The sequence below is a fragment of the Vicia villosa genome, linkage group LG4 (genome assembly GCF_029867415.1).
Source record: "Vicia villosa cultivar HV-30 ecotype Madison, WI linkage group LG4, Vvil1.0, whole genome shotgun sequence".
Lineage (NCBI taxonomy): Eukaryota > Viridiplantae > Streptophyta > Magnoliopsida > Fabales > Fabaceae > Vicia > Vicia villosa.
In genome coordinates, this window is record NC_081183.1 from 193182160 (window position 1) to 193254248 (window position 72089).

Consider the following 72089-nt stretch of genomic DNA (forward strand, 5'->3'; position numbering starts at 1 on the left):
CCCTCCCTGTCCTTAGTCGCGATTTTCTTTTAAAAACATGTTTATTTTTTAATATATAAATTTCTACAAATTACTTTAACAAAATTATATTTCAATTTATTTTTTATAAGATAAATATTTAAAAACAATATAATTGTAAATAAAAGTATAATAAAAACATATATTTAAAGAGAAATTATTTTATGATTATATTAAATTTTATTATAAAAATGATTTTTTTAACCAACAATATTAAAAGGGGCTTGATCCTCAAAATATAGCAAGTGGATTTATCTTTAGTACATGAAATTTATAGGAAAATTTAAAAACTAAAATTTAACAAGTGTTCGAATTAATGAGAGTAATGATGAGATTCTTCACCATAACTCTTGTAAAAGTTATATTTTATAATTTCAACAAATTCATCAATTTTTGCTTTTAGAACATATTTTAATTTATTTTTAAAAGATATCTTTTATAAATATGTTAATTATGTGATGCATTCCCAAAGAATTAACAAGCAAAGATTTCTTTAAAATTAAAATGTTCTTTCTACAAACAACCACCTATAATTTTTGCACATGGCTTTTGTTGTCTCATCCAAAATCAAGAATTTTGGTGGAAATCTCTATAAGGTTGAAGTTATTTTTAATGAGTTTAACCCCTTGTCCGTAGAGGTTAAAGTTATTAAGTGTACATGTATCATGTAGAAAACATCTCTAGAAGAAAAGGATCAAAATCAAGATTAAAATCAAACTTAAAATATTAAAGTTGAAGAAGAAATCTTAGATCATCAAAATCTTCTAAAATAATGGGAGACCACTAAAGACTATCCAATTCATAATGTCATTGAAGATATCTCTAAGGGGCATAATTAGACACTCTCTTAGCAAGGTATGTAATCATATGACTTTCGATTCCCAAATTAAGCCAAATGAAGTTGATGGGGATCTTATCGACGAACATTGATCTCTTATGATGTAAGAAAAGTTAAATAAATTTGAAAGAAACAACTTTTAGGAACTTGTTTCCAAAGCTTTAGGTAATGCAGTGATTGGTGTTAAGATTGATTAAAAATATACATGTTGATACTCTTTATGGTGGAGTATGATTGTCGGCGAAGACAAAGAAAGTTAATATATAATTTTCAATCAAGGTGAAGATTGTTGGGTTTGGTTGAAAATATATATGTTGAAGAAGTCTCACATTGCTTAGTTTTGTGAAGGAAGAGGAAGCCCAAGGCTATATAAAGGATTCAAGTTCTTTGTTACAAGATACATCAGTCAAAAGCACTTTAAGCTTGGATTTGACTTTCTTTGTTCTCTTATGCTCTTGTATTAGAGTGTTGTGAGATGTAGTTAAATATTTGTTTTGGAGGGTGTGGGTGTACTGGGGGTCTGGGGTATTTGAGGGTATATTATGTGTTGTAATAATTTTCACATAGTGTTAGTCTCTGGTTGTCTATTGACCACGGTTGTGGTTTTTTCTCCGGTTTTAGAGTTTCCACGTTAATCTTTTGTGTTGTTATTTTGTTTCTCTTTTTTTCTATGTTTGTTATTTTCTCAACAAGCTTGATAAGGATAAAAAAGTTTTGAAGAATAAAGTGAGACTTGTTACGAAAGGATACAATCAATAAGAAGGCATAAATTTTGACGAGGAGAGCATATTATTCTACTTAATTAATGATCACTACTTCAAAATTGTCACCTCGTACGCAAAATGCATTTAACTTCGACTAGAGAAGCGAGGTAACGAATGGTGTCATGAAAAGTTGTCACTTTACCCCTCGGTTAATCAAAAACCAAGGGGTTAAGTTATCTGCACATGAGTTTGTACCCCAACATCTGCATTTTTATTATTTTCAAAACTAGTACATCATGCCTCTCGATTTATCATTAAAATTGAGGAGTAAGATATATTATTTTTAAAATTAAAAAAAAATATGTTACATTGTTTATACAGAATATTAATAAATTAATTTGTTTACAAACTACATTGTTCACCAAAAATATTACATTATTTACACAGAATATTAAAAAAAATCCTGAAGATCCTGTTTTAGATCTTCGAATCATTAAAATTTGGGGTAGATCAAATGTTGGGTGCTAAATATTCTTTATAGTTTTTGTATGCATTTGTTTATGATATAAAACAAAAAAGAGATAGATAAATAAATGATTTATGCTAAAATAAATATTTAAGAACACAAACCTTAAAGTGGTGGATGTATATAGTTTCAAGCCCTTGATAATGTTTCATTATTAATTTTTGATATTCAGCATGCTTTTATAATGGAAGTTTTTTATGCTTCACGCGAATCACTAATGGTAGTTTCTTGAGCGTTGATACTAATCAAATGGATGGCGAAGATTTGTTTAAGGATGGTGATCAATATCATCAATAATCACGCTAAATTATCTCCTCGATTTTGACAAATACCGAGGTAAAATATCTTTACCCATTCAGACACAAAATTCAATCAAATAATTCATTATAATTAGTGTTTAATAATATTGACCATAACATAATTAATTAATTATTAATTATTTTAAACCATATTTAATTAATTAAATCATTAATTTAACAATTATTTTTATATATAAAAAAAAAGGAAAAAAGGGAAGAAAATTCAAAATTGTTATAAAAAAATTACATTAGATTGTGTATTATAATCAATAACGACTATTTTTTTCAAGTTTATATATACTGTATTGAGAATTTTTGACAAATATAAAAAAAAGTAGGATAACGTTGGTTGTGTCTTATTCTAGGTAGTGAAACATATTATCCAAGAAAATTCTACCCTTACCTAAATTCAATTACAACCTAAAAGTCTTCAAAAAAGTGTATTGTTGAATTAATTGTTTGAAGTTCTAATTGACTATTAGTTAGATGAAAGTGACTTTAAGTATGATTTCCGTATATGTTTATTATTTTCTTATTTAGAATTAAATTGGTAGGAAACTTTGGTATAATATTTGAAGTTCAAGTTTCAACCTGTTTGAAATAGTTGTTGCTTGAGGGCAAACAACTTACTAAAATTTGGGGTATGGTGACTCCTGGTCAATTGCAGTTTTAAGAGTGTTTTGGAATTTCTATTGAAACTATTTGAGAATTTCTATTGTTAATGCTTAAGTTTGATTTCAAATTCACTAAGGAATTACGAGATTTGTTAAAGGTTCTTTAACTAAGGAACAAGGATTAAAATACTATATAAAATTAGAGAAATATTCGAGAAAATTCAGTAACAACTCTGAATAATTTCGATAATGAATATTAAATTAAGGTTCTTTCACTAAATAACAAGGATTGGAATATTAGTGAAAATTTGATAATAACTCAATGAATAAATTTGATGATGACGGTCAAATTAGTAGTTTAAGGTGTGAATCAAATAAATCTTGTCCTTGACTCATTTCTTATATTGTAATTTTCCACTTATTACTTTTGTATTTAATTTGCAACCATAACTAGAACCTTTTGTTCAATTTAGTTGAAAAGTGTTAATTCAATAGTATTCATAGTCTTCGTGTTCGACAATCGATATTTTTACTGTTTTAATTACTTACAACGATTCACTTAACTTGTTGAAATCACTATCAAACATCGATAGGATGTAACGTTGATTCCTTATCAAGAAAAGGCGAGGCAGCACAAATTTGTTCAAAGGACTCTTTGGTAGCACGATCAAACCTCCCTACAACATTAAGTATATGAAATGGAAATAAATACAATAGATTAACTCAAAAGAATCAACATTTTCCATTTGAACAAGAGAAGGAGAAGTTACATTTGCAGTCAAACATACTAATTTCTTAGAAGTAGGATTTAAGGAGATGACATAATTAGGGTCAAGAGTGTTGTACTTGGATAATCGTGTTTTGCTTAAGAGAATATAAACCAAAGGGAGCAAGATAATTTAGGATGACTACATAGCTGACACCATATGTCGCCCAAGGTTAGGCTTTGGTCGCCCATCTATCATACCACAAATATATTGTGTAACACTCTCCCATTGTTAGTATCACACACCCTTGTTGGGTTTGGGTTAAACCACCCATCACCCATCTACAAACATGGGAATTGAGTCCTTAGGAAATAATGGTAGGGAAGCTTATTCAAAGGGGAAGCCATGCCCTTCCTAATAATAATGGAGTAACACTTTCACGCTATTGAGTGGAGCTGAATAACCATACATGTATCTAAGAATCCAGACCCAATAGACTTATATAAATTCCATAAACCACGGGTCTGAGGGAGGACATTTAATTCACTCATAAATTATACATATACAAAGTCTCTCACCATCCCGTGTGAGCTTGCTCTAGCACCAACAACAACCTTATAACCCTCAGACAACCCTTCATAGTTAAGGATTATCACTCATTATACTTTTAGAAAGTACAATTGGCGCCCACCGCGGGGTCCGGTAAAACTAACCTGGGCTACACTGGCTATCAAGTCACCAAGCTAGTCTCCTTCTTATCTAATACTAAGGAGGAGGAATTTGTCTCCCTATTGAGGAAGAATGTAGACGTATATGTTTGTGTACCATTCGAGATGTGAGGGACAAATACTAGAATGGTCTATCATCAACTCGCCATTGATTCCATAGTAAAGCCAATATCTCAGAGAAGTTGTAAGGTGGGTGAGAAAAAAGAAAGCGACCATTGATGAAGATGTTAAAAATGGAGCATAATCAGCTTTATAACTGAGGTCAAGTACCCATCCTTTATGGCTATTATGGTTTTGGTTTGAAAGTCATCAAATAAATCGCGCTTGTGTTCCGACTTCACTTACCTTAATGTCGCCTGCCCCAAGGATCAACATCCACTACCCATTATTGACTAGATGATTGATGGGTCTCAAGCTACAAATTAATATGTATCTTATGGACACACCCAATACAATAATCATGTTTAAAAGTGGCAACTACTACTATAATGTCATGCCTTTTGGACTGAAGAACGTAGGGGCCACCTACCAAAGGCTTATGGACGGTGTATTTTCAAAACATATAGGGATGAACCTGAAAGTTTACATCAATGATATGATTGTGAAGACATTAGAAGGGGAAAGTCATACCACGTATCTAGAAGATATTCTGGAGTTAGTTAGGAGGCATAACATGCACTTAAACCTTGCCAAACTCTCTTTTGGCATGCAGGCGAGTAAGTTCCTAGGATTTATGTTAACCAAGAGAGGGATAGATGCGAATACATATAAGTTTCAAGCCATCATCAACATGAGGAGTTCTTTTGTTATTGACCATGCGATGAGTTATGTGCTTGTCAAAGATAAAAACAAAGTTGAGCAGCTTATCTACTTTGCGAGCAACGTGTTCAAGGGCGCTGAAGTCAGATATCTGAAGATTAAAAAGCTCTCCTTGGCGATTGTAATAATTGCAAATAAATTTCCCAAGATTTCGAGTCATTGGATGCCAAGCATCTCCAACAAGCACAACTCTACCTACCGAAACAGGTGGACTTATAGTTGGCCAGAGCCATCAATCAACAAATAGAGTCTTAATTACAGTGTCATCTGGCGTAGACTATATTATGTTTAATAACTCTAGAGGTTAATTTTCCACTAGTTCCTTAGCTTGCATCTTTAGAATCCATCACACCCTATTACAATCTATTAGACATGATTTGTCACCATATCAAGAGCACAATTTGTCAATACCATATCGTAGATACTTAGCTTTGTTAATTTAGGAACTGATGATAAACGGTAAAGTGAAATGTCTGCAAGTGAAGGACTTTTAAGAGATAAATATCTCGGGTCTTTGAAGATTGATAAAGGGAGTAAAAATTCATTGATGACTTGAGTGTGCTCTAAATTCAACCTTTCTAACTGTTTAAGATTTTGCATGGTTGTTAGAGAGAGAGAGAGAGAGAGAGAGAGAGAGAGAGAGAGAGAGAGTCCAAGTCAATCCTTCCTTGGTTTATTTGGAACACAAGTAGCGAGTTTCCCCAAGCTTCTTATCATACACATTAAGCACTTTCTTCAGCTTTTCTTTACTTTGTTTGATTGCTCATTCGTCTCGCTTTACCTTCATTCGAGTAGAAAATTCAAGCTGAAACACTAGAGTTGATGAGGGTGGGTTGAAGCTTTATCCTTCGTCCTCCAACCATTGATCTATGGATGCATTTGCCAGTGGATTTGTACCATATAGTTCCCTATGTCCTTTCTCTATGTGTTTCTCACAAATGTACCGACATAGGCTTGGAAGGAATATGAGGAATGTGAGTGAGACAGACAAAATTATTAACAAGATTAGGTTAAAGTGAAGTGATGTACCTGGATTTTGAGGAAATTAGGGTTTCAATGTTCTCCTTTGGACATGTTGAAAGGGATGAGGGTTGAAATTAGGGTTTCGATGTTCTCCTTTGAACACTATGTGTAATCGTACATCTTCCTTCCTATGCGCAACTTAACGATTTTTCACAAAATTCAACTAAAATAATACCAGCTGGATTGTCACATATGCGCAACTTAACGATTTTTTTACAAAATTTAAAACATAAGACCAATTTGACTAACAAATTTTTTTTAAAAGATTAAAAATGAACATTTAATTATTAAGGGATGAAAGTGAAACTTTTATTTAAAAACTCTGCAGTTTATGTTTGATCACAAGTATTATGTTTTATAAATTGTTATTTTTATTAATATATATTACTAAAAAAATGATTAATGTATATTTATTTTACGTAAGTTGCATACATGTAAATTTTATTATAAACTTTGTTAGTGTATCTTCACTGTATTGTATTCTTTTTTTTCTTTTTTTTTTAAAATTGTGTGCTTATAATCCAATGTCATAAAATACACCTCTAAATTAATTGACTTTTAGTTTTTTAAAAGTTTTCAGTCCATTCAAATTGCGGCTGACACATCTTGTTATACATTTTGTTCATATTAGTTGTGATTGAATTGTCTCTCCTAATCTATTTTCATTTTATAAAATAAAAGATTAAGTAAAAAAATCCAATCAATTCGATCATTATATGATGTTTACGTTCACTTTCTCCAAAAAATGACACTTAGGGTGTGCTTGGTTGTGGAGAGAAAGTGAGAAGAGAGAAGTAGGCAAGAGAGAGTGTGGGAAGAGAGAAAGTGATGAAAAATAGAGTAGATTTGAGGTATTGATTGGTTTAAGAGAAAGAGAGAAGAAATAGGAAAGAGAGAAGTGTTGTATATTTTTAAAAATACTATATTGCCCTTATGACAAATAATATTTTTAATTAAACTAATTTAATTATTTTACTTTAAATTCAAGCAAATAATTTATAAATTTTTATTACTTATTTTTAATAGAATGTACATTTTTTAAAAATAAAACAAAATAATATTTTAAAAAATAAATATTATAAAAATTAATATTTAATTAAATAATTAATTATTTTTAAAAATTCAGTTACCCAAAGTTTATAAAATAAAACGTTATATCAAAATTTGAAGTGAGCATCAAATTACCTTTACCTTTTGTTTTTAAAGCGTGAAGCTTCATTGAATGCATTAACCAAATAGATTTTATTTCATAGCAGGTAGTATACAAGGACAATAAAGGAAACATATAAAAAATAACACACTTCTTTCTTCTTTCTTCCCAATTTAGAGAAGAAAAGAAAAAGGCATGGGACTCACATCAAATTAATCTCTCTCTCCTTCTTCCCTCCAAACCAAACAAGAGAAGTTTGGTATTTCTCACCAACTTCTCTCTCACCAACTTCTCTCTTCTCTATTTCACTTAAATCAAACACACCCTTAAGCATTTCTCTTATCTTCTTCTCTCACCTGTACAATCCAAACAAAGATATCATATCAACCCCACAAAAAGAAAATGAAACAAAATAAATTTGAGATTATCAATAAAGGAGTACTTTGCACGTAATCATCATCATCATGCATTAGGTGTCCACTGTAAAAGCTAGAACTAATTCACCCAAATGGTATGATTAATCAGTGGAAAGTTGCACTAATGTCCTGTTGTTATTTATATGCTGTTTCATGTTGAAAACAAATCTTACTCGAATTATTTTAACTTCGATAGATGTTGTCTAAAAAAAACTACTATAGATTGCCGACAGGCTGAGTATATGTGCTCACATAAAAATGTGATTTTGAAAGACTTTGTGGATTCAATTCAAAATTTTAAAAATATTTTAGAAAATTTTTAAATATTAAGCAACAAAATAATATAATTGTGAAATATAAAAGTATAAGAAAATTAAAGAACACGGAGAATTATATAGTTTCCATATAAAAAAAAAAAATTGTTGTTCTTCTTAAGAATTGATTTTCAGTGTATTTAATAAATGTTGAGAGCTTTTAGTAGGTAATACTCACAAACTCTCTTATACAAAGAAAATGATTGACTTCCAACCAAACAATAAGACTAGAAATTTAACAGTTGAGTCTTTTCTTTCAAACGGGAGATCAATGTGGTTAGTCTCTTTTCCACGCAGTTAGTCTTCTTTCCACGAGAATTTTGGAGCGGTTAGTCTTCAAGCTTCTAAACAAACTTTGCAAGTTTTTATCATAGGTTGTGCTCCCAAACCTTAAACATTGGTTTTATCACAGGTTAACCAATAACCTGGGAGATTTTAATACCGTGTTAATCTCTAACCTTATCCAAACTTTTAATGTCAGACTAAGTTTTAACCTAACCTTGATTTTACCACGGGATAATGATAAGGACCAAATTGTGTTTATAGTTAGTAGTAATTAGTGGCCATTTAAACTTGGTTTTAGTGGATATGCATGTCAAAACCTCAACTTTAGTGATAATAATAGCTTTTGAGTTTTATCGTGTAAATATTATTTAGATTGATCATTTGCAGCTCTTTTTGTAGGTTTGTTTGTATTGGCGAAGCTTTGAGCATTAAAAGGCAAAAGAATAGCTTAGCATGCATTTTTGGAAAAAAATCAAAAGCTACAAATGGGGCTAAGCGTGGTCAAAGCGCGCTATAAGGTGCTTGGGCAGAGCTTCAAAGTGCGCTAGAAGAGGTTTGGCAGTTGCAAGAGCACTAAGCGCCAAATATATAGGGCGATTTAAGTTTGTTTGGTAGTCGCGCTATGCGTGATCTATTTTCCAAGCCTTGTATAAATACCATTGTGAATCATATTTTAAGGGTAGACACCCTATTTTGAGAGCTAAAAAACACCAAGAACATCAAAGAAACTCATAATTAAGGATTTGGAGTTGATTTCACATCCTTTGTCGATTAATCAACTCAGATGCTTTTTCATCTCTTCTTCTTTCTTTTGAAGCAAGCTACCACGATGTGTAGCTAAACCCCTTGTGTCCAGATTAGATGTAATTGACCTAACTCGTATGTATTTCTTTTCATCCTTGATATGTGAACTAGTTATAAATCAATATAGATGATTATTTTTGTTTTCGTGTTATATTTATGGTTTGAATCATTATTGAGAAATATCTTTCAAGTCTTGACATAATATTATCATCTATCAAAGATCAAAGTCTAGACATAGATTTGGAGTTTGATATTCACTTGTATAAGCTAATCAAGAACATATGAAAGCCTTCATCACAGGTTGAGCCTTCGAACCTAAACAAGAGCTTGATCACACAATCCGTAAACCAAGCTTTTTATGGGTGTGGCTTCAAACAAACAAATAATCTCTAAATGGATAATGTTCAACCAAGGTGTAAACAAAAAATCTCCCCTTAAATTTTACATTCTACCCTTCCATAATTACAACTTATTCTCACTCACAAAAGAATTTTCTTGAAGAAGCACTTCGAAAAAAATATTTGTGAAAGAAAGTAAAATAAAAGTTTAGAGAGAGAGATAGATAGTGAGAGTGAGAAATGTCAAAACACAATTCAGTATGATTTGAAATGACGGAAAAAACTTCTATTTATAGGCTAGAGATTGACTCAAAAAAGAAATTGATTTTAATGCTTTTTAAGACTTCCTAATCAATTAATACTTAATGCCAATCGATTATATACACTAAATATAATTGTTTGTAAGTTCAAAATAGGAAATAAAATATATCTAGTCATTGCACATCATTAAGGTGTTGTCCTAATCTCTCAGATATCAATTTTAAACTGAGCCAATCAATTAGGTCAATGTGTCAATCGATTGTCAAAGACAAATCTTTTCCTATAGCTATTCTGACAGCTCCCAATACATATGGCATATTCATGACATTTTCGAAGATATTTTCTTGAGAAAAACAGTTTGAAAACATGTTTTAGCGTGTGTGAGTGATTTAGCCATGCATTTTTACAAGAACATCCTTATGTTTTACAAAGTATTCAATCAAACTAATTAAGGTAGGGCTTTCTTGCACTTCAAGACTTTGTCAGATACTTTCTTTTATTGACACTAGCTTGAGTTCACTTGAGATCAGAATTGAGTTTGAATTCCATTTGATTGTAATTTGTTAGTATAGAACTCTTGACGTGCTAAGATCGACAAATAGAATATAGTGCGGAGATAATACATTTTAAAAAAAATGAGAAAATGAGATTATATGCTCGACAACAATAGTCTGTGACCATTGGTGTCGAGTTCGACACTAACCCTGAGATCTAGGACTTAGCGTATTTTTCAAAATTATGAGAATATTATGTCCATAAATTCGACGGAATAATTTGTTGACTACAACAGTTGGGATAAGATAAAAGGATCATATTGAGTAACTATTTTTTGATCTTATTTGGACATCGAAGACACATGGAAGTTAGAAGCTTGGAAACTATGCAGAAGGATACATGTCAAATGCTGAAGACATAGCCGTTGTAGACAGTTATTTCTATATTACTATATATAGTGGTTTTGACGTTAGGAATTGGGTGGAAATATCATTTTAAAATATCTCTAGAACTCAAAATACCCTAGTCAAAGTGAGAAACACGTTTGTGAGTTTGATTCTGCACACAAACTTTTATACATTTAAGAAAAGCATTTTTCATTTACTTTCCCCTGCTTCATTCCAGCCTTAACTTGTTCATTTATAATTCATTTTATAACAAACTTCCTAGGTTTTGTAGTCCATAAGAAAGTGATAAATATAAATCAAAATAAGTCCAAAACTATACTAGAGACGAAGCCTCTCTTGACCAAGAAACAACTTAAGTCTCTTCTAGGAAAAATCAATTTTTTAGGAGGTTCATTTCAAACCTAAGTGGAAAAACGAAAGCTTTCTCGCCACTATTATGTATAAAGAACGAAGAGGAGTAGGAATCTGAGCACCAAGCAGCTTGTTGGAACAAGTTTGGTTCGTCAACTAATCCTTGAAATTTTGATGATAACAAGTACATTTGTATGAAGAACAATTTTGTACTCTAACGGTTTGTTTAAAGTGTTTAAATATTACTTATAGATTTTGGACTCTGAGTATGCAAGTTTTTGGACTCTTGACAAATGTAGTTCTGGATTCTGAACAAAGTAGCTACAAAATTTGGGCAATCAAAACGCACTCTGAATCGTTGAAGAAAGAAGTGTTTACAATGACAAATCTACGTCTACAAAGCATCAATTCATCTACTGAACGAAGATTATCCAGATCAACTCTGATAGCTCAAAGACTTGACATTTCTCTAAAACACAACATACTTACTTTGATCAAGCTTCATCTCAATCTATCAGAAGCCTTTGACTCATGTGGTTAGAAGTGAAGAAAGTTAGTAACTCTAGACTCTGACCAAGCTTCGCCAAATTCTATCAGATGCCTTTGTCTAAAAGAGGTTACTACGAAGGAAGAGAGTGTGAAAATATTAAAATAAAACAAATCATCATCATTTCCACTACCTTGAAAAAGAGGACAAAAGGACTGTTGTCAGTATTAACTTTTGCAAAACATCCCATCCTCACCTTCCATTATGCTGCTACCGCCACTCTACCACTACACTACTCAATGTCTCCATGCAAGTTGTGTATTATCAAATTCCAACTTCACCCTCCAACAGATCTATTTCCATCTATTTAAGGGAGTGTTTAAAGCCTTGGAAAAATAAGACGAAAAAGATTAAAAAAATAACAAGAACGTGAAACACATAAATCATATTCAAAGAAGTTAAGAGAAACACTTCAAGCATCAACACAAAGAAGAAAGTTGTTATTTTACCGAAAGCTTCATAACTTTCATTCTGTATAAATTTTATTGTATTGTAATTATGTGTATCAGTTTTTCAAGAAACATTTTGCAAACACAACACTTTTGTAATTTAAATAGGTTGATTAATATTTCTTAGGAGACTAACAATTTAGTCGAAATCTTTGAAAAGTCTTTGACGGATAATCATTGAAGTAGACATAATCATGTATCAAAATAAGGAGAATCTAAGTAACAATTTCTTAGAAGTAAATAGACAAATAACAAAACCAAAAAATTGATTTTCATCAACTTGTTGAGTGACGAAAATAATTTATCGGTCACTAAAAGATTTTTTTTAAATAATGACTTTCATCAACAACTCATTAAAAATGGATAAGTCAATAATAGCATCTTCAACTTACCTTAAATTAATAATTCTTTTTATAAATTTGCATTAGTTTAGTAACTAATTAAAGATGTATACCGCTTAGTTAACAAGCATGGAGCTTTTTGAAGAGGTAAACCAAAGAATATCAAAGAATTTATTATGGGATTGAGTGATTTCTTTATTCTTTAAGAAGGAGATAAGACACTAGTAGCTTTTCAATCATAGCAATAAACCAAAAAGATTATTTTAGACAAACCATAAACCATGAAACCAGTTGGATCCAAGTTCTTTCTTTTATGAAAAAAGTACAAGTTTTGCAACAAGTGAATGTCATTGGATCCAAGAAGAAACTCATGAAATAAACTTAGACGAATGGAATAGCCAAAGGATTTATAGCATTTTTGTGATCACTAATGTATATCAGTATAGCAAATGTCATAATCAGTACAAATATAAGAGCCACACAATGAGGTAGAACAAAAACACATGACATAAAGGAACTTGCTTTAAAAAGTTGAAACAAAACTTTCAACATAAGGGATGACAGAAGACAAAATACAGTTATTGGTATATGCAGGTCTCCATACTACTCTATTATCTTTTCTATAATAGCGAATGAGTTTTCCAACATTGCTTTCTAATATCAGCATATCCCCATTCTCGAATACGTGCAATGGCAACAAATGAATGATAAATCGGGAGAAATCAAGTAGGGAATGATAATCAAATTTAAGGAATTTAGTCCAAGACTTTTCAACTCCAAATTCCTTCATCTGCCATATAACAAAACTATGTTCCTTGGCGTAATGATAAAAACATAGACAATCCATCAACTTGCAAACAATTGGCGCAAGAGACAGTACTTCATCAAACTCTCGAGGGAAAAGAAACTTTGTGTATGTCTCCATTCCCAAATCAAGTGAGATAATCACAAATTGCTCAACACTAAGATGCTAGTCCTCGCTATAAGAACCATTGTTATCTAGAAGAGCAAACCAATTAAGATTGTTACTCAAATAGGCACCGTTATTCTCATTAATAGGAAATGGATAGACAGAAAAAAACTTAATATTCATCCGAACATTATCGCGGAAAGTGAAAACTCTCACCTCTTTGGAAGAGAACGCCACCAACTTATAAAAAAAAAAAAATTAATACTCTTATTTGATTATCATAACCAAACGAGAATCTATAATATAAAAAAATTAATGATTGTGGAAATGTTTATAATACTCTTATTTGATTTTTTGTCACCACATTAAAATGGTCTTTATTTGATCTTTCCACGATAAAGTTCTTCATTTTATTATTAAAATAATATAATCCTCATATTTTATCAAACTTGTCAAATCTCTCTCTCTCTCTCTCTCTCCATTTTCTATTTTTTTCTCTTTCAACACTTTCTCACTTCTTTTTGCAAAAAAATCTATTATTGATATATATATTTTTATATACGTAAAATGGTATTTATGATCCAAATATTTTTTATTCAAAAATAGTAAATGGATAGACAGAAAAAAACTTAATATTCATCCGAACATTATCGCGGAAAGTGAAAACTCTCACCTCTTTGGAAGAGAACGCCACCAACTTATAAAAAAAAAAAAATTAATACTCTTATTTGATTATCATAACCAAACGAGAATCTATAATATAAAAAAATTAATGATTGTGAAAAAGTTTATAATACTCTTATTTGATTTTTTGCCACCACATTAAAATGGTCTTTATTTGATCTTTCCACTATAAAGTTCTTCATTTTATTATTAAAATAATATAATCCTCATATTTTATCAAACTTGTCAAATCTCTCTCTCTCTATTCTCTATTTTTTTCTCTTTCAACACTTTCTCACTTCTTTTTGCAAAAAAATCTATTATTGATCTATATATTTTTATATACGTAAAATAGTATTTATGATTCAAATATTTTTTATTCAAAAATAGTAAATGAAAAAAATTAATTCAAAAACTCTATTATTAATATAAATATTTTTATATACGAAAATTTAATATCTATTCAAGTATTTTTGTAAATGATACCTAAACCAAAATAATTTTGTAAATAGAAAAAAATCTATTATTTACGAAAAATGGTATTTATAATCTAAATATTTTTTATTCAAAAATAGTATACGGGAAAAAAAATCTACAATTGATCTAAATATTTTTATATACAAAATTTAGTGTTGATCCAAATATTTTGGTTAATGATACCTAAACAAAAATGAAGTCTATATACGGGAAAAAAATCTACTATTGATCTAAATATTTTTATATATGAGAAATAGTATTTATGATCAAATATTTTTGATCAAAAAATGGTATACGGGAAAAAGTCTATTATTGATCTAAATATTTTTATATACGAAAATTTAATATTGATTCAAATATTTTTGTAAATAATACCTAAACAAAAATAATATGTGTATACGGAAAAAAACCTATTATTTATGAAAAATAGTATTTATAATCTAAATATTTTTTATTCAAAAATGGTATACGGGAAAAAATTAATTATTGATCTATATATTTTTATATACGAAAAATGGTATTTATGATCAAATATTTTTGATTCAAAAATAGTATACGGAAAAAAAATCTACTATTGATCTAAATATTTTTATATACGAAAATTTAATATTGATTCAAATATTTTTGTAAATGATACGTAAACAAAAATAATATTTGTATACAGAAAAATAATCTATTATTTATGAAAAATGGTATTTATGATCCAATTTTTTTTATTCAAAAATGGTATACGGGAAAAAATCCACTATTGATCTAAATATTTTTATATATGAAATTTTCTATGGATCCAAATATTTTTGTAAATGATACCTAAACAAAAATGAAGTATGTATACGGAGAAAAAAATATATTATTGATCTAAATATTTTTATATACGAGAAATTATATTTATGATCAAATATTTTTTTATCTAAAAATGGTATACGGGAAAAAAATTATTATTGATCGAAATATTTTTATATAAGAAATAGTCAATTATTTATCTAATTTTTTTTCTTATTTTAACATTTTATTTAAAGTAAATGATATATCCAAATGCGCGTAAGAGATTTGAACATGTGCGTATGCACGAGTTTGTTACTAGTTTGTAATAAGAATTTGGATGGTGAAAATGAAGGGGAAAAGCGCCTAGGCGTTGGTAGAACGGGGTGGTTACTGGATTCCATAAATAAAATCCATTCTCGTGCGAATTGAGCAAACAGATGAATCCATTGCAGGAACCAATAACACAGTAGTGATGACGCCATTCCATCAATCGGTATTTAGAATCTTTTTTGAAGAAATCAATTGACGGATTCTCGAGTAGGTTTATGCGGAAGAGAAATATGAAATTGTGGATATTGTGTGAAGAGAAGAGAATGATGTGTGGATTTCGTGAAGATTTATCGTGGTGGATTTTGAGGAAGAATGGATCGGAGATGATTGAGTTCCAAGACTTGCTGACACATTTGAGTTGTGTGAGTGATTTCACGTTAAGCAGGGATAGGACTTCGACGATGAGTTCGTCCGAGAGACTGGCGACAACGAATTAGATCGGAGGATCTTCATCATCGGAGTTGTGTGATGAAGAGAGTTGAAAGTTGAACCCTAACGGCGGCGAGTGCAAACCAATTCGAATTGCAATTATTTTATGAAGGAAAAAAAAATAATATTATTGAGTGGAAATCGATTTTATGCTTTTATGGGATGGTTAGGATTTTGATTTGATTTTCTCGAATTCAGTTTTACACTAAAATATAGGCATGTTTGTTTAAATTTTAAAAATAAAAAACTTTTTATTTTCAAAATTAAATTTTATAAAATCCTTTCTTAAAATATTATAAATTTTTTTATATTAATTTTTTTTAAGTTGAAAGATTAATTTTAACATCCTATAATAAAAATATACATTATTGAAAGTTAAAATTTTGATTTTTAAAAAAAAAGTATTTCAAAAATGATTTTAATAAAAAACTATTTGAAATAAATTTAAAATTAGAGAATATCTCATTACACCCCTTAATTCTCTCGGCCACCTGGCGAAACTTTAATTATGCCCCAGGCTTCCGTAGATGCACATTCGGAAGTACTTTTTTTCCAAAAAAAATTGTTTCTTTTCATAGGTACATCTACGAAACATTGTAAAAAAAGAGTGTTTCGTAGATGTACCTACGGAACATTCTGCTATCTTCTTAAATCACATACATTTCACTCCAAAATTCAATTTTCATAACAAAAAGGAAAAATTAAATTATAGCAAATTAAAGTAATGTAATTTAAAGGCAATAGTTAATAGTACACAAAAAATATCGTATAAATCGTCGGCCAACATGTCGAATACATAATCAAAGTAATGTACATAAATGAAATCAAAATACAAATATCAAAAAAATCACAGGCATCACTACTGTGTGTGTCGGACATCATCATATGCCTCTCCTCTGCCTCTGACTCCGCCTCCGCTTCTGCGTCCATCATGTCGTCTGCTGGCTACTCTGCCCCTACCGTCAAATACCCCACCTATCCTGGCATGATGTCGATGGTACAAAACTTCCCCCTCTGCCAGCCTAATCATACCATCCACTACATGCCTAACATCAAACCCCTCAAGAAAGAAACCATTTGTAATGCCTGTCCTCCCCATGCCAGCTATCTGACGATACCGAGGAAGAACATCCTGAGTGTGGTCCAACTAAGCCTAATGAGTCCGCAAAATCTCCTCGTGGGCTGGTCTGGGCGGTGATCTCGGTGTAGTGGGTATCATGTATAGGTGTGACACTCTATAGTACTAGATGATGTACCCGTCGACACAACTCCAGTCTACCTCTGATTTGGTCGCCCAAGCCTCGTCAGGAACCATGTGATGCCCCGAGTCTGCAAATACATCATCTAGCTGTCGAAAGGGTCATGGCGATAGGAGCGGAGTCGGAAGGGTGGCGAGGTATCTTGCTGGTAGTCAAATTGACCCATGACGTGCTCCAGAAGATAACTGACAATAATGGTCAAACTAGCAGCCAACCATCCAGAATATAGGACGATGTCATTCCACGGAACCGTCTCACGGTGATCATCATAGCAGTCATATCGGACGTCCTCATCGGCCATGAGGTCAAGACAGCGCTTGTAAGGATCCGGCACCTGGTTACCTCTGAGAGGGACAGAATCTCTAGTACGCGACATGGTCTCAGTGTAACTCGACACCTCTCCCCAGCCAATAATGTTTGGGAAGTGCTGTAGTATCCAACCCTGAAAAGTAAAACACAAGGATCAAACATATATATAATCAACTTTGAGAAAAAGTAAAAGGGTATAAGATTGTTACCACTATAAGGGTACAAATGCCTGCCACAATACTTTCCTTCCAAAGGCATCCCTCTCCGAGTTTTTGGTAGGTGTATGCCAGTGTAGCAGCTCCCTAGTTGTACTCCTGGACACGTGCGGTATCTGATAAGTACGTCAGATATACGACGTTTGTGTACGACGAGCTCGTGTCCATAAACAGCTGGGTGCCTAACAAATATAGAAAGTAACATCTCAGTGCATGCTGCTTGTGTATATCCACCTCATTATCGTCACCAACAGCAGCCTGTGCCGCAAGGAACTCGACATCGTATGTCGCCTCGAGAAGTGAAACCTAACGCGCGCCCAGTGTGTCATATCAACCTCCTCAAGCGCATTCTCAGGATTAGCCCCAGCTCCTTAATCAGCATCTCCATCGCTCCCTCCTTCGTCAACCTACCGTGACTAAGGAGGATACCCCTGATAGGTATATGCATGAGGCATACAATATCGTCAAGAGTGATGGTAATCTCACCGTGAGGAAGATGATGATGATGTCTCTGGATGCCACCTCTCTGCAAATGTCATTAGCATCCCATTATGTATCGTCTAGAACCTGACCTGACAGATGTCCCTCTGCCCATAAGTTGTAAGGACATCTTGGAACCACGCCTCGTCAAGCTATACTAGAGCGGCAATCTTCCGGCCATGGTTGTAGAACTTCTGGGGTTCCCTATCCTAAAACTTTTCAAAAAAAACATTGTTATTAATAAGCAAAGTCAGAAACTTAAGAAAAAAAGTAATAAGTAATAACCAAAGAAAATTTACCTCATTCTCTCAAATATGCCTGGCTGAATGATCTGCATTGTAACACCCCGATATCCGCTGCACGCATCAACCGTGTCGGCCAACCGAGCATGTTACCGGCTTAATCAATAATCCCCCTAGGTCCGCTTATCGGTTGCCCAGGAAATATTGTTTTTGCCTCCCGCAGGAATCGAACCATGTACCTAGGGGTTAAGTACATATTCATAGCTAGCTCAAGTGGTAGCAGGAATTGCTACGAATATGTACTTAACCCCTAGGTACATGGTTCGATTCCTGCGGGAGGCAAAAACAATATTTCCTGGGCAGCCGATAAGCGGACCTAGGGGGATTATTGATTAAGCCGGGTAACATGCTCGGTTGGCCGACATGGTTGATGCGTGCAGCGGATATCGGGGTGTTACATTAAAGTACATATTCATAGCAATTCCTGCTACCACTTGAGCTAGTGGTCAATTGGTAGCAGGAATTGCTATGAATATGTACTTAACCCCTAGGTACATGGTTCGATTCATGCGGGAGGCAAAAACAATATTTCCTGGGCAGCCGGTAAGCGGACCTAGGGGGATTATTGATTAAGCCGGTAACATGCTCGGTTGGCCGACACGGTTGATACGTGCAGCGGATATCAGGGTGTTACATGCATACCCTGTTCATAGGGATGAATCTATAGGACCCCCTAGGTACTAGACAGGCTCCGACACTAGATCTTCCTCGTGCATCTCAAGAGGTGTTACCGGAGATCCTGCATCAGTTGTCACTGGCACATGCACATAAGTAGAAGAACTGCCCCGTCAACGTCTGCAGGCGGAGGGCATCTGTAAGGAACCCTTAACATCATCTTGAGGCCTTAGTGATGAAGTAGTAGATGGAGAAGGCCTTTCAACTAAACCGGGTGGAGAAGGCCCCTCTAATGGAACATATGGAGAAGGCTCTGCTGGAACGAGTGTATCAGGTACATCTCCTGGAACGACAAATCAACCAGTCACCTATGATACTACATGCATTCGTTCACGCCTCACTCTCTTCGACACAAACAACATCATATTTGGTCAATTTTGTTTATTTCAACGTAGGATACTTTTCCTTTTAATGGTATTTATTTCACCTACCCTTTTTAGCTTTCAATTGTTCGACTTGTCGAGCTTTGTTTGCTAGTTAGGCCATGTCTTTTAAATACTAGGTGTCTAACATCTTCCTGGTGGAATAGTTTAGTCCCTAACGACCAATTCAACCAATTCATGTTCGGGAACTTGAGTGAAGTATCTTTCCTTCAATATCCTGAACCTATTGAGGTAGTCATCTATTAATTCAGCCAACTTTTGTCTCAAACTAGCCAATTCTTTGAGGCTAATCTTGGACTATCCCATGTAAAACTGTTCATGGAATACCCTTTCTAGTTGGTTCCAAATACATATAAAATGTGGGGGTAAGGTGGTAAACCATGTGAAAGCATTTTTATCAGGGAATTTAGGAAGAATTTCATCTTTAAATACTCATTATTGGCTATGTCTTCTGCCTCTGACTGATACTGTGCCACATGTTCGATAGTGGACTCGTTAGTATCCCCTGTAAACTTAATGAACTTGGTTAGGGGTTTTCCAACCCTTGGTAGTTCAATTTGCAATACATAATTAGACAATATATAGACAAAATTTGGCTAATGTGGACCAGCATAAAGGCCATTTTGGGCCAAATTTTGCTCGACCACGTTGGTTATGTTGTTTTGCCCCCTAAAATTGTTTTGTTAAGAATTTCTAATCACTTGGTCTGCATCTTGATTCTTGTGCACTAAAATCAACTCTTGGTCGTTTCGACCTCCATCACCCTAATTACTTGGTTGTGGCACAACTTGCTATTGTCCCTGATTATTAGCTATCCCTATATTATCTGGGACTTCTAAATTTTGATCAGACCCCTGATTCTAAAGTTAGGGTATTGGTCTAAGAGGCGCTTAGGGAGCGCCAAAAAAATCTACAATTTGTCCCATTTGTTGGGCAAATTGCCAATAGCTATGGTTAGTGTTTTGAATCAAGGGATTAAACATAGTATCAATTTGTTGTGTTAACATGTCAACCATTTCATGGTTGCTCTCATCCATCTATTGCCTTACCGATTATAAGGACTAGTGGTTGATGTTGGCATTACTTGAGGTTGCACCCCCTGACCAGGGATGCTTATTGTAGAACCTAATGCTAAAAGTGGATTAAAAGAGGACACAATTATCGTCGCATTATTTGCATACGTCGATGCAATGGGGTATAGAATTGCCATAATTGTAGTTGGCATGCCATAAGGTTGTCATCTACCACCGAGGGATAGCGAAAAATGCAAGGGAAAAGAAGGCTTTTGATCTCCTAAATTTTGTGTAATCCCAAGGGTAGTTGGAACACTAGAAACTTGAGATGGCAGCATCGCCACATTTGTTGCTATAGTCGAGGTCGATATTGGGCTTATCACAGTAGGATTTTCCCCAATAGAAGTTGAAGTTCCTATATGACCACTCATAAATCCAACTGGCTATTTTGTGCCTGAAGCATTATTATGGGGAAGAGAAGTGTTCTTTGGATGTACCATTTCAGCAAGAGTTCTACCATTTCTCATACGCATAAAAATTCATACATTGAAAATATTTTCTCATATAAAGACACAAAATCTATGTTAATTGTAACACTTTTCTTACTAAAAGTTAAAATTTGCACTAAACGGTCTCATCGGACATGCCAATTTATTTACTGGTGCTTTTAGTAGACACTCACTGTAACGCCCCGAATTTAATTAATTTTTTTAATGAAATTATTTGAGGATTTAATTATTGGAATTTAGTAGAAGTTTGAGAATTATCGGCGTAATTGGATTATTTAGTCGGTTAATCGAAGATTAATAAGGTTTGTTATGTTAGAGAAATAATATTAGAAATAATATTATTATTATTGGACTTTTATTTATTTAAATTGGTTTAATGGTGGGTGGTATGAGGCAATTTGGAGGTGTAATATTACGCCCAAGAGTATTATTGGAATAATAGTAATTATATTATTATTAGTTGGATTCATTGGATTAAAGGAATATAACGAAAATATATGGAATTAGGTTTCTGTGGAAATAAGGTTTGGCTTTTGGGAGAATAGATCGTGAAACGAAGTTGCCGGCAAAGAGAAACGAGGTTTTGGCAAAAAGGACGAATTGATCGTTGATCGTGGGGAAAAGGCAAAAGGCTTGCACTCAATCAGATATTAGAGGCGATCTCCATATACAAGGTAAGGGTGGGGTTCGAGTTATATAACCGGAAATATGATGATTAGTATGTAGGATTGAGATTGTATAAATTAATACCATGAATTGTGTGTTGTTACTGTATTGTTTAAATTTATGAAGAATTGACTATTTTATGAATTTTGTTGTTGTTGTGTTGGTATCTTAGATACAGGTAATGATTAATTAAATTAGTATTAATCGTCTCTGGAAATTAAAATTGGTGTTTGGTATAAATGAAATTGGGTCGACGTTACATAAGCTGAAATTGGAGAGAAGATTGGATTTAAGGGTAATTGGTGGTTCCCCGTTTGAAGCCCTGCCGGTCAGCAGAGAGAGCACGTGATGGTGTGGTGGAAGGTGGCTGCCAACCGTCAGCAAGGAAAGAAAGGGGGTGTCGACCAGCACACCCTTGTGACGACCGTCACATGCTAATTGCTGAGACGTTATAATGTGTATCTTACCATTATTATTATTATTAAAACATACAGTATGTATATAAGTGTGCCGAGGGGCACCATATATATATATATATATATATATATATATATATATATATATATATATATATATATATATATATATATATATATATATATATATATATATATATATATATATATATATATATATATATATATATATATATATATATATATATATATATATATATATATATATATATATATATATGACATACAATATTATTAATATAACTAGTAATAATAAATTAGTTTATTTAACTTAAAGTATAGTTTAAGGATTGGTACATGTAAATTACAAACTCAATATTTACTTAACAATTATTAAAAGTAGCAGAAGCAGTGTTGGAACAATTAATTGCAGGATGAGCAAACGAATTAGTAGGATATTTAATTGGTATTAGTATAATAGTTAATTTACAAAAACAGTTCCGAATTAGCCGAATTAGTAGATTTAAGCGGTATAATTAGTTAACCAAATTTAATTGGAAATTGTCGTAGTTGGTTGTGTATATTGGTAGGTACTTTTGGTTGATTTGTTTTGTTATGATTTTGTCGAATAAATTAATTTGCAGGTGCGTTATGATTGTTCCGGATTATGGAAATGTATTGTGGATGTGTTGTTAATGAACACGTTGTTTTGAATACTTGTTGCTGATTTTGTTGTTGCCAAATAAATTGTTGTTGTTTTATGCGAAGTTGCAGGATGTTTCAGTGACGATGTATACCTCTATTTATTGGTATAGCGACGATATAAGCTTATGCCTTTTGTGACGATGATGTTGTTGTATGTGTTTGTTGCATTCATAAACATATGCATTTTTGGCGATGGCCTGAATTGGCAAATTAGCGACGAAGGCTTATGCCTTGATGTCTCAGTTTAACTGGCAATTAGCGATGGGGGCTGAAGCCATAGGTACCACATACATGTGCATAGTTGTGTCGCATTTTGAGTCGTTGCGAAGTTAATGTTGTTATGAGTTGTTGTTGATATAAGTTGTGTTGGTTTGAGTTGTGAAATAATTATTGTAATTATTGTGATAATTGTTGTTACAGATGGTTGTTATAATTGTTATTACAAATTGTTGCTAAAGTTGTTGTTATAACTGCTGTTGCTAGTTGTTATTATAACTGGTGTTTGGAAGTGGTGATGATTGTATGATTCCTGTCTAATATATTAATTATCATACTTTTGCTTATATTTTTCGATATCTCACCCCTTCTGAGTGATGTTTCCCTATCATGGGAAATGGACAGGTACTCCAGATAGCGGTGGAAGTTTGAAGTGATTTTATGAAGTCTTTAGTTGCTGTTAGTCAAGTTGGTGTCTTGCTCTGATACGTAGCACTGGGGGGATAAAACGATTGTTTTAATTATTATTTCTTTTGCTGTATTTTTATATGGTTTTGCTTTAAATTGTGACTTAAAGTTACTGTGCAATGATGCTACGACTTGATCTGAATACTTATGAAGTTTGTTGATTCCGCTGCAAGTTAATTATTGAATTTAAACAAAGTGATTTTTAGTAATGATTTGATTATTGTTTTAAATTCATGTGTTATGTATCTATATGAAGGCAAGTAAGCCGTAATTGTTTTTGAGATGACGAATATGTGATACCTCAAAGGAACTTGTTTGGAATTTATACTCAGATTTTTCGCATAATTTATTGGGTAGATTTGGGGTGTTATACTCACAAGTTTAGTTCACTTGAAATATTAACATGAAAAATCTCTAAGAAAATTTGTGCAAAAAAAAGATGTAGAGAAAAATGTGTGTTCTGGGTTTAGAACATTTGAATAATAAACAATTGGATTCAAACAATAAACTTTGGATAAAGATAATAGACGAGAAACAAAGTAAATGAAGTAAATGACATTTAAAGTAAAGACTTTGATTACAAAAGTTTTGCAGAAAGTTTAAAGAGTCGACACTGACTCACATTTCTCACAAACTATTTCACTTGCAACTTAGGTACTTTAGTTCTATAGAGAATGAGTGAGAATTTTGCGACATCGACTCAATACATAAACCTGCATTATATACTACTATGAAGATAATTGTTGATAACGGTTCAATGCTATGGATCTGACATGTATCCAACTATCATGCTCTAACTTATTTCGACGCGTCTTCAAGGATAAAACTGCTAAAAAACCATGTATCGTGCTGCTAACTGGGTTGATAATTGCTTCAAACTTCTGAACTGTCTTTAAAAATCTTTGATTTACTTCAATAAGATTTGTCGAAACATCCCTTCACTCAACTTATAAAATATGATAAGTCCTAGATAATTGGCGAACTCGTCGAACCCAATCCTTTTATCAAAAACCCTTCTCAAGATTTTAGACATGTTTTGAAAAGAGAGTGATCCTAATCTTGTGGATCTGTTCTTAAGATTTTTCCAAACCATGTCTACCACGCTAGTCGAACTGTTTAGTCGACGTAGTTAATATGTCGAAGCTTTCAATTGAGACTTCTTGACACTTAACAATTTTCCAACGTTAGTATTTTTCATTGACTTTCCTCCTACTAGAATTTTCAGGATAAAAATAAAGATGATGTCTTAAATGTTCTAGAAAGTAATCAATATCATATTTTATTCAAATAATTTGTCAAGTTCATAAATCACTTGAGTTTAATCTCTTAATTCATTCTTCTTTAATTACTTACATTTAAAAAAACTACCATCATTTCATTTTCCTAAAAAATAATTACAAATAGAAAACATTTCCAAACACTTTTGTAATTTCACCATGTGTAGATAGACAGACACTATAATGACAGCATGTCACACAATATAGAAACCAAAATGGTCATGAATGAATGGTCTGTAAAAAACTATAGCATGCGGTTGCCATGTGTGTTATTTCCAATAATTCTCTTCCTCACTGCATCGTGTGTTCAATAAATAAACAATATTATCACACTCGACTCAATTGAGTTACAAAGAGACAAAACAACAACTATATAAATATAAATAAAAAATAAACGATGTAAAAAAAGAAGAAAAAGGTGAGTAACTGATTAGGGTTTTTTTTTGCATCTAGATTTTCCACATTCTGTTCTCTGTTCACACTTCACTCTCACAACAACAACAACCAGATCCATATTTGTGTCAGGTACGATGTTTCCTTCCTCTGATTCTAATTTCTGTTTCTGTTTTTGTTCATTCAACCGATTGTTATTTATGTGTGAATGAATTTGGGGAATTTAATCTATTATTATGAAGAAAAAAAGTTGTTGTTTATTGGAATTTGGCATATTGTAGTTTTTGAATCTGGGAAATGCTATTAATGTTTCTGAATTCACATTCATTTGGAACTGGAAAATGGAGGATTTTGAGTTTTATAAATCATTCTTTTGAATAAGAAATTATAATTTCTCTATGTAACTAGGTAATTGTTGTCTAGGGCGTGTTTGGATTGACTTATTTGAACTTATTTATGAACAAGTTTTGCAAGATTGTTTGGAAGAACTTATGAAAACAGCTTATGACATTGTTGATAAGTTATTTTCAACTTATTTTCGTAAACTCTGTAAGATAGTTTCTAAAAACAAATTATAACTCATCCGGAAACAATTTAATCTTATGCTTTTAAAAATAGCTTGTACGTAAGTGCTTATCATGATAAGTGCTTGTGTCATAAATTGTGAATAAGTTGTTTATGTGATGATGGCAAAAGGGGAGTAAATCTGAATTGTGTTACTTATTTTGCAGCAAAAGCAACTATGTTATTGTATTAGTTAAGACAACAGTGTGTGTCTGGAAAGAGTGTGGGAATTAGCTGAGAAGAATAAGGAACAAGAGGATGTCGAGTAGTAGGGATACTCATTGGTGTTATAATTGCATGAAGTCGGTTCGATTGGGACGACGACGTGCGGTTTGCTCTGGTTGTGACGGGGGATTTGTTCAAGATCTCGATGATATGGTTCATGGTAGCCCTCCAGACTTTCATGGAGTGGACAGCGATGAAGAATTTGGACAAAGGTATGGACTCATGGCTGAAAATATCAGGGCACGATCGGATTCAGTTCCCGAAAACGGTCCAAGGTTTACTACTCCTTTGTTAATCTATGGTGGCCAAATTCCATCCAGGTTTTCTAGACAAGGCGGCATTGAAGCTCTCTTAAACGGGACTCCAGGAGTTGGTGTGACAAGAGATAACTCGGGTGACTATTTTATAGGTCCTGGAGTTACAGAACTGTTTGAACAGCTTTCGGCTAATGACCAGCGAGGTCCCCCTCCTGCATCGCGGTCTTCCATAGCTGCAATACCTACTGTTAAGATTGCGTCAAAGCATCTTCAGTCGGATCCATCATGTCCGGTATGCCAAGATGACTTTGAGCTGGGGTCCGAAGCAAAACAAATGCCGTGTAAGCATATGTTTCATTCAGATTGTATTGTCCCGTGGTTGGTTCAGCATAATACCTGCCCTGTTTGCCGTCAAGAATTGCCACCACAAGGATCAAGCGGTCACCGTAGCTCAAGTAGAAATGGTGGAAGAAGGAGAAATCCTTTTTCCTTTTTGTGGCCTTTTGGCTCTTCTAATTCTAGAAGTAACAATAGAGCAATGGAATGATGCTGATTGCTCGGAGTGAAACCGTATGAGATCTGAGTCTGTCAGTCTGTATTTGTTTTCTGAAGGTATCAACTGTTTTTTTGTACAAACAGTTCGAATTACATATATTGTTTAAATTAATATTTATGTTAATATCACTTAAAGTAAATACTTATGTCAATATTTATGTATATATCACCTAAGGTTGGTTCACCTAAGGTTGATTATTCTAACACTTTCTCATAGGTCATCACCATCTTCATGTGAGTATGCTTCTAATGATTGGTATTAGTCTTTTGCAATTCTGAATGAGGCAACAAGTTAACCTGAAATTAGAGACAACTTGTTTTACAAATTTTCTTTTGCATATGCATGTTTTTAATACTCCAAGAGCTCTTATTGAATTTTGTTAGGTTTACTCATAGTTTATTGTGTAATTAGAAATGGTTTCCATGATGAAGTACATCTTTAAAGTGAAGTTGGAAAAGAAGAAACTTCACACTTCCTCATTATTATTCCACAAGTCAGGAGGATGCAAATACTTTAGTATTATCTAAAAAAAATTCAGTCCAACTGATATTAGAATCTTTGTTCATTTGTTCTTCCTATGTTTGGTTATATCCTTCTTGCATGTCTTTCATTGCTCATGTTTTCTGAATATGAAGGGTGGAAAAGGAAAATGAAATGAGAAAAAAATATCAATTATTCAATTTATTTTCATCAATGTGTACTAGAAAAAACCGTGCAAAATAGGCTTAGATGGTTTAGGTTTGTAAAGAAAGACTTTGAAAAAATCTAAGTGAAACTATTAAGATGGAACTCGAATTTTTTTTATTACACTATAATCCAGTTTTTTAAATTAAAAATTGTTAACACAACCCAATTTAATATTAGCCAAAATATTGTTCTCTATTTTGGACTAAGTAGTATAATTTATAGGGTTAGTAAGTATTTTGCCCATTGCTATATAGGCAAGTTTCGAAAAACCGTCCCCATAAAAAAAATTAAATTTCATCCCTAACATTTCAAAATTCTTTTGTTTTAGTTCCTCGTGAGGCTCGGTCACTAAAATCTTTGACGAGACAGATTTTTTTAATAACAAGAAATGCCAATTTGATTTTTTATTTTTTTAGTTTTTTAAATTTCACGTTGGCTTTTTTTTTATGCTTTGAAATCTTAAAACATGAAGAAAAAAATCAGAAAAAAGAAAGTCCAAGATTCGAGCTAATGACCTCCCAAGTCCAAGCGCATTAACATTAGAGACCCTAATTTCTTTTGTTAAAATGTGTCATCATAACTTATTACATAATTTCATCATCTTAAACTTGATCATCTTCATTACTTCATCATTTTTAACTTCATCATCTTCATCTTCGTCACTTCATCATGGTAACCACCACCACCATTATGGTGTCTTCTATCTCCTTTTGAGCGTCACTCGCATCAACTCTAATTTTATCACAATTAGGTTAAGTGCCTCAAATCATTGCATGGTAAAGTGACCCAACAATCTTTGAATCATACTCATATGGATGAGGCATGAGATGGGCTATGCTTTGATTCATACTCGTGTGGATGAGGCATGAGACCAACTAGATGCAACCATGTTTTAAACTGCACTCCGCGTCATAGAGGATCATTCTTTGGCCAAAGGTAGAGGATCCACGTCCTTGATCCTGGGTTAAAGCTCGGATCGATGTGAATGTCTCCGAGCTCCACCACTTACGTTCTTTGGATAGGCTAGATCTGAGGGGGTAGGTCAACTACATACAAATGCGTGTAATCTTTGACTAATGGGTATTTGATTACTGTAGTCTGACGTCCAAAGTGTCTCTGACAACACCTTTGGAGGAATTAGTTGTTGTGGTTGGACGTGTAAAGCATTTTCGACAGCTCTCCTAAAATCTTTAGGCGTGCATAATTGATTGATGTAGTCGAACGTGCAAAGTGTCTCTGAAAGCACCTCTAAAATCTTTAAACGTGCTCGGCGTAGTGGGGTATTGATTGTTGTAGTCAGACGTGCGAAACATCTCCAACAACACCCCTGAAATCTTTATCTCGAATGTCAATTGTGTTGGTTGTACCTCAATTTACAATTACATGTGTTCACACCTTTGTGTGTGTGTGTGTATATATATATATATATATATATATATATATATATATATATATATATATATATATATATATATATATATATATATATATATATATATATATATATGATCAAATGACACCAAGGTGTCAAACTTAATATTATGACTCCTTCGATAACTCTTTACCGCATTTTTATATGACAACATCCACTATTGAATTGAAAATTATTATCATATAGATCGTGTCTATAAAATTTAACATGAATCAAAAATCATTTGACATGTCAATGAGATGCATAAAATTAATACCTTACAAAACTTTACGAAAAGCGTAATTTTGATCATTCTCTTTAATATATCAAATGATTTTTGATTGATGTTAAATTTTATAAACATGATTTATATGATAATATCTTTCAACCCAACGGTTGATTTTGTTATACCTTTTCCCATAAATTTCAGGCTCGTATTAATGACCAGACATGCAGAAAAGAGTTATTGGAGGTCTCATAATATTAAATTTGACACCTTATTGTCATTTGATCATATATATATATATATATATATATATATATATATATATATATATATATATTATTTAAACAATGTATCAGTAATTAAAACTAGGCAATAAATTTGCAAATACATCAATTAAATATTGCGGTCAGTCGCAAGTATATATCGATCGCTCGCCCTCAGATGTATTGTACGGGTGACTTGATTGTTGGCTGATCTCGAGGACAAAGTATTCAGTTTCGGAGATGGTCGACCTCTGATAGATGTTCTCTAAGTGTCGCACTTTGCATTATGTCTGTTGATGTTTGCTTGGGAGGTCAGTCCAATTCCCATCGAGTCCTTCTTTTGGAATGAGAGTGTTGGACGATGGTCGAACGTGGATACCGACGGATCTTTTGGCGGACGAGATCCAGGATATCTTTCACTGGTCATTTCTTGTGGACTTCGTGCTTCGTTATCTGGTCGGTGGAGACCCAAGTACAACAAGTAGAAATCATATGGTGTCCATAGGATACACCCCGACATTTGATCAGTGCCTGCTGTTAAGAACGAAATTATGATACTCGGGCGCCATTAAAAAGAACTTACAACACCCGCCGGAGGTCTCCTCTTGAACCATCCTGGTAACGGCAAAAGTACGTGCGCAAACAGGTCGGTGAATGGATTGCAAGATTTCGGCTCGATTTACATGGGGATCATATTCAGAACTCGTCGCAATCCCATATTGGATCCGAAGTCCTTTCTTCTACTGTTTTGCGAGATTTTTGAGGAAATTGTAGATCTTGACTATGAGGTCGAGGCAGAGGCGTGGGCAACCGAATCAACTACAGTGGACCGCCCTGTTCACTTCTGAGTACTGTCGACTCTGACATCTGGAGAGGTGCGGACAAAAAAACCTAGAAGTCAACGCGAATCTGCAAAAATCATAGGGATCTGAAGGTTGAATATGTTCCTGATTCGATATCATGAGGATGTTACAAGTTGGTGAATTGAAAATTGGATCTAAAATTATGGAAATTGTAGAAATCGAACATCGATTCCTACGTATAGCGCCATTGTTCTGCGGTGGAACCAAAAATGGAGAAGATTGTGGAAGCAACGGTGGAACGAAGCTTCCTATGCGATTTAGCAATGTGACGTCTTGGACGAAAGATTGCGATCATGATGCTTCTTGAATCAGATACATCAATTTTAAACTGGTGTTACTAATCTCTGATACGGTGGACCAAAGAGGATTGTGCCTACATGATTAGCATTCCAACACCCAAGTCAATTTAGGATTCAAGATATTCACATTGAAAGTGGAGATTAAATATTGTGTACCTAAATACTGTATTTATACCTTAGACTCAATGAAGCAGACCTTTGGTCGGTCAGGAACAGAAAGTAAATGATGATTTATGCTTTATTTGTTACAAGAGCGCACTCTATTGAAGGTACTCACTCATGCGTCGAAGTTGATAAAATTCTCAATAATGTCGATGCCTAATGAGTTTATGGCGATTATTGTTGACGTTGGCATGTTATCGTTGTTGGATTGTTCGCTCACCATGCTTGACACTCCTTTGTTATCTACTTTTGTTGAACAATATCATAAGGAAAAATCTGTATTTCATCTTTTCTTTGATGAGACGACAGTTATCCTGAATGATGTCTCCAGCCTCTTTCATCCCCTCCTGCTGGTAACTTTTTCACCCATCTGATGTTGAACAAGTTATTGCATGTATGACTGTTGAGACATTACCTGGGTGTTACACCGAAGATGGTATTGGAGTTCAAGGCTAATAAGGGTTCGCGTTTCTCTCTCTTGGCTCTAGGATACTTATATCACAGGTGGAAAACTCTATGTATGAGACAGTCACTAGACCACCAGGATATGCATGTTGTATCTTGTTGAATATCAATAGATAATGAACAGTACTTGACTTTAACCACCCTTCGATTGTCTGAATAGCACAAGAGATTATATGTTTTGAATTTCAGATCTACAAGAGAGATGTTCTCTATGACCCTTAATTCAAAAAGAGGACTCGCGTCATTGAAGGAAACAAATGCGAAATGGCAAAATTGAGAAATGGCAAAATTGAGACATTGTGAGGTGCTTTTGTTAGCAACTTATTAGACATATTTATACAAGTTTTAAATTATTATGGACTGTATAAAAGTATCGATGCAATCGCAACCCTATAAAACTAGTTGTACAATCACAAATTTGTAAAAATATTACTACTGAAGTTTTATGGGTGGGGGAATATCCGATATACCCGATTTTAGATAATTCCTACGCATCAGATATTTCGAATAATTTGATAAAAACTCATACTATTTTTTAAAAAACACTGTCAGATTTTTTTACGTTCTACTGAATTTTTTAGAGTAAATTTTTTGCATAGTGTAAACTAGGGGTGGCAAAACGGGCCCGGCCCGTTGGGCATGCCCGTTTTACCCGCACTTTAGTGCGGGGCGGGCCAAGGTTTTAGGCCCTCACCCTCTAATGTGACCGCCCCGCCCCGCCCCGTTTTCAACGCGGGCTTTTGCGGGCATGTGCATTTTCATAAATTTTTATGTTTTTAGGCTTAAAAGGTGCAATGCCCGCGGGCTTTGCCCGCCCCGCCCTCACTTTATTGCGGGGCGGGGCTAGGTTTTAGGCCCGCATCTTCAACTATGCCCGCCCCGTCCCGTTTATTTGTGGGCTTTTGCGGAGCGGGCTAAACGGGCGCGGGCATGCCCGTTTGCCACCTCTAGTGTAAACTTTAAGAAAGATAAATATTAAGAGGAATATTTTTTTTTTATATTATTGAAATATGGGAAGGTGCCAAGATCGTGTCAAAGGGATGCCAGGTAGATTTTCCTAGCTCGCTGGAACTCTAGCAACCCCACAACACAAAGGCACAATCCAATAATTTGATGTTAATTCTGAGAGATAGACAAACAATGTGACTCAGATGTTGGTCATAACCACGAATGCATGGACCATATATATGCTATATACTAAGAATCTTCACAAGGATATCACATTCCCCTGCTATAGGATATGTACTAATTAATGTCTATATACTTTTATTCAAAGGTAGAGTCATCAGCCAACTCAAGTGTCTTAACTGTTTTTGTTTGAGAATTTATCTATCTTTTGTTTTTGGAAACAACTTTACTCACCCCACATTTCTAAATAATACATTAGTCATGATTAAGTTCTTGCATATTGCATTCAAAGTAAGTTGACAAGAAAGCACACCTCACATTCAATATTTTGTCCACTGTTTTTTTCTACTTCTTCATAAACACTGCAACCATTTAGCTATGTAAAAAATACACATCACAAATTAACAAGCCATCTAAGTTCAGACTACTTCATCTGAAGTGCCCTTTACTAAAGACTTAGGCTCAACTGCTAGAAGCCTGTTGAAGCAAGTCAAAGAAAATATCTTTCACTTCTTTCTTCTCTTTTGTTTAGGTATTTACAAGACCAACCTTGATTGCATGAGTGATATTTTACAATGTATGAAACAAGACTAAATCTACAAACATCGCCTAAAAAGTGTAAAAAAAAGGAGTATCAATATCACAACTTACACAAGATGAACTCCTACCATTTCACATCCAGTGTAAGAGCTTCTGGAGGAAGAAGAACTGGCCGCAACTTTGTATACGACATATTAGACATTAAATTAGCCCAAGAAACTGACTTAGATTCAATAAAAGGTTTAACTTTCTTGATTGAAAGAGGTTTGAGCCTGTTTTCTTCAACTCTGGCCAATATCTCAAACCAGACCCTTTCGACACTTGGCCTTGTTCTCCAATCTGGCAATGTACTAAGAGTGACGTTATCTCCTACGTCTCTTTCCAATTCTAGGGGGAACTTTACAGCAGCGGATGCTTTGATATTTGCTTTGATAAGGCCAGAAAATCGATCTTCAAGGATCTTTTGACCAAGAAGACTTCTTAAAATTTTCTCTAACAAACTTAATCTCAAATTTGAGGAAGCAACCAAGCATGCTCGCTTTCTAAACATAGAGCCATGGTAACATTTTTCTGGAAGCAGCTCAACGGTGTCCTCAGAAATCAATGTAGTTTCTATATGAGCATTAGGATTCCGAGTTCTATAAGCGACCAATGATGCGGAACCTTTTACGTGTAAGGGAATTAGAGGCGCGCATGTAGATTGCAAAAAGGGCCAGAACTCACTCTTCCCTTTGCTAGATACAACACTTCCATTCATTTGCAAATCAAGATCCGACCGATAATAAAAAGAGATTTCCCGTGCTTTTCTTACTTCGACCGTAATACCTTCACCAACTATTACATGTTTCAAACCAGTATGTGAAACATTCATCTGCAAAGAGAACTCCGAGATTATTGAATATCAAGAGTTCAAGACTGCTACTTGACACGTTATCTATCCATTGCCATAGATCATAGAACAGTAATCTTGTCAACGAATGGTCAAAAATTTCAATCTGTACAAACTATTGAGCAGAACAACACAAATGGCAGTAAAAAACTAAACTGCAAAGGCAAAAATGGCAGAAAATCATTTTTTTCAAAGGCACTAATGTAAAGCCATCTTTGACTTTGAGACATCATTAGTTACAAAAACATGACAATGCAAGTAGCAGCAATATAGTGATATCCAATTTGGTAACACTTTTCAACATAGAAGCCCTTACGGGAGGGACAAAATATCAAAAGAATCGTTAAGTTATAATAACTATGAACAAGGTCACTTCCTGTGTAGGGATTATTAAGAATTGTAATCGGGTCTAACTCATCCATACTAAACCGGCTTATATAGTGAGGATTGTTCCCACTTATAAGAACATGTTCAAGCCATATAATGTCCAACATGGAACTCTTAACAGGGAGCATGTTAGAATTAGAAAGCAAAAAATCTTAAGTATTATTTTAAACGACAGCTTCTAGTATAATTTGACAACAGCATCAACATTTCAACTTTTTTGGAAGCTCTCTCACTTATCATCTCCATAAACATGTTTAAACTTATAATTTCCATAATTAGAAAACCCATATAATCGTTTAGTTGAAAAGCTCTTGTGAAGTTGTGAGTCAGAAACTACTCTAAACAAAGCCTACAATGTCTAAGGCTATATCCTATAGTAACAATAGTAAATAATACACATGAGAGATAACCATATGTCAACAACAACAACAACAACAACAACAACAACAATCTATGAGGCAACAACATAGACATAAACACCAGACACAAAACAAACACTAACATGTAGATCCAGATTATAATCTGAGGAAAAAAAGTGATCAAACGGAATCAAGAGTGTCTGTAGCGGACACCAACACGTGTTGGTGCTGTCAAATTTAAATAGAGTTAATTACCAATTCGACTCCTAAAACATGCTAATAGGCAAAAAAAAAAACCCAAATTTTGAATGAAGTCGGGAAAATTGGTCTTTTTGTTAACTTGTAAGGACTATTTTGACAGTAACTGATATAATTCAAAGACTAATTTGCTAGTAAGTGATAATTTAAAGACAAAATTGATAGTAAGTTGTATAATTCAATGGTTAATTTCTAAACCCAACAATGACAGCAAAATTCAAAACCCAACAAAACAAACTTTAATCAATAATTAGCATGTAGAGATCTGAACTATGGCTTACAGGCAAAGAGAGCGACAGTTGATGAAGTTCATCAACCCTTAACTCAAAGGGACCTTCCAATTTAACATCATCAAGAAAAACAACAGAACTGAGATGATTGACAAGCGAATCTAAATCCGGTTTGGGTGCAGTGAACTTGTTATTCCAAGACGCAACTTGATCGGAGAATTTGACGGTGAAGTTATTCTTACCGGAACCAATTCGGAATTCGTAGTTTTGGGAAGTTCCAAACCTAATTTTGGCAACATCGAAGTTGAAAATCGTTACATCGTTTAAATCCCATTTTTGTTTCGCTGAAATTGCCTTCAAAATATCCTGATTTAGATAAATAATTCAGCAAAAAAAGAGAATTTAGATGTTTATTGTTGATTATTGATAATGAAGAAAGGGAATAGGGTTTGGGATTGGGATTGGAGAATGAGTAGTTAGTTAGTTAGTTACCTGGAAAATGTGTGTGAGATTGGAATGAGGAGATGAAGAAGCGTTTGAAAAAGAAGCGAATTGAAGAAGGAAGATGAATAGAGGAAGTTGAAGACGAAGAGTTATCATCGGTGGTGAGAAGGAGAATCAATCTTCTTCTTTGCTGGGTGGATAAATCTAGATAGGGATTTTGTTTCAACTGGTTTTGTTCTTCTGTTTTTCATTTTTAAACTTTTGATTTTTTTTTTTTATACACATTTTATTTGTGACATGGTATATTATAGTCTTTTCTTTTATATATCTACTTCATTGTATTTTATGTTTTATTTTAATTAAATTTAGAAAAATATTATTTATTATAAATTAAAAAAAGTTTTATTTCTATAAAAGTAATTAAGCAACTCATATCAAATCATTTTTCCTAATTTTTTTTATTCAATTGATCTTCGTTGCAAATTCACCCATCCACACTCAAATGGTCATAAAAAATTCAATTCCATCCATCATCACTCATAATCATTTAGTATATGTTAACTATAAGCAAGCATAATTGGTTTTTTATTTTCATGTCTAATGTGAAGTACGCGTGCGTGTAAGTATAAATTAGTTACATATTTTAATTTTTATTTAATTTTTAGGTTACATAAAATGATTGCATTATGTTAGAAGATTTGATTTATAGTTTGAGTAAATAAGTATATGTTCAATAATATTGCGTTCAACAGAGTCGAAGTAGTTGGAGCCAACATAGTTAAGACAGTTGAATAGGAGTTAGGAAAAGAACTTCAAATTGTGTATTTAATAAGGCTCGAATATGCAATGTGTGAATTGTATGTTTTGGTTGCTGATAAATAGCCATGTTATGTTGTAAAATAAGAAAATAACTTCACTTTAATAATTTTTTTTCCAATATACAGTACAATTCTTTTTCGAATATAGATGAGAACAGGTTTCAGGTTCACTACAAAAAAGACATTCACCATCTGTCACTGTACCGAATTTATTGAGTGTATCTTTTGTAAGCAAACGGCTTTGGCAGGCCTTCTAGAGTAATAAGATGGTCTGAGGCCTCGCAATATTCCCCCTAATCAAATTCTTCCAAGGCACGCTAGGTCTGTCACCTCTTAATTCCTTACACATTATGCTAGTTCTGTATATACCAGTACTTGTAAAACTCTTCCAAGCTACAGTATTGAGGAGAATTAATTTATGCTTGAACATGGCTTTTATGGTCCATGAAACTGTTTGCTTGGGCATATAGGTATTTATGTATTCCTTCTTCATAAAATAATGGTTCATCCAATTAATCCATAAACGGTCCTTCTTATGGCTAAGGTTTCAAAGTAGCTTCCCTATAGTAGCACGATTCCAAATGCCCATGGCAATGACATTAAGTCCTCCTGCAGCCATAGAGTCGCAGATGGGCTCCCAATAGATATGAGCTTTCCTGCTAGCAGTCTCCTGACCAATCCAAAGAAATCTACGGCAAAGGCTCTTCACATGATCAATGATCTTTTTAGGCAAGGGGAAGATTTGTAGCCAGTAGTTTGCAATAGCAAATATGACACTTATCACTAACTAAAGTCTACCTGCATATGAAAGCATTCTAGTACACCAATGAGAGAATCTGCAAGTTATCTTATCAATCAGCGGTTGGCAATTAACAATTGTGAGAATCATACATGTTTAGAATAATATAAAATATTTCTTTACCAAATTATAGAATTTTTTAAAATGAGAAAATTAAATATGAATTTTTTAAATTTCAAAAGATAATGATGAAAGTAATGCAAATATCGATTTAGAAATTAAATTTTGAGTTCTATTTTTTTCGAGAAACTTTTTATAGTGTTCTAAACAATGTCTGTAAAATAATATTAAAAAATACACATCAATTTAACAGTAGAGACTAAAACTACATGCATAATAATTCTGTGGGAATAAAACATGTCATTTTTTTAATAGAGACAAAAATAAAATTTAATAATTGAAAATACTACCACCCATGTGTATACTCTTATATTTAAAAATAAAAAATTGAAAATAAACTTTTTATTTTAATCAATATTGACGAAAAGACGAAGACAAATAAACAAGTGAAATTAATTAGTAACATTTTCGCAAATCAATTTGACGAAGAAACACACTCTTCATTACCATTTTCATATGACACAAATCATATAGAAATCAACAACACTACCGCTCCGTCTTTCTCCTCCAAACTACTCTAACCTAAGGTTCCTTCATCTCTCTCATCTTCAATTCTTTTAACTACTGATTTTTTACATTCAATTTTCTCATTTTTTGTTTGATTAGGTTTTCCGATGAGGCGAAAAATCAAGATTGGGGAAAATGGTTTTTAGATTCCAAGTTGGAACTCATTGACATTGCTGAAAAATCTGAATTGAATTTGCGATTGATTCATGGCTTGTAAGTGTAAGGGGAGCTTGAATGTGAGAAAACCTCAGTTCTATGAGGTGTATTCGTCTTCTTCTAGCTTTGAAACTCTGGTAATTGTTTCTACTATCTTTTTGTAATCAAATGAGAAAAAATGCTTCTTTTTTTTTTTTTGCTAAAAGATGTTTCAAAAGGTAAAATAAAGGAGATAGTGTACTTGTTTGTATGCAACAATAACAAGGTGAAGTGTGTTTTTATTACCAAAAAATGAGGGTAAGTGATGAAATAGGATGAAATGCATTCTACCATGTTCCATTTCATTCCATCCTTTTTTTATCAATCCAGGCAATGGAACATAAACATTTTCCATTCCATCTTATTTTGGATGGAGGATTTGTGAGGGGATGAGAGAGCTTATTTTTCTTTTCTTAATTAAGAAAGGCTAGAAGCTATGAAATGTTTCTGAAAATGAATGAAGTGTGATTAAAATGTGATATGATCATATATTATCCCATTCAATTAGTTTTTTCTAAATCTCAAATATATCATAAAATGCTTTTGGAGTTTTTGTTTGAAAGTATATTTGTTTGTTGCAGAAAATTCCAAATGGTTTTGTCTGTCAAATGGAAGGCAGGACGGGTGGATTAGTTTCATTAACTGGTCCTAGTGGAAATACTTGGCAAGTTCGATTAGTTGAGCAGGGAAATTATCTCTTCTTCCATCAGGGATGGTCAACATTTACGGAAGATCATCATTTAGAATACGGTGACCTTTTGGTTTTCAGATACGAGGGTGACTTGCATTTCACCGTGCAAGTGTTTGGTAAGAATGCGTGCGAGAAAGAAGCAGCATTTCATTCTCAGTGCAATCTAAATTCATTCAACTTAGATAATATTGAAGGACTAAAAAGGGATGCCGAGGAGATTTCTTCTTTGGATGTTGTTGGAGGTGTTCAGAAGAAAATGAGGCGTGGCACAGTTGAGAACCAGGAGCTTGAGCTGACTATTGTTGGTAGAGAACCACCCCAGTGTGAGGTAATTAAACCACTTCGAATGATCAGAGACACAGAAGAAACCTACGGAGAATGTTCTGCTAGTGCTGTTCCTTTTCACGCTAAAAATAGTAATGAAGATGAAGGTATAACTAATTTGATTTCATTCAGGGTCTCAAAAAAAATAAAATAATTAAAACTCATTTGATCTTCCCTAGCAAACTGATACTTGTCTAGGAAAGAGTATTCTGCATCCAAATCCTTATTTTTATGCTATAGCTTATCCTTTTATTAAAAACTTGTGGTTGAATTGTTCAATTCCATATTGCCGCAGCCATTCTCAGCGGAGCTTCGTTGTCAAAGCTATCAGCACATGATGAGAAAAAGATAGCCCAGTCATTTACCTCCTCTTTTCCATATTTTGTTAAAATAATTAAAACCTTCAATGTCAGTGGTTCATATACTCTGGTGAGTTGTTCTCTTCTGTGATTGTTTATTTACCTCCCAAATAATGTTGTTTTATCTCCCTACCCTTATCTTTAAGTAACTTGTGTAATGTTTTATATCTGCTTGAGAAACTGATCTTGTTGGAGCATATTAATATTTACCCAAAGAATATTTCTCCTTCTATGTATGGAGGATGGTAAGCATGGATTAAAGAGTTTCACATGTACACATTACCAGTAAAAGATGATCTCAATGAAAATTCCATCCATAATTCCGCAGTGATTAGTGAATAGTTATACATCTTAATTCATGAGACAATCTTGGTAGATTTGAACTATTCTTGCACTAGCACTTCAATGGATGTTGGAGTGATATTTCCATACTTAGTGAAGATGCTGCTTGTCAGACTTCTCAACTTCTGCCTAAGCAAGCTTCTGAGTACATCACTAAGTTTAAGACCTTTTGACTTTTCTACTTCTATGACGTTTACAAATTAACTTCTATGCAATTACAATGTTGTATTTCTCCAAGAAGTACCAATTGAATGTTACTGTTATCATATTATTCTTCCCTTAAAAATGTGTATTGAACGATATTGCAATTTTAATTTTCCTTCTCTTCAAATAGTTCCTATTTTATGTTTATTGGTTGAATTATTTGTTATGTAAAGTTTTCTTCCTTCCTATTCATTGTGCTTGACATTAACACTGAACCTCTTGCTGATTCTGATTTATAATATAATGTAGAATATACCATATCAATTTTCGATGGCACATCTTCCAAACTGCAAGATAAAGATTATTCTTCATAATTTGAAGGGAGAACACTGGACTGTTAATTCTGTTCCAACAACTAGAGTGCATACAAGTCACACTATGTGTGGAGGATGGATGGCTTTTGTTCGAGGTAATAGTATAAAGGTTGGAGATGTCTGCATTTTCGAACTTATACGTGAGTGTGAATTACGTGTTCGCATCGCTGAGGTTGGAAAAGATGGGCTAGACTGCCAAGTTGGAAAACTAGCTTTTAGTATGCTTAGGGCAAGACATGATGTCGCTTGCCGAAAGACTGCCAACTATATGTCAAAAAACCCTAAAGTCAGCACAAAGTCTAGAAACAAAGTTGATCTATCAGATAAAAGGTTGTCAAAGATTGGTCAAGAAGTTGTTTTATCCAGTAGAGCTTCAAATACTTCGAAGAAGATGGGGGTTGGCCCGAAGTCGAAAGCTGCCAAGAAAAAGTTGGGTAAGGCTTTTTCGTCTCTTTGCCCACTCAATATCTTAAGTTTTATCCATATCATAAGTTTCAACAACAAATTTCTATCAAGTATTTTATTTTCAGAAATAAAAAGAGAAGAATATAATTCAATTCCTCGACAATTAAGATTTTGTTACTTTGCTAATGAAAGAAAGAACAAAAAGGATATATATTAAATGCTTTCTTTCTGTAAAAGTTTCTACCCTCCAAATTATAATTTCAGTCACATTTGAACTGTAAATAAAGACAGCTGTACCGCGGAAACATAGTGTTGAAGATGAACTAAGCTCCCAGGCTAAAGCTGGTTTGAGAATGTTGTTTGCACTTGACGAACAAAGAGTGGCTGAAGCATTTACTTCCGACTTTCCTAATTTTGTGAAAATCATGAAGATGTTCAATGTTAGTGGATCATACACTTTGGTAAGTAATACACATTTCACAATTTCTTACTAGTGTTAGCCATGTGTTTAGAATTAATATCACTGTTAAATTATTGAATACTTGTTACATTGTAGAAAATTCCATATCAATTCTCTGCTGCACATCTTCCTGCCGATAAAACAGAAGTTACCCTTCGCAATTCAAGAGGCGAATGTTGGACTGTGAACTCCGTTCCAGATGCTAATGGGAGAACAATTCACACCTTTTGTGGAGGATGGATGGCGTTTGTTCGTGATAATGACATAAATTTTGGCGACACATGCATCTTTGAGTTGGTTTCTCATTATGTGATGCAGGTTTATATATCTGGGGTTGGAAAGGAAGGTCTTGACCATCAAAATGGGCATGTGAAACTTATCACTAACTAGTAGCTGTATCATCACTAATCAAGATCATGGAATGTATTAGTTATCTAGTGCGCTACTGCATTTTAGTTTATCTCATTGTGAATTTGTGATATGCATGTAACATTCAGTAGACTCTAAACAAGTATCGATCAAGGGTTATGAAGTTACTAAGTCACTAAATAAAAAAAATTGTAAGTCGGTCTCTGAACTAGTACATTTTTTGTTATCAAGTCCTTTTGTTACACTTCTGAACTAGTACATTTTTTGTTATTAAGTCCTTTGTTACACTTCTGTTAAAGACTTATTTAAAAGTCCTCAAATAGTTTAAGAATCAATTTAAATCAAAATAGCTTAATCATATACTATAGATTTGGATTCCACCTTCGCCGTTTTCACGATTTCAAAACTTTGCATAAGTTTCATCATTGGCACACCCATAACCTAATATAACCTTGTCACACTTTTTTATGAAAAACGTTATGTGGTGTTGTAGGTCCCAGGGCCATGAAAACTTCAATGTTCAGAAATTTTTAATAAGGGTGCTACTTGTTGGACATTTAGCCACATAGGAAGAAACTAAAATGCTGGAAGCAGAAATGAAAGGGACAAATAATTTAGAAAGAGAGCGTGTCGAGGGGAAAGGGAAACCGAAGAAGGTGCCTCAATAGCCAGAAATATGCTAATCAAGCTCAAAGAACAAGATGGTGGGATCAGATGAAGATAACACAACTAAAGATGAGGAGAATTTGATGGAAGAGGATGGAAAGGAGGAAGAGTTAGGGTTTGTCGAAATTTCCATTCAAACAATCACGAAGGACAATATCTCAATCCACCTCTTAAAACTCTTAGGCGCCTAGCGAAATTTCATTTTTGTCTTCCGTTTCCGGAGATAAACATCAGGAAGCACATTTTTTTGCCTAAATTTGGGTTTTTCCATAGCTACACTACGGAAGTAGTTTAAACAGGTAAACGTTGGAAAAAAATTCAAAAAAATTCAGTTAAGAGAAGGTTTTGTAGACGCACCTACGAAACAAATCAACGTTAAGTAAAAAAAAGGTGTTTTCAGATATACACCTTCGAAAATAAAGGGTATTTTTGACAACGCACATGGTGCGTGAGAACCCCTAAGGGGTAGAATAAGATATTATCTCACGAAGGAGTCCTTCAAGGAGATGAAGAATGAGGTGGAAGGGACGAAATTGTGGGTGGATATCATTAGAGGTAATTAATAAATGAGTCATTCAAGGAGATGAAGAATGGTGAAGAGGACGAAATTAGAGTCATTCAAGAAGATGAAGAATGAGGTGGAGGAGACGGAATTGTGGGTGGATATCATTAGAGGTAACACGACAAAGGAGTCATTCAATGAGATGAAGAATAAGGTGGAGACGGCGAAATTGTGGATTTACATCATTAGAGGTAAAATGAAGAATGAGGTGGAGATAAGGAAATCGTGGATAAATATCATTAGAGTTAGGTAACTGGGTAACATCAAATAATATTTCGGACTATATGATTGATTTAGTTAATACGATTCTATTTCAACTATCAACTAAACAAGAAATTCATACATGATAGCAAATGTTATGTGTGCTACAATTTTTTCTTATATAAAAGAGAGGTTGATGCAATATAATATATCGAGAACAATCATCGGATTCATATCACTCCAAATTAAAAATAGTTTTGATTTTTCAAAACTCAAAATTAAAAATAGTCTTATTTTTTTTAGCATTTTAAAACACATGACCAAAAGATTTTTAAAAAAAACATAAGTCTCATATTGGTTAAAAATAGAGTTTATAAAAGGTTTATATAGAGCAATACTCTCCATTTTATAAGTCAATTTTGTAAAAATGAGTTACGGTAAATTTTAATATAATATCAAAACATATCGATCAAATCATAAGTCGTCCACCGATTATATCCATACATAAAATCTTAAAGAGTGTTGAGCGTGAGATTATATTCATGCACCAAACCATCCAAGTTTTATATTGGTTAAAGATAAAATACATAAAGAATTTATCAGATTTTATAAGAATGACTTCATTGAAATTCTAATATTTTCCACTTTTATAAATTGTGTTTTCATTTATATTACCGAAATAAAAATGAGTTATTTAAACATTTCTCACCATTCTTCATTCTCGTGTGTACTGTTGAGGTTTAAAGCTTCCACCTTTTGAACCATTTCATTCTCTCACTGTCTTTCAAATGGAAGGAGGAGGAGGAGGGCAAAGCCGCAACAGCTTCAAATCATGGCAGGAAGAAATTTACTGGACCCATTTCCAGTTCATCCATTTCACTCAATTTCTTCACAAAGATTTCCAACAACAACTTGTTAGTAACCCCTTTTCCCCTTTTCTTTCTTTCCATGCTCTTAATCAAATAAAGCTGAAATCTTTCTTATGTTTTCATATTTGGGTCTTTCAGAACATGCACTTCATGTTCATTACTATTTTCACCTTTTTTTTCTCTCTTCATTATTTGAACTTGCCCATGTTTTAAATTGTGTATTTTCTTACAATTCCTTTAACTGTAGTTAGTTCTTTTGAGGAAAGTTTTGAGCTTTTCATTTTTGGATACATGTTAGAAATTTTCCTTTTTTAGCCATTACAGTGATATTCTACAGAAATAAATATGCTTGTTTTCAAATAATGGGTTTGGAACTTTGGCATTAGCTCTAGATCTGTTGTGCTTTTGAGCTTTAATTGCTATAAAATAATGCTTTTGTGGCTGTATAGGAAATTAAAAAGGAGTTTTCAGTGTAATTTTTTGGTTTATTCGAGTTTTTGTTGTATTCGAGTGTGAATGGTTAAGTCTGCATGAACTATGAATGGACTAAATGTTTGATATATAACAAAGATGAGACCCATTAGGTCTTAAGATTTTAGGTGGAGATGTGTTGTTTGTGATTATGGAGCATTGATCCGTTGTTTATTCTCGGCTCCCCCAATCTCCCTTACCACTTTTATTGGTTTATTATTCTTTTCGGCTGAATGTGCCGTGCCTCAATCTCAAATGGAAATTTTGCATTTTGATTGCAGGCACTTCCCAAAACATTTTCGAACAATGTAAAGAAGAGGTTGCCAAAAAATGTGACCCTTAAAGGTCCTAGTGGAGTTGTGTATAATGTAGAACTGACAACTAGAGACGATACTTTTTACTTCACGAACGGTTGGCAACGATTCGTGAAAGACCACTCTTTGAAAGAGAATGATTTCCTTGTCTTTAAGTACAATGGTAAATCACACTTTGAGGTTTTAATCTTTGATGGAGAAAGCTTTTGCGAGAAAGCAGCTTCTTATTTTGTTGGAAAATACGAACTTGCTCAAACTGAACAAGGGGATGGCAAGGCAAAGGAAACAAACAATTCTGTTGAAGAAGTCAATATTGTTTCTAATGATGGTGTTGAATGTGGTTCGCGTGAGAAATTTCGGCATATTAACAATATAGGAACACCATTAGCCGCACCTTTTGAAACTACCAATGGAAAGACTTTTAATGCTGGTGTTGAATTTGCTTCACCGGAGCAGGTCATGGCCGATGCAGTCACTAAGACCGCATCAGCAGCGTTTCCCTCCCAACCAACCGGTAAACGGACCAAGAGGCCTGATAATGAGGCTACAGATGTCCAGAATAACCGGCGAGGAACATCACCAGTAGCAGGTAATTCTTGTGAGAAAGAACTTGATTGGCTACAAATGCACTATGATATATTATGTTTTATTTTATTCTATCGAATCACAGCCTAAACTTATTGGCTATAATGCCAGGTTGGAAAACTGACTTTTTTAGTATGCTTAGCGCAAAACACGGTGTCGCTTCCCCTGAGACTTCTAAAGATATGCCAATGAATCCTAAAGTCAGCTCAAAACGCAAAAACAAAGTTGATCTGTCGGATACTTTGAAGAAGATTGGTCAAGAAGCTGTTTTATCCTCCGAATTTAAGAAATCCGGTGGAGCTTCAAATACTTTGAAGAAGATTCGTCAAGAAGCTGTTTTATCCACCGAGTTGAACAAATCTGGTGAAGCTTCAAATACTTTGAAGAAGAAAGGTCAAGAAGCTGTTTTATCCACCGACTTGAAGAAATCTGGTGAAGCTTCAAATTCTTCGAAGAAGATTGGTCAAGAAGCTGTTTTATCCACTGACTTGAAGAAATCTGGTGAAGCTTCAAATACTTTGAAGAAGATTGGCCAAGAAGCTGTTTTATCAACCGAATCGAAGAAATCTGACGAAGCTTCAAATACTATGAAGAAAATTGGGATTTGCTCCATGTCGAAAACTGCTCATAAAAAGTTGGGTAAGGTTTTTTCTCTATTTGCTCACTAAATCGCAAATTATATTGCAATGTAGATATCTTAAGTTTCTACTTTCCAAATTATGACTTGAGTCTTATTTGAACTGTAAACTAAGACAGCTACACCGAAGAGACATCTTGTTGAAGATGAACTAAGCTCCCAGGCTAAAGCTGATTTGAAAATGTTGGCTTCACTCGAAAAACAAAAAGCAGCTGAAGCTCTTAATTCCCCATTTCCTAATTTTGTGACAATCATGAAGAAGTTAAATGTCTGTGGATCACGCACTTTGGTGAGTAATACACATTTCACAACTAACTAGTGTTGGCACGTGTGTTTAAAATCGATGTCATTGCTAAATGATTTATTAAATACTTGTTAAACTGCAGAGAATCCCACAGGAGTTCGCTTCTGCTCATCTCCCCGACTACAAAACAGAACTTACACTTCGTAATCCAAGAGGCAAATGTTGGACTGTGAACTCCATCCCAGATTCTAAAGGGGGAAAAGCTCACACTTTGTGTGGGGGATGGATGGCCTTTGTTCGTGATAATGGCATAAATATTGGCGACACGTGCATTTTCGAGCTCGTTTCGAATCTTGTTTTCCAGGTTCATATATCTCGAGTCGGAAAGGAAGATCTTGACAATCAAAATGGGACTGTGAAACCTAATGATGCTCCATCTACCTGCTAACTTTTCTTATTGGTTAGACAGATAAATCGGTCTTCAATGAAGGTTTTCTTGTGGTGAAAGTATCAAAAGACTTGTTTGTTTCATGCTGTCTCTTACCATTCAAATTTCAAGTAGCTGTATCATTGTTAATCTAGATCATAGACTGCATGCATTAGTTATCTATGCTGCTTTTCAGTTCATATCATTGTTAATTTGTGATGGTATTCTACTGTAACATTCTGTTGTAACATTCAGTAAGCTCCTTAAATGTTGGTCTTGAACTTGAACATAATTTAAGAAAATTATAGTGTACTAAATTTTATGATAGAGTAAGTTTTATTAGTAGTTTCTTTAAGGAAACAAATATATGTCATATCATTAGGAATGATTTGTTCAACAGGAAGAGGTATACACTAAAACTTAATTACTAGTTAACTCATTAAGTTACTACATTAGTTTTACTTTTAGAAAAATTACCTACGAGTTTGGACAAAAAAGTGACTTAATAGGAATGCAATCTTTTGTTAAATAAAAGCCAATATTTGAGATATTACAATCATCCACCACCACCTTGGAGTCTAATTCAAACATGACACTTCAAGGTGCAATTCTGCAACCTTAAGCAAAGTTTGATGAAGACTATATGTGTCTCTTCACTCTCAAAATTAAATATACCATTTCTTAAAATAGAATGAATAAGTGATAAAATTGCTTAAAAAATTATTTAATTGATTATGTGTTGAAAGAATTTACAAGTATGGTATTTATATACAAACACAATGATGTATTCTACCTAATTTTATTAGTCAAAACAATGTATTATGTTCAATCTTACACGATTAATGATGCGAATAAACCTGATTTTTCTTGCTATTGGGGTTACGTGGTGCCTCAGGTTCTACTTGCTCTTCTCTTTTTTGCTGCGTTTCCTGTTCTTTAATTCGTGTCAACGACATTTCCTTTGAACATGACTATGTGTCAACAGTTACTTTTAGTTAATGATGCTACAAATAAAGAATACAAGTAAAATGTCAAAATCTCCGTTTCTATTGAACCATGACTTGTGTGGGCCTCGAGAGACTTGAAAAAGGTTTGACAATTTCATATTTGATTGTCTTCGTACCCGCCGAACCTTCCTTTATATGAGGGAGACTCGACTAACCCTAACTTTGATTGTGTTCAACTTCAACTAACAAAATATTTATTTTTATGTGTAAACAAATGTTCATTATGTTATATTATCGGTTAGCCTTGAGCGGTGAGATGATGCAACATAAAAAATAATTGATGTGAAGACAAATGATCTCAAGGTTAAATGATGGCCTCTAGTCAAAGCAAGGTCAAATGATTATAAACACAATTGTGTTCTTTCCTCTAACGCCGTCTCGTCTCAACACGAGATCCTTTGGTTTAAACTCTCGGGTTTAACTTGCTTGTTGTACTTAGCTATTGCTGCTTGTTTGACGACAAAGCTCGTATAGGAGGTTGTGATCCCCTTCTCTTCCAGGAGATCAACCTCTTCCATAGTTGCTTCGGCGTTGTCTTCTTTTGATAAGGGGTGTGATGTCCTCCAAGTCAAATATTCTACCTTGACACATATGACAACTTCACTCTTGTAAGTTAATTGGAATGAAGTTTTGTCAGTAGTTGAATGAGGTGTATTCTGATACGCCATGAGGACATGTGAGCGCTCATTTGCCCAATTCCATTTTTCCACTTTGAATCTTCACTTTAACCCTCTCAGGACTACTCGATTTATTGCTTCGGCCTAGCCGTAGGTCTAGGGGGTTGTAGTGACATAAAATGTTGCTTCACCTTCAAGTCTTCTATGAAATTTTTGAAGTTCTTGTTTATAAATTAAGTCCCTCTATCTGTCACAACGGCCTGAGGGACTACGTACCTGCCTAGGAGGTTTTTTTTGATATGTTGGTAGTTGTGTTCTTTGCTAGTTCTTCTTCTTCAGTCCACTTTGTGAAGTAATCTACTACCATAATCAAGAACTTGAGTTATCCTGACGCCAAAGGAAATGGTCGAGAATATCCATTGCTCATTGTGAGAATGGCCAGGGTGATTTTAACACGTGTAGTTTAGACGAGGGAACTCTATGGACTTTTCCATGTCACTGACATTGGTCAAATCTTCATGGTCAGTCGATAGTATCAAGCTCTAAGAAATTTATTGGCCAACACTCGAGCATCCAAGTGCTGCCCGACTATTCCTTTGTGCACCTCAATGAGAGCCTATGCAACTTATTCTTTTTCCAAACATTTAAGCATAGGGGTTGACATCCTCATTCGGTACAATGTCCCTTAAATCAAGGGATGTGAATTGGATCTTCTCTTTATGAGGGTCGCATCAGATGGGTCAGTAGGTAATATTCCATGTTTGATGTATGCTGCAATGGGTGTTATCTATGATGGTTGTGGATCGCCGTTATTCCAACTCTTGGGTTTTATATGCCGGGGTTTTTCAGAGTTTCTTGGATGAAGGAGTGACTTATCCCCGATGATCTAGTGTTGGCCAATTTAGACAAGACATTACCCGAGTGTTATGCTCTATTGGAACATGCATTATCTCTAACATTTTGAACTTTGGAAACTTTCCTTTGGCAAAATGACATGTCGTTTCATCTACAATTATTTGGTATGGGCTTCTCTCTTGATTTATGAGACCGCAATCTATGATTTTTTCCTTAGCCTGATGCTCTCTTCTCCCACTTCATCAACTAATGTGTGGCCGGCGATAACTACTGTGTACTCTGTCTGATTATTGGTGGTAGGAAACTTGAAGCACGAAGATACTTCGATTGTCAAACGGGCTTCACTTTTTAGGATGAGAATGGCCCCACTTCTAGAGTTGTTAGAGGACCCATATGTAAATACTACCCAGGTAGGAGTCGACCCTAGTGTGCTCGAGATCATTTCTGCTATGAAATATGTGAACGGTTGTGCCTTCAAGGTTTTTCTCGATTTGTATGAAACATTAAATTCGGACATTTTGATGGACCATCTTTTTAGGTGCCCGACTAGATCTGGTTGGTGGAGTACCTACTTTACTAGTAGGCCAATTTAGATGATTATGTGTGTGCCAAGAAATAACATTTTAGCTTCCTGATGTCGTCACTAAAGTTATTGTCTCCTTATCTATCTTTTGATGTCGTGTCTCTAGTCCGACCAATGCTTTGGAGATGAAGTAGACCGAGCTTTGGTGACCGTTTAGTTCCCTTACAAAGACAATGCTAACTGCTTCCCTTACAAAGACAATTAAATGCTTTGATGTCTCATCTTCTTGCTCATTGTTTAAAAAATCAATATTGTTGGTGCAGTGATAAGTGAAAAAATGTCGATATTTTGAGTATATAATTGTGGCAGTTATCAATTATATTCGTATAGTTTTTGTAATAAAATCCCGACTTTTATGTAAATATTAGCATAATTGAGTTTGGATTCGTTTTGTGTACTGTTTTATAGTTTTTCCTTTGTTTTATAGGTATTTATGCTTATCGGAGCCTCGAGGAATAAAGTGTCGAAGGCACGGCTTTGATTACGCAGTTTTGGAGCTAAATAAGGCAAAATAATACAGAAAGTCCGCTAAGCGGAGCTCCAACGCGCTTATGCTATCAAATTTCAATAACCCGGCTTGAAGCGGAGCAAAACAGAAGCAAACCAGATTTTTATGTCCGCTTAGCGGAGCCATCTTGCTAAGCAAGATCACCCTTACTGTTGTCGATATTTTGTGTAATAAGTGCAGTTCGCTTAGCGGGATCCGCTTAGCGGACCTGTGCAAAATTGCTTTTATATTCTTTCATTTGACACATTTTAGGTTATGGTTTTGGGAAAGTTTTTGGTCCCAATTCCATCAATTTCATTCTTAGAGTAGGATTAGCTTAGAAAACAACACCGGGTCATACACTTGGAAGATCGGAGGTGGATTTCTCATCAACCGGAGCTGACAACCCGCGAGATATTTGGTTTATCTCTTCTATTCTCTGTGTATTTATTTGTGTTGGGTTTGTTTGTATAGTTACTCGAATCTTATGTATATTTACCGATTAGAATGTTATATTTAACTTGCTTTATAAATCTGTGTTGATGTTATCTTGGATTTTTGCTCTGTGCTGAGGATTTGGGTTGCTTTAGAGATAAACTTCTTAAATATTTATCTAGGATGATAATTTGTTGGTTCTGAACTCTAGAGATAGATTTAGAGCTAGCATTCACTGTTTGTATCTGTACGTAATGCTTTCGTGTTTGAGCGGCGCGCGAAAGACCGCCGACGCGAGAATACGGATGTTCTCGCAGCTTTGTGTTAGAGATAACCTTAGTTGTGAGATGATCTCGTTTGTGCTCCAGAGATGGACACTTATGTGAGAGATACGTGATAACATAGATGAGTATCGTTGGTTAAGTATAATGGATCGGTACGTTTACGTTTGTGAAGAGTGAATATATTTGCATGCCTGATTAGTTATTTCTCTTCTAAGAACGTGTCTATTCTTTTTCTGTCCATATCTTTGTTTACTTTTCGTTCATTCAAACCCGAGCTCGAAACCGTAGAAACTGTTGAATGACATCTCTCCATCTCTGAGGACGATAATTCCCGGATCAATATTTCCAAATCTTTTGTTGACTGCCGCTATGCCTGCTTCAACATGCAGATCCTTGATGTGGCGGTGCAAGTTGCTCTAATGTGGTTGTGCAAGGTGAACTTGCAAAGTTAACATTTCAATCCACAATTTAGTTTTTGGATGAAAAGGGAGTAAAGTGACTTGTGAATTGAATCATACCTTTTACCATTTACATGGTAGTATTTATATAATAGGCGAATATTGAGTCTTTCTCGTATTGGACTCGAGGCCGCCTAGAACAACACTCAAAATCAAATTTTTCACCAAAAACTTATTTATAAGTGGTAAAAAAACAATTCAAGCGTTTTAGAACTCAAGTAGAGACAAACGAGTAGCATTATTCAATAATTAGGAAGATAATCATTATAAATTATTCAAGGATTAGAAAAATAATCATTATCCATTATTCAAGAGCTTAACAATTGAGTGGAATTCAAAAAATAATATTCTAGCATTGTCCAAAAGAAAATTAGGAAAAATAAGCTTGTTACATCATTCACAAATTGAATCCTACGTTACGAATCTCCTTGGATCCTATAAATGGAAAGTTAAGTAATGCAAAAGTAGTAGCACAATGTCATTACACTACAAATTAAGTAAGTAATTTCACTATATTCACAAACTGTACCTTCAAATGGAGTGCTTAATTTACCGTAAATAAAACATGAGCAAACCAAGACAAGTGACAAAATTGAAAGGAAATATGAAAATGAGGAAATGTGAGAATCTACAAAGATGTGAGATGTTGTACTTATTATTCTTCAACTAGACAAACACTTGTACTTATAGACAAACGAATAAAAAATTGTTTATAACTTATTGTATTAATTAAATAAATATATTATTAAATTTAATTAATAAATTTAAAATTAAAGAAATGATATATTTTCATCAAATAATTATATATTTTGGATGTAATATATATCTATATATTATAAATCTTAATAACTCTAGTTATTTTAATTTCAAAACGCGTGTGAGTGTGACTTATTTGTGAAAGCTAAGCACAAATTGCCTATTTTAAAATTTAATAGTTCAGACTTATATATATATATATATATATATATATATATATATATATATATATATATATATATATATATATATATAATAAATCCTAATAAGTCTAGCTATTTTAATTTCAACACCCTAATTAATATAAAATTCTAATATTATCCTTGCTACTTTCATAATGTGTTACATTATTATTTTTTTCTTCTAATTCATAATTATTTAATATTATATTGTAGTATAATATTATCAAATATTTTTCCATTCCGATAAAATCAAATTTTATAGTATTACTTTTATCAAATATTTTCTCTTTCTTTTATGAAAAATTTCCAGTTGTTCTCTTCCTTCTTTTCATTTTTTTCTTTTGTGTAACGTTACTATTTTTTTTCCTTCTAAATTCTTCTTCTTTATTTTCATAATCTCCTTTGTCTCAACTTCATTAACTTCATCAAGATCAAAGATCCATCAACTTTGTATTATATTCTCTTCTTCCTTCATTTTTTTTAATTAGATCAATATTTTTATTTATGTGTTGTTCTTCATATTGTTAACTTTAAAAAAAGGTTTTTCATGTAATATTATTAACAAACATTTAACAATCTTATAAAAAAAAAAACAAACATTTAACAAATCCAAGTAAGATTCTTGCATGTTTTTCATTTTGTTTTAATATTATTTTATATATTTTTCACTATTTTGTATATTTTTCAAGTTTTATATTTTGAATCTCAATTTTTTTTATTCTAATCTTTTTGTTATTACATTGTTCAGTGTTATACAGTCAACCCGCATTTCAACTTGCGATATAACCTTCTAAAAAAAATCTGATTTCGATCCAGAAAAAATTTATGGTTAGTTTAAATCTACTTAATTTGTAAATAAGACACATCTTCTCTTTTTTATTTGATTTTTGTTATATTTTAGTCTAATATCTCTTATTAGAGAAGTACTTTTTTTTTTTAAAACCGGAAATATCAATTAACAAAACGAAGAGGGAAAACACAATACACAAGGGGGACCAAACCAAGACCCCTTAATAACAGAGTCTAAGTTTAGGAGTATCTTCTTTGTCTAAAAGGTAATCCTTAACTAAAACCGAAGGAACAAAATAAAACCAAAGGTATGACCTATTAGTATATCGGATGTTCGCTAGATAATCAACACAAAAATTGGCTTCCCTATACACATGAGAAATCATGAACTCAATATTTTTAGTATGCGCAAGACAACAAAGCCAACGAGACCTGATTGTCCAAGGAACAATGGCGAAATCAGAGAAAGCTTTAACCACAAGCATACAATCAGTTTCAATCCATAATTTTTTTCAACCCAAAGAAATAGCCTTTTCTATTGCCAACATAGCCGCCCATAATTCAGCCAACTCCGAATTTCCCTCCCCCATGAAATTACAAAAACTTCCCAAGTGATTAGCATCTTCATTTCGAAAAATTCCCCCACACGCCATCACCATAGGATCTCCTCTCGCCACTCCATCAATGTTAGCCTTAACCCACCCTTTAGGAGGAGGGGACCATAAGACCTCAAAAGTTAAAAGAGGCCTTCTAGGATGCATATTAACATTCAAACCTTTCAAAATAGAGAAGCTGGAAATAAAATTATTGGAACTACATCCGGTTGTGTCTCCGACCAACTTAGTGTCATACCCCAATTTTTGACCACTGAGATCCCACCTCATTTCAAACAGTAGGATCATCATCATCATCATCATCATCATTATCATCATGCATATATCATTTGCTAACCAAAATACCAAAAATATTGTTGTTTGTTACTTGTGTTCTAAGACAGGAGATCAGTCAAGAGGAGACTAAGCAAATTAGGGTTTTCAGGCTCACAAAGAAGTTCAAACATTATCATATGTTCAAATGATTCTTCCATCAATATCCAAGTACAAGGATGACCCAATTCAAGATCAACAACTTTCAAGATCACCTGATGCCCAAATTAGGGTTTTTGACCTAATTCCACTAGAGGGTTGACTTTTAATCAAGACATGGATCCAAGACTTAAACCATGATTCAAAGGCATCCAAATCAACATTATAATTCATTCACATCATTCATTTGAAGAGGAGATCTTGATTCATGTGGAATCCACAAAACTGCAATTCATTTGGAAAAGTCAACTGTGTGGGTCAACCTTTGACTTTTGAGAAAAATGGTCAACCATGAACTTTTAAGGATTCAAATGATCATCGTTTGACCAAGAGTAAACAAGAAAATTCATCAAGAATCAAAAAGTAAACAAAAGTCAAAATTAGGTTTTTTAAGTGATTTTGGCCTCATTTTGGAAACTTCAAATTTTGCCTACAAACTCAAAAATCTCCAAACATGAAAGTTGTAGATCTTGACAAAACAAACAACTCTCACAATGCAACTTTTGGATAAAAGTGATTATTTTGAGAGATTTTGGATTAAGAAGGTTTATGTTCAAAAGACTTAAAAAAACTTAAGTGTTTTCACCTAGTTTTTTCTTAACCTTAAGCCATTTTTTCTTCATGATCCCAAAAGAGTTTGAGGAAAATTTTAACAAGTGAATTGAAGTATGTAGCAAGGGCTTTCCAAAGAGACCAATAGCATGAAATTCCGTGGCTTGAACTATGAGATATGATTTTGTGAAGAAGACTCCATAACACTTGAAAAAACTCCATGAACATGAAGAAGTTATGAACCAAAACTACTCCAAATGCAAATATTCCTTTCTTGCAGCCCCTCTAACTTGTTCAAGGAACCAAACTCAGATGATTTCACTTGCTTTGAGCTATGATCCATGTGTTTTAAGCATTGTCCAAAGTTTCATTCCATTTTAAGCATAAAGTGGTGACTTCCATTCTTGTAAAGCCACTTTAATTACAAAGTCCACTCTCCTTGAGCTTCTAACTTGTTGCTTCTGCATACACTCCATCTAAAACTCAGACCAAACATGTTTAAAGCAACCAACAACTCCAAGCATGCTTGTACCATACCATTGGAACCATAACTTTCATGTTTCTTCATGAAGAAGCAAAATGGTACAAGTATCACATGTGAACTTCTTTTGATCAGATTTTTCCCTCCAAAAACCATAAATTATACCTATAAATAGAGGCCTTTTCTTCTGAAATCAAACACACAACAATTCTCAATCCCACCCTCTCACTTGAAATTCCAAATTTTAGTCATTTTGCATAAGCTAAGCAATTTTGAGTTCCACACATTTGTTGTGTCAAACAACCATTCAAACAACTTCTAATAATCATTTAGAAGTTGTCCATCATCTCCATCACTCCCCAAAACACCCCAAACTATAAATCACCATTTTTACCTCCATTAACATACATTTGAAGCCTTAACCTTCAAACTTTCTCCAAACTCACACATTGGCCAAACTAACCATCCAAATACCTTATATATACCATATAGAGACAATCCAAACCATCAAACAAGTTCTGTAACACTCAGAATCAAATCCACTATTTCACATTTGTTGTTTTGTAGGTGCCATCGGGTTTGAAGTTCCAAGTACTTTCAGTTCATTCCAGGCATTCAGTTAGCATCCTGAGGACCTAAGGAAGCTATTTGGATCATTACAACACTTCTTTAACACCTTTAAGCAAGGGTTCGATCTCCACTTTCCGAGGTAAAAACTCAAACTTAGAACTCATAGATAGAGACATCATTTAAAACAAAACTTGATACAAATCTACTCAGAATCATGTAGGGAATAAAAGCCCTAAGATTTTAGGGATTTATTGTGCATATTCATCATTTAATTTAAATTTGAAATTTTAGGGTTCTTGAGCAATTTCCAGAAATTCATGAGTTATAGTGAAAATAAATGAAAACTAAGATCATATTTAAAATCCTTGCGAAATTCTGAGCAAGATGCTATATTCACATGTTTGATTTGATGCGAAAATGAGATAGTTGCATTTTTTTTAGAAAAATGTTACAGTAACGGTAACAACGAAGAAGATGAAGTTTGAAAATTCAATTTTTGAACCTTTTTTATTATATTTATTGCAAGTCATTTATATAGTGACTACATCGTTACAACACAATTGACGTGCGCATGTTAAAGCTTTACTCTTCAAGGGCGTGGGTTCAAATCTTCAAGGGCGTGGGTTCAAATCCCCCTTTTTGCAACTTTGTGTTTTATTTTTCAATTTTTACCATTTAGTGCATGTCTTACTATTTTATGATTTGAGTGGGCCTTATAATTATTAATTAGTGCTTGGTCCAGTGGTCTTGTTTTTAGCTGGTAAAGTGAAGGTCCTGAGTTCAAATCCTTTAGGGGCCAAAACCTCTTTTTTATCACTTATTTATTTCACTTTTTATTCAAACTTTGAAAACTCATTTAAAATAGTAAAATTGATCTTTTTGACTTGATTTTTTTTGTGTTGTTTATTTATATGGCCTATTTTAATATTGTGATTTAAAAATCCAAAAATATTTATTATTTAGTCATTTAAAAATTAAATCAAAAACAAGTCTTTCATATATTAAAAAATCCTAAAAAACTATTTCTTTTTTATATTTCCATCAAATAAACTCTTGTTATTTTTGTGTGAATATTCTTAGGGCTAGGTTTATGTCTCCTTTGACTATCCCATGTACCCTTAGGCCTACTCTCCTTTAGAGTATGGTGTTTTAATCATTAAAAATAAATTAGGTTTAAATATGGTTCTAAAACCCTAATTCAAAATACTTCTTGATCTTTGCTTATCCATGTTAAATGTGATTTGTTTACCTTGATCATTGTCTTTTGTTCATGTACATGTACTTGTTGATTTTATCCTTCTATATTTGTTATCTATTGTATTATCATTGTATATACTTTGTTTATCAACCCCTTCTTTAAAACCTTGGTACTAAGAGGAGAATTATTTCTGATGAAACTACTCTTAGTCCATTGACCTTATATTGTTAAAACTCAACACCCAAAAAGATTTTGGCCACTTTGGCCCTTTTATTTTCCTTTTAAGAGGAACTACAAAAGCTCTAACTTCCCTATTGTTAAAGGGGTATGTAGGCCTAAGATGCAATGTTTTATCGAGCTCACTTTCAAAAACTTCTTTTCCTATCCCCACACTCTTTTTAAACAAGTTCACATATGCTTTTTCAAAATAGATGTACACAAAAACAATAACATTTTCAAAGAGGTTCCCATGGAGTACCATGGATATGAGGATGCTTAAAACCTTCCCCTTGTATAACAAACCCCCTTACCCAAATCTCTGATAAGTTTATTAGTTTTTATTTTAAAAACTTTTGTGGGTTTTATTCGCTCTTTCTCCCATTCCTTTTTTGGAAACAATAAAGCGCGGTGGCGACTCTGTTTGAAACAAATGAGCTAATTCTTTCCCATGGCTTTAGTCTCACCAATTTCACCGCTACACTTAGCACGAGACATAATATTAGAAACACAAGTTGTCCAATGTCTGCTTTTGCCTTCAAATCTTTTCAAATTTCTTGCATTCCACACTTGATGAAAAAGACTGCAAACAATGGACATAACCATGACCATAGCTTGTGGAGACCTAGAAGCCTGCATTAGCTCGAGACAATCCATAATAGTTTGAACAGCTCCAACACATTGAATTTTATCTAACAACCAGTTCCAAATAGGCCGAACAAATCTACAATCAAAGAAAATGTGATGCGTGGATTCCACGGTTTCGCAGCAAAGAGAGCACTTCGATGGGCCAGAAAATCCCCTAACTGCAAGGTTATCATCCGTAGGCAATTTGTTATGAACCACCTTCCAAACCAGTAAAGGATGAGAAGGAGGAATATGTTTATTCCAAAGACAGCTGGCCCAGGAAACAGTCTGATTGGGCTTTTGAATATGCACATAGGCCTATTTCAAACTAAAGTCACCATTGTTAAAAGCCTTCCAAATGATGCTATCTTCTATCTCCACTTCTGGGATTTTAATGGCTGAGAGTATAGGCATAAGATTGGGAAAATTCGCTTGAACACCAATAGGAATACACCAGGCTTTATCCTCCAGCCAATCTTTAACCAAAACATTTATACTTTTGTGAAACACAGTTGGAATTTTAAACTTCTCAGCCAGAGGTTCATCTAACCAGGCATCTAACCAAAAATTAACCTCATATCCATCCCCTATGATCCATTTTGAGTTATCTAAAACAGTAGTGTAATACTCTTTTATGCTTGTCCAAATAGAAGACTTGATATGATAGGAGATGAGCTTGTTATTTCTTTTGACCCTGGATGCAAGAAGAGAGGTCCAGTTTTGAGCTCCTTTGAAAAAGTTCCAGCACAAGTGAAAATTTGTGGCAGAGTTGAAAGCAGATGAGGACTTAATGCCCAGCCCTCCTTCCTTCAAACTTCTACAACATTTCTTCCAAGCAACAGTTACAGTCTTCCTTTGATCCATATTGCCACTCCACAGAAAATTCCTCATCCAGGTGCTAATTTGCTTGATGAGAGTTGCAGGCCAGTTATACACATTAATGCAATGTATCAACATACTTTGCACAACTGATTTGATCAATTGCAGCCTCCCAGCCATTGAATGTAAGTAAGCTTTCCAATTAGCCAACCTCAGCTTAATCTTATCTGCAATAAAAAGGAAGTAGCAAGATTTAGGTCTACCAACAAATATAGGAGCACCTAAGTAGACAAAAGGAGGCTTAGCCATGGCAAATCCAATTAAATCTGCCAAGGATTTATGCCTTTCCACTGACATTCTACCAGCATACATTAGAGACTTAGCATTGTTACACTTCTGACCAGAGCAAAAAGCATATTCTTTAAGAAGATTAGCAATGGAATTTATAGATTTTTGATCACCCCTACAAAAAATCATAATGTCATCTGCATATAAGGTATGAGATGGCACATAGGTGTTTTTAGAAGCTTTAATGAGATTTATCTGGTTAGTATCAACAAGTCGGGTGATTCCTCTACTTAGGACCTCTTCAGCTATGCAGAAAAGAAGAGAAGACAAAGGGTCCCCTTGTCTCACTCCATTGGAACAATTAAAGAATCCAGCCTGCCTTCCATTAATTCCAATTGACAGAATAGCAGAGTGCAAGAGTGTGGATATCCAATTACAGAATTTACTACTAAAACTAAAACAGCCCAGAGTTTTAAGAATAAAGTCCCAACTTAGGGTATCAAAAGCTTTAGATATATCAATCTTCAAAGCTACATTGCCACTAAAACATTTATTATTAAGGATGTTAAATGCCTCAGAAGTAAGGCAAATCCCATCTTTGATGTTTCTATCTAATATAAAACCTTTTTATTCAGAAGATATCATAGTAGGGAGAATATAAGCTAATCTATCAGCAATAATCTTAGATATAATTTTGAATTTAAAGTTAGCAAGAGCAATAGGCCTATAATGATTAAGAGAATTAGGCTCATTGGTGCAAAACTATATTGAATGGTATGAAAATATTATAAAAAATAATCATTTGAACCCATCTTACAAAGTCATCTCTTTCTCGCTACCGTTTTATTTTATGTATACGTATTCTTAATATTATTAATATTAACAATTTTATCTTTTATTTTTAATCTTTATTTTTTATTATTTTCAGAAATATTTACAATGAACAATATTATAGCATGTTTTTTATTTTATTTTTGAATTTGTGTATATAGTTAATAGTTGTTTTTTTTAATCTAAGAATAATTTTTATTCGATTTTTTCTTTTCTGTATCACAAAAATCAATATTTTGTTCCTTCATTTCTTCTTATTTCTTTCACCTTTCCTTTTATTCTTTCGTCTTCTTTTTATTTTTTTCTTTTCATATCTATAATTAAATGTTTTGTTAATCATTATAATACTAATTATTTTTATTTTTTATGTATTTTTTAAATATTTGTATTTATATTAACATTATACCATATTTTGAATTTGATTTATGCAGTAGGTTGCATTGGTTCCATTTTAGTATTTCTAATTTGAGTAAATGGGTATATTAAAATTATTTTTTGTATATGTTAAAAATAATTTAATATTTTTAAAATTTTTGTATACGTTAAAATAAATCCAATTAAAAATTGTACAATTAATAGAAAATATTAAAATTATTTAGTATATTTAAATCAAAATATCAAAGATATAATTATTTTTCAATTATAAATATATTTTAAAATATAATATAAATGTCACTTAAGAATAATTTAATAGATATTTATAAATTTCTTTTTTTACAAAACTGTTATGAATAATTGGATGATTGTCTCCCAAGCATCTTATTCATTATTTATAATATTGTGTATTTATTACATTGTTTGTATGTTGTCCTTTAAATAGGACCAACCTCATTGTAAAAGATACCCTGAAAAAATAATACATAATTGCACTCATCTCTCTTCTCTTTTATCTTCTTTCTTCTTATTTCATAACACGTTATCAGACATTCTTAATAAATAATTACTAATTATATAATCTAACTACTACATTCATTATAAATTTTATGGCATAAATTTACATTAATATTTATCTAATATTTATCGTTTGATTGAAAATTTATATTTTATTCTTTATTATTAATATCCTCCTTTTAATTATAATATAAATATAAATTTCATCTGAGTATAATTGATATTTATCTAATTATTTTATACTTCATGAGTTCTAAATTACTAGATATTTATTTAAATAATTTTAAAAAATAAATCTTTTGAAAACCTATTAAATTCAAAATTATAATTATAAAATTTAATTTCTACATTATTACTTTTATTTCATACAATAGATTTAGATTAATACTTTTTAATTAAATATATGTTATTATGAAATCATTTAATTTTAATATAAATTTCATTTAATTAAAATAATATATCTTGACTATAATAAAAATATCATTTAGTTATAATAGTATACCGTGACTAATTATAAATTTTAATTAATATATTTATTGCTTTTTTTTTGCAATAAATTTACACTAATATTTATCTTTTAATTACAACTTTTTATTATTAATTACTAATAATATCTTAATTTTAAATTATAATATAAATTATATTTAAATATAATTTATCAATTTTAAAATAAAACCCAAAAATTACAAGTAAAAATTTCAATTTTATTTATTTTAAATTGTTGGATCGTATATAAATTATTTTCTATACATTTATCTATACATCTTGATCAAAACAATGAAAGAAATTTAATTTCTTTAGAAATTGTACTAAAAATAATGGAAACGTATTAGATATGTGCATAAAAATTTGATTTAATTTAGTTTTTTTATAATACACTGAAAAATTTCTTTCATTGTTTTTTTTATAAGGTTCAATATATTTTTCGTCTTATAAATATCTCAAATTTTATTTTTAGTCCCTATTAAAAAATGACATATTTTGACCCCTACAAAATTTTTATGCATGTGTATTTATTTACTAAATTTATAATTTTTTAAAATGAGAAGAATTAAATATGAAATTTTCAAAATTTAAAAAATAATTACAAAAGTAATGAAAATCTCGACTTATGAATCAAATTTTGAATTCTATTTTTTAAGGAATTTTTTATAACGTCCTAAACATGTTTGCAAAATAATCATTCAAAAATACACATTGATTTAACATCAGAGACAAAAACTACGTGCATAATGTAGGAACAAAACATGCAATTTTTTTTTATATAGACCAAAAATAAAATTTAGTAATTTATAGAAATCAAAAACATATTTAACCCTTTTTATAATACACGAATAAATTCCTTTAGAGATTGTACTAAAAAAAACCCTATCATTAATATTTTTTTTTTTTATAATTCATTGATAAATTCCTTTAGGTGTGTTTGGTTGTGAAGAGAGTATGAGAAGAGAGAAATAGATAAGAAAGAGTGTGAAAAGAGAGAAATAGATGAGAAATATAATAGATTTGATGTATTGTTTGATATAGTATAAAAAGAAGAGAAATAGAAAAGAAAGAAGTGTTAGTTATTTAGGAAAGTACAAATATACCCTTAAATAAAAATACTTACATAAATTATTTTAATTTTTATTTAATTTCAGTTAATAAATTATATTATAATTATTATAAAAAATATAACAATATATTTAATTATTTATTTAACTATATGAATTTAATTTTAAGGAATTTAAATACTTTAGTCTTTAATTTTGTCTAAAAATTATATTGGTTATAAGAAGTTTATGGGTGCAACTTATTGAAAAGGGATAAAAATGAAATTGAACAAAATCATGAGTTGTTCGTGTTTGTTTCTTTACCGGTTAGAGAAGACTAAAAAAAGGTATGGGTCCCATGAAAATCATATCTCTCTTCTTAACTTTTTTGACTTTCAAGTAGGAGACATTCGACCTTTCTCTTATACTTCTCTCTTTATTATCTCTCTCTTCTCAACTTCTATTATAACAAACACACCCTCAGTATCTCTGAAGTGGACAAGGAAGACTTGCTGGCTTGGAGAGAAATTGAGAATGGATCTTTAACTATCAAGCATGCCTACAGAATTTTGATGCATTCAGCTACTGATAAAGTGTTCAATTTCCCTTGGGACTCGGATGCTGCTCCAGCCCACTCCATGTTATGTTAGAGATTTCTTCACAAAAAAATTCCAACTGATGATAATTTAAAGCTTAGAGGTTTTTCTTTTCCCTTTAAATGTTCTCTCTGCTATGCCCATTCTGAGTCTTCCTTGCATTTGTTCTTTGAGTGCCAGTTTGCCCGAAACATATGGACCTGGCTCAGTGGTTTTATTTCTAGCCTGACCCCCATTAATTCAATCAAGGATTGCTACCTTATCATGGAGAAGAACTGGAATCCTCAGGCTAGGGCAGTGGTTAAGTCTCTTATGTTACATGCTTTGTACCTGATTTGGCAAGCCAGAAATCTGCTTAGATTTGAGCACAAGCAAACTCATTGGAAATCCTGTGTTAGGAGCATTATGGCTAGGGCAAAATTGGTTGGTAAGTTAACCAAGAAGAAAGCAGATGACTCTATGCTCAGTTTCACTTTTCTTAAAAGTCTTGGTATTAACATCAACCCCCCGTGAGACGTTATCTATGATTGATGTTCTTTGGTGTCCTCCGTACTTCGGTTGGATTAAGTGTAACGTAGACGGCATGGATAAGGGTCCATTGGCGGCCTGCGGTGGTATCTTTCATGACTGGCAAGCTAATCACATTTTGAGCTTCAGTGTTTTTATTGGGGAAGGCTCTCCGGTGGTGGCGGAATTTATGGCTACTGTGATTGCTATTGAGAAAGCAAAGCAAATGAATTGGAAAAAAGTTTGGATTGAGACGGATTGTAAGTTGGTTGTTCTAGCTTTCACTAATTGTAACTCGTTGGCTTATGTGTTGGGCTTACATGCTTAGTATTGATTTTAGAATCACTCACATTTACCGCGAAGCCAATTTTTGTGCAGATTTCCTGACAAATATAGGTTTTAATAGCAAAAGGATTACTTGGTTTAACTATGTGCATAAGGATATCACAAAGGATTACTTGCTAGACAAGAATGGTATCCCTAAGCTAAGGCTTAGTGCTTAAGAGGTTTTGGTGTGGTCCCCTCTTGTGTTTTTGTAATCCTCTTTTGTTTTATTATATTTATCCTTTTGTTTTAAAAAAAAAAATGTAGGAGAAATCAAATCTTTCTCTTTTACTTCTCCTTCATTATCTTTCTCTTTTCAATTTCTGTTATAACAAACACACCCTTAGTGATTTTTATTTGCCTCTATTACTTTCATGTTCATAGAAATAAGAATTTAATTTTTTAGAGGTTACACTAAAAATTGTGAAAAAAAATCAGCATATTAAACATTGCACATATAAAAGGTGAATTTACTTATTTTTTTATGAAAACATTATTCTCCTAAATATAATTGTCTCTAATAAATGTAGTATATAAAATATAAAAAATATACAAAAACTCTATGTATTACTTCTATGTTCCAAGCATATATTTCGATCACATATATTTTTAGAGAAAAACATCATCATATTCGACATTGTGTAGATAAAAAGTTAATTTAATTTATTTTTTATAGAATGCATTAAATTTTTTTTTCCTAAAAGTAGTTTAAATTTAATTTAAATATAAAGTAATTTATATAAAACAAAATTTCACAGTCCTAGGATTGTTTGTTTGCTAGTTTGAGCTAGATAATAGGCAATCCTCTTGTAATGTCTCTGTTTTTTGATTTAATGATATATTTTTTATTTTAAAAAAAAAAAGGTTAATACCTATTTTCACCCTTGTCATATGGGCTTGATTTGAAAAACCTTCCTGCCAAAAAAAATGACCTCAACAAATTTCAAAAGTTTTATTTTGGCTCTTTATCAGGTCACATTATCAAAAAGTCTGATGTGGCAATTTTTTTTAAATTTTTTATTATTATTTTTAATGACGTGGTTGACTTAGGTGACATTTTTATTTATTTTTATTTCATGTGGCATTTTTATTATTACTTTATTGTTTGGTTCTTAAAATGTTAAATATGAAAGCTTACAAAATTGGTCCAAGGGAGACACAAACACCCTTACCACTGGACTGCACTTTGTTTTTTTGTTATATAATTGCCTTAGCTAACATATAATAGTTACTGTTAACGTTATTAGCATTAATAGTTAATGTTTTCACATTATTAATTAATATTAATATTATTAGTTAATGTTTATTCGTTAATAGTTAATGGTATTAATTAATATTAGTTAAATCATAAAATAATAATTAATATTTATTTTAGTATTAAAGTTAATTAAATTAATATAAACTAATATTAATTAATAACGTTAACAGTAAAATAAAATAAAATAAAATAAAATAAAATTAAATATAAACAAAATAACTCTTCATCTTTTTATCTTTTGCATCAAGTGTTCCACTTTCATTGGTCCATCCACTTTCTACAACATAATACACTACCTCATTTTCTCCCTCTCTTTATAAAGTACAATTTCAAATGAAAATATAATATAGTTGCATATTTATGATTATTATTCATTTATAATTGAATCATTCATTTTAAATTTACATGTTTTTAAATATATTTTATACAATATTAAATAAATTTACATGATAATAGGCTGTAGTTTACGGGTCACTATCAACATAATACATATTTTATTTATTTTTTCAAATATTAAAATTCTTTTTATTCTCCTTCCCTCAAAAATAATTTAACTACAAAATGGACATTTTGGTAATTGACAAAATAAATCTTTATCTTTTTATCAATCATTATTTTAATTCAAGAGACAAAATTTTTATTTTTAAATATTAATTTTTTCTCCATCTCATAATTATATTTTTTCTTCTTTGTGTATGATTAGTTAATATAATTAAATCTGTATGATTACCGTTCATTTTTAAAAAAAGTAAATCATTTCAAATTTTGTATTTATATTTAAAATTTTACATTTGTATTTGATATTATCTAAGTGTTATGACGTTAAAACTCATTCATGTGTTATCACATAAATAAATATTTTGTTATTTTTTTTGTTTCATGATTATTATTTGAAGATTCTAAATTACTACATATTTTTTTTAGTTATTTACACAATATCATAATTAAGTTACCCACCACGCTGTTGGAATTGCAAAACATTATGAAATTGCCTATGAAAATTTTATTAATAAAACTTTTTTTAATGGTTTATTTTCATTTTAAATATAGAATTTGGTCAAACTTTTATTCTTCACATTATTTCATATCATTCAAAAAATATTACACCACAAATAATGCACTCGTGCGTCGGCACGGGTCTCTGACTAGTATAACGTTAACAATAAAAGAACATTAATTAAATTAAATGAAATATAAACATTAAATTAAATTAAACTAATATTAATTATAAAATATAAACTAAATTAAACTAAATTAAATTAATATAAAGAGATTAATTATTAAACTAAATTAAATTAATATAAAGAGATTAATTATTAGGCACTGTCAGTGAACACTTTTTTACACAGTCAGTGCATCACAATCATTCCTAAATATTATTTTATAAATAATTAGAATAAAAATTAAATTTTAATAAGCATTTAACGGTCACGATTCACTGACGGTGTAAAACTGTTTTACATTGCCAGTGCATATTGATTAAATTTCAATATAAACTAATATTAGTTAAACTTAATTAATTTAGTTTATATTTTATAATTTAATTAACTTTAACAATAAATATTAATTATTATTTTATAATTTAACTAATATTAATTTAACTAATAATTATTAACTAATAATATTAATATTAATTAATAATGTAAACATTAACTATTAATGCTAATAACGTTAGCAGTAACTATTATATATTAGCTAAGATAATTGTAGAACGAATACCAAAGCGCAGTCTAGTGGTAAGGTTGTTTTTCATATTCAACGGAACTAAATAATAAAATAATAATAAAAATGTCACATGGAATTAAAATAAATAAAAAATAATAAAAATGCCACCTAAGTAAACTATGTCATTAAAAATAAATTTAAAAAATTAAAAAAAAAGTTGTCACATCAGACTTTTTGATGATGTGGCCTGATAAATGGTCAAAATGAATTTGAGTGTGTTTGTTTCAAGTTATGAAATAACATTCCTTGGAATTATATTCCCAGGATTCTTATTCCTAGGAATAATATTCCTATCTATGTGTTTGGCTAAAAACAATATTTCCGGGGAACGTTTACATATTTTATTTAATTTAAAAAATATAAAAAATAAAAATAAATATTAATGTAAATACTAGTGGGAAGTTGTAGTTAGTTAACTTTATTTCCATGGGAATGTTAGATTCCCACCCTATATACATGAGAATAAATATAAGAAAAGTCATGTGTAAAATAATTGTTGGGAATAAAAAGTACCTGAGAATAATTTTAAAAAACTTGAAACAAACATGGGATTATTGTAGTTCTCATGTCATATTACCGGGAATATATTTTCTATCCATGAAACAAACACATAGTTTGAAATTTGTTGAGGTTATTCTTGCAACTTTTTTTTGGCAGAGAATTTTTCAAACCAAACTCATATAACATGGATGAAAATATGTATTAACCCTTAAAAAAAATCACAATTCTACATATTATTTCTTTGTTCTAAACATATATTTGTCCTTTATGTATAATATATCTTCTTTTTTATAAAAATTATTTTAATCACATTTAAAATTTTAGTAGAAAAAGATTGATGTGTGTATTATGCCGGTGAAAAGAATGATTGATTGTGAGCATCTTGATTTTATTTTGAATATGTGCATCAAACTATTAGGATGAAGGTTCAACTATTTTTCTTGTACTTTTTCATTATTATTTAGTTATAAAAATTGATTACTTATTTTTTATATATATAACTGTACATCTATAAGTATATATATAGATATAAAGCATAAACAAGTTTTTGGATTGGTCTATTTTTAAGACTAAGTTACCCTCTTACTTCCTCTTTTATTTTAATGTGTGAAACACATATTTTGTCTTTTATTTTGATTAAAATGGAGAAGAATTAGAAAATGAAACCATAAGGCAAAGTAACCTTTGTACATGAAAAATGTGAAGTATTATCCAAACTCTAAAGTAGAGTGTAAAAATTAGTAATGACTATTTGAGTCCTTGCTCCATTAAAAAAATAATTATTATTTGTTTGTTATATTTATTTATTAGTTGTGGTAATTATGGTCTGTTTGGTAAAAATAGTGGTTGACTAATAAGTTAGCTTATAGCTGATGGTTGAGGACTGATAGCTTATAGCTTATGGCTGATGGTTGATACTGATAGCTGATAAGCTAATTAAAGTGTTTGGTAAAATTAATCGTTCAAATAACTTATAAATGCAAAATGACATAAAAGATATTTAATACATAATTATTTTATTTTAAATTAAATTAAATTAAATTATAAAGGATAAAAATGAGTTTTTACTAAAATAATAAGGATAAAAAGGAAGAAAAAATGATAAGTTATAAGCTATAAGCTAAAACGCTATTTGAAATAGCATCTGGAAAATAAGTTATAAGCTAGTAAAATAAGCTATAAGTTCGAGATGAAAAGACTATTACCAAACAAGTCTAAATTATCATATGAGCTTATAAGTTATAAGCTATAAGCTCAAAATTATGTCTTACCAAATTGAGCCTTAGAATTTCCTAAATAACCATATTTTCTCATTAATTTATAAAGTATTCATGTTTCAAACAAAAAAATTGCAAGGCATAACACATGTCAATCTAATTGGCGACTCCATTGAAAAAATAAGAGCCTTAGCCAATATAGACACTAGAGGTAGACTTTGCAACAATATTAAGAGATCATGATTATCCCTAGCTTATTCTATGTGGATATAATGACAAGAAAAAGTTTATTAAAAAATTGCAACGCATAGCTAAATCATGATTAATAAATTTTCTCTTCATCTTTTAATGACCAATTACGAGCGACAATGCGCGAGCCCATGCATCACACGGGTTAGTTACTAGTTTGAATAATATATTACTTAGTTGTGTTTTTGTTGACGTGTTGTGTTGATAATTTTGTATGTTTGTAGGAATAAATTGAAGTGAGATTGACTCAAAACACTAATGATGACTATATAGTTTCTCCTAATGATGTTGTTGGTTAAGTGTTAGGGCTTGAGCATTCTAGAAGAGTGCAGTGCGTGAGTATGAGAGCAACACCTAGTAATACATTTAGAAATATGAGATTTTGACATTCCAAATCGAGTACTTCTTCATCTGATATCGGTACATCTTCTAACTTTTGACAAAAGAAGTATACACACTTAACATCTCATCTTAACGATATCACATAAGTATATAAAGCTTACATAGTAGTAAAAGAAGGAAAGATTCTTGATAAATTAATTGGTGTCTTTGGTTCATCACATATGAGTGTTTTATATGATTTTATCAGAGGTCCAACCTCATGTTGACGCTGCTAGATATGAATGACATTATCTTCTAAATCTGATTCTGATGACATAAATCACCCATGGCAAGACACATTTTTCCCATGACGTCCTCATTGTCAGTAATGTTGTTGACTAGAGTTGCTACCTTCTTGTTCACCATATTGGATAGAAGGGATTGAAGATGTGAATAACAATATGGCAGTTTGTTGCTTTTAGGGTTGTCGTGGTGTTAGAGAAAACTCATGTAGGGATTGTGTGAACCTCTGCATCTAGGTGATAGCTAAGTTAATTGAATATCCTTGATTAACCTTATGATTGAGGTATTTATAGGAACCTATTGGGCCTAGATATTAGAACCCAAGCAAGCAGTTACAATATTCTTATCTCTCAAAAGTGTGAGAAGTGAGAAAATATTTTCCTTATTATCCTGGAGAATGTGACTTATTTCTTTGACTGCCCTTCTCGTACCGTTATTGGGTAGAGAAACGTCATTCCTCATATTTCCAAGAACGGACAAGTGATTCAATTAAAGAGTGAACGATACAAACAATGGGTGCACATTGTGACAAACAAGCGCACATTGTGATAAATAGGTAACTAGAAACCCCACTTTAGGCGATGAGCTTTATTCGTCTGCCCTTGGTGAATCTCATGTTGCTTCATGTGGATCTTTTACACATATAACTCAAATTCAACTCATTTATTTTATGAACTTAGTTTTGAGCTTAAGTTCAACTCATTTAGTTTAAAAATTAAGTTACATAATTTAATTACTAAATCGAGTCTCAAACTATTTTAGAGTTTATTTGGTTCATTGTTAGCCATAATTCAAATTATTCTAGTCAACTAAAATATTTAGTTCAAAGAATTTGCTAATTATACTCTTGTTTTACAAAGTGAACCATAAATCTTCTTTTTGTTTGGAGTGAAAGATTAGTTTTTATTCCAAAAACAATGAAATACATCTGATCCCAAGGATCTAAGAAGCTACATAAGCTTATCTAATAGACTAGACCAGAACAATCAATGTTACTCAATACATAGTAATTAAATTGCTATTGATATGGTTAGCTATTTTTCTATGACCTGTGCATCTCATAACTATACTAAAAAAAAAAGTTCCCTTCCAGTTATCATCTAACCTTTGGTGGTTATCATAAATCATTTTTATAGAAGATCACTCAATAAAAACTGTTAAAAATGATACTTGATAAATAATATAATAATAATCTATAATATAAAAAAAGTCGTTGATTTAGAAATCACAAAAATACCATTTTCTTATCTTAGTCTAAATTAATAATTTGGGGATAAAAAATATTTTTTGTTGGTTTTTTCCAACTCACTTTTCACCTTTCCAGTTTTCACTTTTTATTACTTTATTATTATTATTTCTAATAAATTATTAATCAAAATATTCCAATAAATTATTTTTTAATAAAAAGATTATTATGATCATTTTAAATGATTGTTAATTTATATTTAAAATAATATTTAATTTTTAAAAATTAACTTTAGTAATTGAATATTAATAACGAAGAAATATAATTTGAAATAATTTTTATTTTAAGGTACAATTTTTTTAAGAAAATAATAATAATTTTAGTTTAAAAAAATTATTTCAATTAAAATGAATTTAAAAATATACTTGAAAAACTGTGTTATTGGATAAAATACAAAAATGTGTGTCACTTATCATTAACTTTAATTTATATGATTCAAAATATTATTATATTAATATATGTCATTAATGAAGTATATGTCATTAATGAAGTTTATACAATTACAATAATATTTGCACAATTAAATATTAGAAAAATTATTTGTTATTAATGTCATTCCGCAAATATATGTTATCAATATAAATAGGATATATATATATATATATATATATATATATATATATATATATATATATATATATATATATATATATATATATATATATATATATATATATATATATATATATATATATATATATATATATATATATATATATATATATATATATATATATATATATATATATGGGGACGACTCAAGTGAGAACACTTGGTTATTATGAGAAATGAGAACAATGAATCACGACCATTAAATTTTGATTTTATTGATTTTAATTGACTTGATTGGTTTATGTTTCTATGTTGATTTAAAATAAATATTAAGGATCATAGAAAGAGAAACCAATCAAGTCCATTAAAATCAACAAAATCAAAATTCAATGGTCGTGATTCATTATTCTCATTTCTCATAATAACCAAGTGTTCTCATATATATATATATATATATATATATATATATATATATATATATATATATATATATATATATATATATATATATATATATATATATATATATATATATATATATATATATATATATACACGGGAAAAAGTGCATTACTTATTTAATTTTAACATATTACTATTATTTATAGTCAAATTCTATTATTATCAAATTCTATTGATTCAGATATTTTTGTAAATGATACCTAAACAAAAATAATATTTGTATACGAGAAAAAAATCTATTATTTATCCAAATATTTTTATATACGAAAAATAGTATTTATGATTCCAAAAAAATTTATTCAAAAAAGGCATACGAGAAAAAAACTATTATTGATCAAAATATTTTTATGTAAACGATACTTAAACATAAATAATATTTGTAAATGAGAAAAATCTATTGATGATCTAAATATTTCTATACTTGAAAAATGGTATTTATGATCCAAAAATTTTTTATTCAAAAAGGTATACGGGAAAAAACTATTATTGATCTAAATATTTTTATATACGAAAATTTATAATTGATTCAGATATTTTTGTAAGTGATACCTAAATATAAATAATATTTATATATGGGAAAAATCTATTAATGATCTAAATATTTTTATATATGAAAAATGATATTTGTGATTCAAAATTTTTTTATTCAAAAATGGTATATGGGAAAAAATCTACTATTAGTTTAAATATTTTTATATACGAAAATTTACTATTGATCAATAATAAATTTTTTCTCAAATTTTTTATTCAAAAAGGTATACGGGAAAAAACTATTATTGATAATTGATTCAGATATTTTTGTAAACGATACTTAAACATAAATAATATTTATATATGGGAAAAATCTATTAATGATCTAAATATTTTTATATATGAAAAATGGTGTTTGTGATCC

The 72089-nt window shown here is 31.9% G+C and overlaps 4 protein-coding genes across 5 annotated transcripts; 3 read left to right on the forward strand and 1 right to left on the reverse strand.

Moving 5' to 3' along the window:
- The first annotated feature begins 25175 nt into the window (after positions 1-25175).
- Positions 25176-27035, forward strand: LOC131594173 (probable E3 ubiquitin-protein ligase RHC1A). 2 transcript variants are annotated; one of them, XM_058866265.1, is made up of 3 exons: positions 25176-25426; positions 26026-26295; positions 26404-27035. In XM_058866265.1, exons 2-3 carry the CDS (start codon positions 26117-26119, stop codon positions 26885-26887), a joined length of 663 nt encoding a protein of 220 aa, XP_058722248.1. In that variant the 5' UTR covers positions 25176-25426; positions 26026-26116; the 3' UTR covers positions 26888-27035. The 2 variants fall into 2 exon arrangements, with proteins under 2 accessions (XP_058722248.1, XP_058722247.1); XM_058866264.1 differs by having other exon boundaries at positions 25188-25426; positions 26026-27035.
- A 5657-nt stretch (positions 27036-32692) lies between these two features.
- LOC131596550 (protein TUNICAMYCIN INDUCED 1) lies at positions 32693-35766 on the reverse strand. The gene is made up of 3 exons (XM_058869227.1): positions 35556-35766; positions 35115-35429; positions 32693-33811 (listed from the first exon to the last, which is right to left on the reverse strand). Exons 1-3 carry the CDS (start codon positions 35661-35663, stop codon positions 33065-33067), a joined length of 1170 nt encoding a protein of 389 aa, XP_058725210.1. The 5' UTR covers positions 35664-35766; the 3' UTR covers positions 32693-33064.
- Positions 35767-37616: 1850 nt separating this feature from the next.
- LOC131596552 (B3 domain-containing protein Os01g0723500-like) lies at positions 37617-41658 on the forward strand. The gene is made up of 7 exons (XM_058869230.1): positions 37617-37771; positions 37851-38044; positions 38528-39068; positions 39257-39390; positions 40116-40614; positions 40877-41046; positions 41142-41658. The coding sequence occupies exons 2-7, from the start codon at positions 37958-37960 to the stop codon at positions 41433-41435; spliced, it is 1725 nt and encodes a 574-aa protein (XP_058725213.1). The 5' UTR covers positions 37617-37771; positions 37851-37957; the 3' UTR covers positions 41436-41658.
- Positions 41659-43528: 1870 nt separating this feature from the next.
- Positions 43529-46728, forward strand: LOC131596551 (B3 domain-containing protein Os03g0619800-like). The gene is made up of 5 exons (XM_058869228.1): positions 43529-43757; positions 44465-45086; positions 45194-45721; positions 45839-46008; positions 46106-46728. The coding sequence occupies exons 1-5, from the start codon at positions 43632-43634 to the stop codon at positions 46409-46411; spliced, it is 1752 nt and encodes a 583-aa protein (XP_058725211.1). The 5' UTR covers positions 43529-43631; the 3' UTR covers positions 46412-46728.
- Positions 46729-72089: the final 25361 nt, after the last annotated feature.

Bases quoted from the DNA above. Each gene is read 5' to 3' on its own strand.
- LOC131596550 (XM_058869227.1), bottom strand. From the start codon at position 35,663: ATGATAACTCTTCGTCTTCAACTTCCTCTATTCATCTTCCTTCTTCAA. The intron at 35,430-35,555 runs GTAACTAACTAA...TATCTAAATCAG, and splicing joins ATCTCACACACATTTTCCAG to GATATTTTGAAGGCAATTTC. The intron at 33,812-35,114 runs GTAAGCCATAGT...TTCTCTTTGCAG, and splicing joins AACTGTCGCTCTCTTTGCCT to ATGAATGTTTCACATACTGG.
- LOC131596552 (XM_058869230.1), top strand. From the start codon at position 37,958: ATGGCTTGTAAGTGTAAGGGGAGCTTGAATGTGAGAAAACCTCAGTTC. The intron at 39,069-39,256 runs GTATAACTAATT...ATATTGCCGCAG, and splicing joins AAATAGTAATGAAGATGAAG to CCATTCTCAGCGGAGCTTCG. The intron at 39,391-40,115 runs GTGAGTTGTTCT...AATATAATGTAG, and splicing joins TCAGTGGTTCATATACTCTG to AATATACCATATCAATTTTC.
- LOC131594173 (XM_058866264.1), top strand. From the start codon at position 26,117: ATGTCGAGTAGTAGGGATACTCATTGGTGTTATAATTGCATGAAGTCG.
- LOC131596551 (XM_058869228.1), top strand. From the start codon at position 43,632: ATGGAAGGAGGAGGAGGAGGGCAAAGCCGCAACAGCTTCAAATCATGG. The intron at 43,758-44,464 runs GTTAGTAACCCC...TTTTGATTGCAG, and splicing joins AAGATTTCCAACAACAACTT to GCACTTCCCAAAACATTTTC. The intron at 45,087-45,193 runs GTAATTCTTGTG...CTATAATGCCAG, and splicing joins AGGAACATCACCAGTAGCAG to GTTGGAAAACTGACTTTTTT.